The 71,377-nt window shown below is 34.3% G+C and overlaps 7 protein-coding genes across 8 annotated transcripts in view; 3 read left to right on the plus strand and 4 right to left on the minus strand.

Annotated features, from left to right (window-relative positions):
• The first annotated feature begins 8,044 nt into the window (after window positions 1–8,044).
• LOC129887814 (uncharacterized) lies at window positions 8,045–11,246 on the plus strand. Its single transcript, XM_055963044.1, has 4 exons — window positions 8,045–8,425; window positions 9,213–9,281; window positions 10,632–10,804; window positions 10,921–11,246. Exons 1-4 carry the CDS (start codon window positions 8,113–8,115, stop codon window positions 11,113–11,115), a joined length of 750 nt encoding a protein of 249 aa, XP_055819019.1. The 5' UTR covers window positions 8,045–8,112; the 3' UTR covers window positions 11,116–11,246.
• Window positions 11,247–12,012: 766 nt separating this feature from the next.
• LOC129887815 (uncharacterized) lies at window positions 12,013–22,029 on the minus strand. The gene is made up of 9 exons (XM_055963045.1): window positions 21,847–22,029; window positions 17,226–17,550; window positions 16,355–16,480; window positions 16,235–16,274; window positions 16,060–16,142; window positions 14,906–14,974; window positions 14,743–14,796; window positions 14,198–14,326; window positions 12,013–14,057 (listed from the first exon to the last, which is right to left on the minus strand). Exons 2-9 carry the CDS (start codon window positions 17,508–17,510, stop codon window positions 12,429–12,431), a joined length of 2,415 nt encoding a protein of 804 aa, XP_055819020.1. The 5' UTR covers window positions 17,511–17,550; window positions 21,847–22,029; the 3' UTR covers window positions 12,013–12,428.
• A 625-nt stretch (window positions 22,030–22,654) lies between these two features.
• Window positions 22,655–31,777, minus strand: LOC129887816 (uncharacterized). The gene is made up of 8 exons (XM_055963046.1): window positions 31,294–31,777; window positions 30,249–30,354; window positions 27,509–27,601; window positions 27,231–27,426; window positions 25,911–26,089; window positions 24,653–24,903; window positions 24,083–24,252; window positions 22,655–23,345 (listed from the first exon to the last, which is right to left on the minus strand). Exons 1-8 carry the CDS (start codon window positions 31,673–31,675, stop codon window positions 23,178–23,180), a joined length of 1,545 nt encoding a protein of 514 aa, XP_055819021.1. The 5' UTR covers window positions 31,676–31,777; the 3' UTR covers window positions 22,655–23,177.
• Window positions 31,778–40,957: 9,180 nt separating this feature from the next.
• LOC129887817 (non-specific lipid transfer protein GPI-anchored 14-like) lies at window positions 40,958–42,770 on the plus strand. The gene is made up of 3 exons (XM_055963047.1): window positions 40,958–41,435; window positions 41,641–41,736; window positions 42,363–42,770. The coding sequence occupies exons 1-3, from the start codon at window positions 41,090–41,092 to the stop codon at window positions 42,491–42,493; spliced, it is 573 nt and encodes a 190-aa protein (XP_055819022.1). The 5' UTR covers window positions 40,958–41,089; the 3' UTR covers window positions 42,494–42,770.
• A 2,656-nt stretch (window positions 42,771–45,426) lies between these two features.
• LOC129887818 (uncharacterized protein At5g01610) lies at window positions 45,427–48,385 on the plus strand. The gene is made up of 2 exons (XM_055963048.1): window positions 45,427–46,279; window positions 48,115–48,385. Exons 1-2 carry the CDS (start codon window positions 45,770–45,772, stop codon window positions 48,157–48,159), a joined length of 555 nt encoding a protein of 184 aa, XP_055819023.1. The 5' UTR covers window positions 45,427–45,769; the 3' UTR covers window positions 48,160–48,385.
• A 3,202-nt stretch (window positions 48,386–51,587) lies between these two features.
• On the minus strand, window positions 51,588–59,040 carry LOC129887819 (F-box/kelch-repeat protein At1g55270). Its single transcript, XM_055963049.1, has 2 exons — window positions 58,715–59,040; window positions 51,588–53,838 (listed from the first exon to the last, which is right to left on the minus strand). Exons 1-2 carry the CDS (start codon window positions 58,775–58,777, stop codon window positions 52,591–52,593), a joined length of 1,311 nt encoding a protein of 436 aa, XP_055819024.1. The 5' UTR covers window positions 58,778–59,040; the 3' UTR covers window positions 51,588–52,590.
• An 8,123-nt stretch (window positions 59,041–67,163) lies between these two features.
• The window catches only part of LOC129887820 (DEAD-box ATP-dependent RNA helicase 11-like), a 6,735-nt gene continuing 2,521 nt past the window's right edge, over window positions 67,164–71,377 (minus strand). For both annotated transcript variants that reach the window (XM_055963050.1, XM_055963051.1), the window contains exons 4-7: window positions 70,537–70,779; window positions 70,047–70,214; window positions 69,417–69,530; window positions 67,164–68,051 (exon numbers count right to left, since the gene is read on the minus strand). In XM_055963050.1, coding sequence (XP_055819025.1) covers window positions 67,554–68,051; window positions 69,417–69,530; window positions 70,047–70,214; window positions 70,537–70,779 — 1,023 coding nt within the window. In that variant the 3' untranslated portion in view covers window positions 67,164–67,553. The remainder of the gene's footprint in view (window positions 68,052–69,416; window positions 69,531–70,046; window positions 70,215–70,536; window positions 70,780–71,377) is intronic.

The following is a 71,377-nucleotide window of genomic DNA, read 5'->3' on the forward strand; positions in this document are numbered from 1 at the left end:
TTAAACTCCATAAAGCCCCATCGGGGCTGCTGGAGTTGTTCTCCAAGTCGTTATGGACGCTACTAAAGGAGAATTGATAAAAATTCGACCTGATACCCAACACCTAAATAATTCGTGGACAAACAGACAAAAAAATAACAAAATCGTCTAATTTCTATTACGGGGCCCTAAAATTCTCCTTAATGTCATAAAAGCCTCGCTGGGGCTACTTGAGTCGTTCTCCAGGTCGTTACGGACAATACTAAAGTAGAATCCAAGAAAATTTGACTCATATCCACGACACCTAAAAAATTCATGCTCTAACACACAAAATATAATGACAAAATCACCTAATTTCTGTTTCGCCGCCCCTAAAATGCTCTTAAACACCGTAGAAGCCCCGTCGAACTATTGGAATCGTTCTCCAGGTCATTACAGATGCTACTAAAAAAGATTCCAAGAAATTTGACTTGGACCCCCGACACCTAAAAAAATTTGTGGGCTAACACACACGAAAAATGACAAAATCGCCTAATTCTTGTTGCATCGCCCCTAAAATGCTCCTAAACGCCGTAGAAGCCCAGCCGGAGCTACTGGAGTTTTTTCCTAGGTCGTTACGGACACTACTAAAGAAGAATCCAAAAAATTCAACCAAGACCCTCGACACCTAAAAAATCCATGGGATAAAACACACAAAAAATTATAAAATAGCTTATTTCCTGTTGCGTCAGCCCTAAAATGCTCCTAAACATCGTAGAAGCGCCAACGGGACTACTGAAGTTGTTCCTCAGGTCATTACAGACGCTCCTAAAGAAGAATTCAAGAAAATTCGATCCAAACCCCGACACCTAAAAAATTCTGAGCTAACACACAAAAAATAATAAAATTGCCTAATTCCTATTGCGTCGCCCCAAAAATGCTCCTAAACTATGTAGAAGCTCCGCCGGGGCTACTGAAGTCTTTCTCCAGATCTTTGCGGACCTACTAAATAAATATCCAAGAAAATTCGATCCAAACCCATGGCATTTAAAAAATCCATAGGCCAATACCTACGAAAAATTACAAAATCACCTAATTCATATTGTGTCGCCCTTAAAATGCTCTTAAACGCCGTAGGCTACTACAGTCCTTCCTTAGTTCGTTACTGACGCTACTAAAGAAGAATTCAACAAAATTCGATTCGAACACCCGACATCTAAAAAATATGTGGGCTAACACACGCACAAAAATGATAAAATCACCTAATTCCTATTGCATCTCCCATAAAATGCTCATAAACATCAAAAAAGCCCCGTTGGGGCCACTAGAGTCGTTTTCCAGGTCGTTACAGACACTACTAAAGAAGAATTTAAGAAAAATTGATTAGACCCCTGACACCTAAAATATTCGTGGGCTAACACACACGAAAAATAATAAAATCGTCTAATTCTTGTTGTGTCGCTCCTAAAATGCTCCTAAACGCCATAGAAACCCCGTCGGGGCTGCTGGAGTCATTTTCCAGGTCATTAAGGACGTTACTATAGAAGAATCCAAGAAAAAAATTGACTCAGAATCCGGCACCTAAAAAATCTGTGGTAAAACACACACGAAAAAATGACAAAATCATCTAATCTCTTTGGCGTCGCCGCTAAAATGCTCCTAAACGCCGTAGAAGCCCCACCGGGTATATTGGAGTCATTCCCAGGTCGTTACGGGCGTTACTAAAGAACAATTCAAGAAAATTCAATCCGAACCCCCAACACCTAAAATATCTATGGGCTAACACACTCGAAAAAATAAAAAACTCGCCTAATTTCTATTCGATCGCCCCAAAAATGCCTCTAAATATCATAGAATCTCCGCCGGAGCTATTGAAGTCATTCTCCAGGTCTTTACGGACGCTACTAAGGAAGAATCTAAAAAAATTCGATCCGAACCCTTGGCTCCTAAAAAATCTGTAGGCGTTACGCACGAAAAAATGAGAAAATTGTCTAGTTCCACTTGTGCTGCCCCTAAATACTATTAATGTATCGTGGATCGTAATGAGACTATACGTACCACTTTCCTGGATACTTACGGAGTGTTCCATAAAGGTTTTGGAAAAAATTGAACCAGAAACCAGTTCATCAAAATATTAATAGCTAACACATACGAAAAATGAGAAAATCGTCAAATTTCGCTTGTGCGGCTACTAAATGTTATGAATGCACTGTGGATCATGCCGAGTACACGTACATCTCCCCTGGGTACTTACGTAAGGTCCCATAAAGGTTTCAGAAAAAAGTGATCGAAAGTCAATTCATCAAAATATTCATAGGCAAAAACAAACGAAAAATGAGAAAATATCTTAATTTCGCTTGTGCGGCCCCTAAATTCTATGAATGCGCCGTGTATTGTGCTGAGGCTACAGGTACTACTCTCCTAGATACTTATTAAGGTCCCATTAAGATTTCAGAAAAAATTGACTGAAATCCAATTCACTAAAATATTCATGGCTAACATACGAAAAATGACAAAAATTGTCTAATTTCACTTGTGCCCCTAAATGCTATTAATACGCCGTGGATTGTGTCAAATCTACACATACTGATTTCTTGGTTACTTACGGAGGGTCCCATAAAGGTTTAAGAAAAAAATTAATCGAAAGTCCATTCACCAAAATATTCATGGGCTAATTAATACATACGAAAAATGAGAAAATCACCTAATTTTATTTGTGCATCCTCTAAATGCTATGAATGCACAATGAATTATGTCGAGGCTACACGTACTAATCCCCTGGGTACGGAGGGTACCATAAGGATTTTGAGAAAATATAGATCGAAATCGAGTTTACCAAAATACTCATGGTCTAACACATAGAAGAAAATGAGAAAATCATTTAATTCAGCTTAGGCAGCCTCTAAATGCTATGAATATGTTGTGGATCACGTCAAGGCTACACATACTACTCTCTAAGGTACTTACGGAAGGTCCCATAAAGATTTTAGAAAAAAATTGATCGAAAGTCCTATCAACAAAATATTAATAGGCTTAAACACATGAAAAATGAGAAAATCGTCTACTTTCACTTGTGCGACCCCTTAATGCTTATGGAGGATGTTTTGACGATTACTCACGGAGGCTTTTCACTCAAATATAAAAAAAATATAAAAAAATAAAGAGATGTATGATAAGGCATAAATCGCGATTTATGAACAAAATTTATAGCTTTCAAAGATATACAGTCCAACATAAATATTATGATACGTATCTCAATATAATACTATATAAGATTATATATTCGAAAATTCACATTGATTTGATAGATTAAATATAAATTCTCTTGAAATAATGTTTTTGTCTTCATTCCAAGCACCCTCTTTATTGTAATATATGCATATCTACATCTATTTTACCTAAAAGCTTGTGCGACTCTTAAATGCATTGAATACACCATGGATCGTGTTGATGCTACAAGTATTGTTCCTCTGGTTATTTATGGAGGGCCCCATAAGGGTTTTAAAAAAAAATTGACCAAAATCCAGTTTATCAAATTATTCATGGGCTAACACACACGAAAAAAGAAAAAAATGCCTAATTCCGCTTGTGTGGCCCCTAAATGCTATGAATGTGGTGTGAATCATGTGAAGCTACACATATTGCTCCCCTAGATACTTACAGAGGGTACCATAAAGGTTTTAAAAAAAAAAATCCCAGAAGCCAGTTCACCAAAATATTCATAGGCTAACACACATGAAAAATGAGAAAATCGCCTAATTCCGCAAGTGCCACCCCTATATGCTATTAGTGAGTCGTGGATCGTCCCGATGGTAGATGTACTTCTCCCTTGGGTACTAACGGAGAGTCCTATAAAGGTTTCAGAAAAGAAGTTATCGAAAGTTATTTCACCAAAATATTCATGGGCTAACACACATTAAATGAGAAAACTGTCTAATTTCGCTTGTGCGACCCCTAAATGCTATGAATGAATAGTAGATCGTGCCGAATCTACATATAATGATCCTCCGAGTACGTATGGAGGATCACACAAAGATTTCATAATTTTTTTTTACTGAAAGTTAGTTCACCAAAATATTCATGGGCTAACTCACACGAAAAAACAAAGAGTAAATCACTTAATTCTGCTTGTACGTCCCCTAAATGGTATGAATGCACCGTGAATTATGACGATGCTACATGTACTAATCTCCCGGGTACTTATGGAGGGTCCTATAAATATGTCGGAAAAATATTGACCGAAAGCCAGTTTACCAAAATATTCATGGGCTAAAACATACAAAAAATAAGAAAATTGCCAACTTTCGATTGTGCAACCCCTAAATACTATGAATACGTTGTGGATCGTATCTAGACTACACGCACTGCGCCCTCGGATACATACAGGGGGTCCCATAAAGGTTCAAAAAAATTGATTGAAATCCATATCACTAAAATATTCATTTGCTAATATAGACAAAAAAATGAGAAAATAGCCTAATTCAGCCTGTGCTGCCCTAAAATGCTATGAATATGCCGAGGATCATGTTGAGGCTACACGTACTGTTCCTCCGGATATTTACGGAGGGTCCCATAAATTTTTCAAAAAAATTAATCGAAAGTCATATTACCAAAATAATCATGGCTAACACACGAAAAATGAGAAATTATTTAATTATGTATGCGCGGGCCCTAAATGTTAAGAATGCATCATGGATCGTGCCGAGGCTACCGTATTGTTCCACTAGGTACTTAGGAAGGGTTCCATAAAGATTTTGAAAAAATATTGACCAAAAATTATATCACCAAAATATTCATGTATAAATACACACGAAAAATGAGAAAATCGCTTAATTTAACTTATGCAACCCCTAAATACTATGAATATACTGTAGATCGTATCGAAGCAACGCATACTTCTCCCCCAATACTTACGGAGGGTCCCATAAGGGTTTCAAGACAAAATTGACTGAAAGTCATATCACTAAAATATTAATAGCTAACACACACGAAAAATGAGAAAATCCCCTAATTCAGTTTGTACTACCCCTAAATTCTATGAATATACCATGGATCATACCGAGGCTACATGTACTGCTCCTCAAGGTACTTACTGATGGTCCATAAAGGCTTCAAAACAACACTGACCAAAAGCCATATCACCAAAATATTCATGGACTAACACACACAAAAAATGAGAAAATTGCCTAATTCGCTTGTGCAACACCTACATGCTATGAATAACCTTGTAAGGTACGGATGCTACACTTACTTCTCCGTCAGTACTTATGGAGGGTCCCATAAAGGTTTAAAAAAAAGTTGACCGAAAGTCATATCACCAAAATATTCATGAGCTAACACACACATGAAAAAATGAGAAAATCACCTAATTCCATTTGTGCAGCCCCTAAATGCTATGAATATGTCGTGGATCGTGCTGAGGCTACACGTAGCTCCCCTGGTACTTACAGAGGGTCCCATAAAGTTTTTGGGAAAAAATCGATCGAAAGTCATATGACCAAAATATTAATGGGCTAACATACACGAAAAATGAGAAAACCACCTAATTTCGCTTGTGCAACCCCTAAATGCTATGAATACACCGTAGATTGTGCTGAGGCTATATGTATTGCTTCCCCGGGTATTTACTGATATTCTCATAAAGGTTTCAGAAAATAATTGATCGAAAATCATATCACCAAAATATTCATGTGCTAACACACACGAGAAATGAGAAAATTATTTAATTCCACTTGTACGACCCTAAATGCTATGAATACGCCATAAATCATGCCGAGGATACAAGTAGTTCTCCTTTGGGTACTTACGAAAGGTTCCATAAAAGCTTTGAAAAAAAATTGACCGAAAGTTATATCACCAAAATATTTATGGGCTAACATACACGAAAAATGAGATAATCGTTTACTTCAACTTGTACGGCCACTAAATTCTATGCATACACTTGGATCGTATCGAGGCTACATGTACTGCTCCCCCGAATACTTACGGAGGGTTCTATAAAGGTTTCAAAACAAAGTGACCGAAAGCTATATCATCAAAATATTTCTGAGCTAACAAACACGGAAAATGATAAAATTGCTTAATTGTGCTTGTGCGCCCCCTAAATGTTATGAATATGACTTGGATCATGTTGAGTCTACACATACTTCTCTCCCTAGTACTTATGGTGGGTCCTATAAAGTTTTCTAAAAAAAATTGACTGAAAGTCATATCACCAAAATATTCACGGGCTAACACACATGAAAAATGAGAAAATTACTTAATTCCACTTGTGTGGCCCGTAAATGTTATGAATATGTCGTGTATCGTGCCGAGACTGCACGTTCTTCTCCCTCGAATACTTACGAAAGGTCCCATAAAGGTTTTGGGGAAAAATTGATCGAAATCCATATCATCAAAATATTCATGGGCTAACACACACGCAAAATGATAAAATCGTCTAATTCCGCTTGTGCGGCCCCTATATTCATAGCTTCTATAGGATCCATGCCACTTTTTTTTTATCATTTACTGGTCACGAAATAATAGTTCAAGATATTTCTCAATTTTTTGTGTTTTAGCCTATGCATATTTTATAAATATGAAATTCCGATACTTTTTGACTCCTAATTTTGTATGACCATCTATAGTTATCTAGTGAATGATATTCATAGCTTCTATAGGCCGCGAAATAAGATTTCAAGATATTTCTCAGCTTTTCATGTGTATTATAGCCTATGAATATTTTATAAATATGACCCTTCAAATCTTTTTGAACTCATATTTTGTAGGATCGTCAATAATTACCTAGTGAATGATATTAATAGCTTCTACAGAATCTACCTACCTTTTTTAGCATTTAGGGTCACATAATAGGAATTCAAAAAAATTTCAATATTTCGTGTGTATTAGCCACTTAATATATTGTAAATATTATTGTCTGAAACTTTTTGACTCATAATTTTATAGGACCATCCGTAATTAGCTAGTGAATGATATTCATAGCTTCTATAGGATTCACACCACTTTTTTAGCGTTTAGGGGTCAGAAACAGTAATTGAAGATTTTTCTTAATTTTTCATGCATATTAGCTAATGAATATTTGGTAAATATGATCGTCCGAAACTTGTTGACTCTAAATTTCGTGGGATCATCCGTAATTACCTAGTGAATGATATTCACAGCTTCTATAAAATTCACGCACACTTTTTTTGGCGCTTAGGGGTCACAAAAAAAGGAGTTCAGATTTTTACTTAATTTTTCGTGTGTATTAGTCCATGAATTTTATGAAATATGTCTCACTTAGTCAATTTGATCCCAATTTTGTGGGCCTATTTGTGGTGACCTAATTAATGATACTCATTGTTTCTCAAGGACATACATCACTTTTTTGGAGTTTATGCGTCACAAAATAGGAATTCAAGACTATCTTAGATTTTTATGTGTATTAGTCTATTAAATTTTTTGAAATGTGACTAGCTGAGTATTTTGACTCTAAATTTTATGGATCCATTCGTGATGACCTAGTAAATAATACTCATTATTTCTTTAAACAAACATGCTTTTTTAGAGTTTCTCTATTACAAAATAAGAATTCAGAATTATCTATGCATTTCATATATATTTGTTCATAATTTTTTTGAAATATGTCTAACTGACTCTGTTTGAACCAAAATTTTATGGGTTTTTTGGTAGCTAATACTCATCGCTTTTTCATGTCTAATGTTGTTTATTTTGATATTTCGGAGTCATGAAATACAAATTCATCAATACATTTTAGTCATGTGTATTTGTACATAATGGTTTTTGAATTTGACTTTTCAATTTTCAATATATAATTTAAAAATTAATAAAAGATATATCTTACAACTATTGCCTTCTTATTCTTTTTATTCTGTTTTCTTTTACATAAAATCCTTTCCTTCTAGACCATTATTTCCTTTGTGAAATAAGTATAATAAATTCAATTCCTTGTTGATGGGTCCCATTGTATATACTTATTTTTGTATAAATGAAAAATTGACCTTAAGTTTATCCATAGACCATACCTTAAAAAAAAAATCTATTAGCTTCATTTTCTACTTCTGAAGTATCTTCTCTATAAAGAATCACAAAAAACTTCCAAAAATTATCACTCTCTCACTTCAATTTACTTTTCAAAATCCAATCAAAGCAATGATTCTACAAACTACAACCAATTCCTTCACATTTTCATCTCAACCTATTTCAAGAAACAGTTTTTTCTTTAAAAATATGACCTTTTTCACCTCTCCTTTGTTACCCAAATCTTTTTTACCCAGTCTTGATTACAGGTTCTATTTGGGTAACAAAAGGAGCTCATTGAGTGTTTCTAGTGCCAAAACTGGATCAACAACCATTCATGCTACTTTGCTTGAAGCTCCTGTCTTGTGGGTTGGTAGAGTTTGTGTATTTTATGCCCTCTTGAAAGCTGGTTTAGCTGGATCTCCTTCTAATCCTCTTGTCTCAGGTATTCTTGTTTTATTTTTTCAGATCAAGAATGGGATATGGGATTGTTTTCTTATGTGGGGAAGTATGGTATGTGAGTCTTTAGTTTTGATTTGTAATGTATAAATGAGAAATGGGGTTGTTTTAGTTTTTTGGGAACTGTGTTTTTTTGGTTCTTTTAGCTTGAGTTGTTATGTGTTAATGAGAATGGGGTTGTTTTCTTATGTGGAAAGTTTGAGTCTTTAGCTTGATTTGTTATGTGTTAATGAGAAGAGGTTGTTTTATTTATATGGGAACTGTGGTTTTTGAGTCTTTTAGCTTGAGTTGTAATGTGTAAATGAGAATGGGGTTGTTTTTTTCTGTTGGAAGTTTGAGTCTTTAGCTTGATTTGTTATGTGTTAATGAGAAGGGACTGTTTTATTTATATGGGAACTGTGGTTTTTGATTCTTTAGCTTGATTTGTTATGTGTGTTGGTTGTAGCTTTATCAAGAATGGGAAATGGGGTTGTTTTACTATGTGGGGAAGTATGGTATCTGAGTCTTTAGCTTGATTTGTAATGTCTTAGGTAGAATGATGTTGTTTTGTTTATTTAGGAACTGTGGTTTTTGAGTTTTTTAGCTTGATTTGTTGTGTGTGTTGGTTGTAGATTTCTCAAGAATGGGAAATGGGGTTATTTTCTTATGTGGGGAAGTATGGTATTCGGGTCTTTAGTTCAACTTGTAATGTGTTAATGAGAAATGGGGTTGTTTTGTTTATTTGGGAACTGTGGTTTTTTGAAGCTTTGATTTGTTATGTGTTTTGGTTATAGATTTGGAGACTGATGGGAATGCTGATTTGGGTTTTGCCAAATGGTTTGAAGAGTTGCAAAGCAAACCAGGTTTGTGGATTGTTCTTTGGTACATCTATATTTGTTTGTATTTAGTGCTTTAGGAATGATGGATTATATTGTATGAGATGATGTATTGATATGCTGATGAACAACTTTTGACCTGGATTACTTTTGGAAAATAATAATGGCTTTGTAGAAAATTCGAGTAGTTCTGTTTTTCTTGTTTTGATTTTTGCTGCAAGTTATAGGAGTGTTACTTACATGACAAATTGTTTAATCAATGTTCCAAAGTCATGGACTAGTTTCGGAAAGCAAAGGTATTAATAGGACATAAACCATATATCTATAATCTGTGGGGGTTTTAGGTCTCAAGCCTCAAGTTTAAATTCTTAAGAGCAGCGGTGGAGTTGGAATTTTCACTAACGGGATTCAAAATATAAAGAAGTAAAAACGTGAAGAAGCCAAGGAGATTCAACATCTAATATATATGCATAAGTAATAATTTTGACCTTGTATATATAATGTGGATTATAGGTTTGCGTCCCTCTAGCTCTGCCCATGCTTAAGAGTTTGGTTGCTGTTGAATGTATCCCCCTCCTTGGCTCCTCTCTCCGCTCACTCCTGTAGAGTAGGTTGGATCAGAGTTACACGGGTTGAGATTTCAGTGAGCCCCTCCTAAAATTTGAGAAGCTGAGGGAAAAAAGCCCGATCTCCTGGTCTCATAGGTTACCTTTCTATCATCCCTCCCCGTAAGTAACCTAATTCCCCTCCATATATTTTAGTATGAATTTTGTGAGGGTGATAAGGACATATGTGCCAATCTGGAGTTTGTAAGCATTGGTAAGATTTAAAAGGAAAATTGTTTCATTACACTAGTGTCTTAAACTCTCATGTGCTTTGGATTTTTTTTCATGTAACATGAACGGTGCTGCCTCGATTTTCACTTGTCCTGCCTTTGATATATGTTGATAACAATTGTTAGCAAGAATATAGTCGACTTAAGAACTCATTTGCCTAATACATCAAATTATGTCATTACTTAGTCATTATTGTTATTTGTTTCGGATAGAATAAATAAGCTCCTTGTGGAAACTACCGAAATACGTGTGAGTTCTCCTTGCAGAAACATTTATTCCTTTGTGCAGTCTTACATTGCCATAGGACACTACTTCCCATCTCCTTTTTCATTCTTCATTAAATCCCATGCTTTATTTGCGCTAAAAGCCCCAATGGAGCTTAGAGCTTTTTGTGCTTTTCACCTTTGATAAACTGTCTTATTTACATGTAAATGTGGTTGCTGCTTATCTTCAGGCCAGTAATTCTTTCTGAACATTTCTTCCAAATTCAGCCGCTTAGTAAATAGAGAATTTAATGGTATTCTTGTTCTCGTTTTAACAGAGAAGGAAGCTACTGACAGAAGGAAATTAGTGAGCAAATGGCATCCTACCACTAAGGGGACCCTACGTCGAAATTATAGGGTACCGTCCAAACCTGAAGGAAGGCGCCTTCTCAAATCCATTGCTTCCTTGCTATCAGATGATGACCACTTCAGAGATGCCACTTCTCACAAGGTAATGAGAACTTTACAATTTTTTCGTTTGGCATTTTCCATAACGAGTATTGCTGAATATGAACTACATGCATCTTTTTTCAATCTCTCCTAAAAAGTATTTACTGTTTTCTCCAGGGTTGTCAGATTAGAAGGGAGAGTGCTCATGGAGAAAGTGTCTGTTGCAACAACGTGCGAGCATTGTTTGATGAGCTCCCTACACCACACCTTATCGTTGAGATCACCCCTTTCCCAGCTGGTCCTTTAACAGAAACTGACTATGCAAAGGCTGAAAAATTAGAGAGGGTACTTAGATCAGGTCCTTCTGTCTGATTAAAGAGTGCCATGTTAAACTCCTTTTTGTATGTATTTCTTCTCTTTGTACATAAGCAAGAGAAACTTGTGCAATGTTCCTACACTTCCAGGATTCAAATTATATGAAGAAAACATTTTCTTATGCATTATTTTCCAGGCTTATCCTTTACCCCATTTCTCAACTGCATGAAAAAGAGGGTGTCAATTCCTTAACCCCCTCCCCCCCCCCCCCCCCCCTTCCATGGCTACAAAAGATCAAAGAACTTGTGTGAACATGCTTTTTCCACATGAGACTTTAGTCTAGGTTGAAGGGATTGTGGTAGTTGGAAGTGCAAAAGATAATCTTGGCTACCAGAGCCTCAGTTTGTGGTTTAGGCACATGTCATGTGTTTGAATTCCACCGCGAACAAAAAAGTTGGTATTTTAGTGGAGGAGTAAAAAGACTGGTCCATTGTTCGTGGAATTCGTGCACTCACAAGCAATCGGAAATTTCTTGATTATTAAAAAAAAAGTACAAAAGAGATTCTCACGAGAAATCCAGCATAGTGAAGATTGTTGACTACCACCTAAAGATGTGGTGCAGTGGATGTGTTGTTCCTCCCTCAATCAAAGGTCTCAAATTCGAGCCCTGAATATGAAAAGATTCTTGATAAGGAGCGGTTACCCCAAATGGGGTCCTACACGGTGCGAATCTAGATTAGTCGAGATTCAATGCATATCGAGGCCATACACGGTGCAAATCCGAATTAGTCGAGCTTCACTGCGAGGCCATACACGGTGCAAATCCGAATTAGTCGAGCTTCACTGCGGGTATCAGAAAGGAAAAACCAAAAACCAAAAGATTGTCGACTAGCTTCTTCTGCATTACTTGAAGCCTTTGTAAACTCATTATCAGTTTTTATCAAAGTGAAAAGATGCTTGAACAATTCACACGTTGTATTACTAATTCTAGTATAACTTATACGAGATATGAACATGTATTAGCAATATGAGAAAAAGATTATCTAAAGCCTAAAATGCCCATAAATTGAGGAATCTCTATATCAATCAATGTATTAGTACTTACTGTGCTAGTGCACCATTCCCTACCCACCCCAAATTCCTTCAACAAGTAGGCACCAAGCAAGGATATGCATATCCTAAATACATTGCTTTTCCTGTAAAATATATCAGAAAGCATTTTCTGCATTACAAGGACAATTGAAAGGGTTGGTTACCATCTATATGACCCCCAGTAAGAAAAATTGTATATTAAGCATTATCACCAATGCATTGACAGCATAAAATTATGTGGGTGGCGGAGGATTCAACACGAAGGTTTGTAGTTTGAATCATTTAACTCCAACAGAGGCCATCAAGTCTTCGTATTCAGGATCACTCTCTTGTTTTTCTGCCATTGCTGGATTACCACCAGGGTGAGGATGTCGAGGGACAGATGAGGGCGAGAAGGGGTCATATATTTGATGTGCTCCAGAGGAGCTAGAGGCGGGCCTACCATGACGAAAGAAGACGTTGTGAGCCTCAAAATTCTGTGGACGAAGCATGGCATTTGGATTATTTTGCTGAAGAGGCATGGAGTTTACTCTAGGAGGGAAAGAACCTACATGATTCGGAGCTGGCCTAAAGTTCATAGGTTGCATTTGAGGGCCAGTAGGTGAAGCTATACCCTGATTTGAAAATGTCGGACGCCTAAATTGAGGGAGAGGGCCAGCAGGTCCTCGAGCAAAGTCAAGTGATGGACCTGGCTGACAAATCTGATTGCTTAATTGGGGTCTTTGGAATCCTTGAATGACAGGTGGGGGATTTAGATTGTCTATTGCTGGTCGTACATGAGGGCGCATCATTTGGTTTGAAGGTGAAAGATCCTGAGATCCAAATTGACTAATTAGCCTGGAAGCCGCTGGAGAGGCTGAATTCTGTGGATGGTGAGGCTGGAATGTAAAATCGCTACTGGACTGCAGTGGCTTTGGAGTTACAAAGGAAGTAGGTCTCGTAGAATTAATGTTAAGAGAACTTCCAGGAACTGGATTATGTGAGAGATTGATTGGTTGTCCACCAGACACAGAGTGGGTCAAGAAATGTGCAGGGGAAGATCCTGAAGATAGACGCAATGGAGGCGGCATATGTGCTGATGGAGCTGGTCCAGATGACTGGGGTGCTAAATTATGGCCCCGGAAAACATCTATATGCGAAGCTGCAGAGACACCCAATGGGCGTGAAGCAAGATGATGACTTCCTTGAGGGGAAACTGTGGGGGGAGCCATGGCAATCATGTTGCTTGGACCTTGACCTGTCTGGTTGTTCCATGGTGACTGTGACCATCCAGGGGAGTTCCCAGCTGGCGTCAATGGTCGGTCTGGATATGCTGTAGGAGGGACAGACTGAGGCAATGAAGACATAACTGGTCTGACAACTTGCGGAAAACCTGTTGGACTCAGTTGACCCTGAGAAAATTGAGGCGGAGTCATATTGGATTGAGGTGGTGTAGATCCTAAAGCTGGTATAGGATGTCTAAGTCCACCAATTTGTCCAAAATGAGCTGAAGGCATGTATGGCTGCTGCATTAGTGGTGCCTGTGGGCCAGAGTGAACAAAAGGGTTTCGAGGAACTGAACCAAAACCATCTTGCATACCCTGTGGTGGACCAAAGGGTGCGGATGTATTTGACAGGTTGGTAGGTGATAGAGATACTTGGTGAGGGTTGCTGACCAAGGATGCTGAAGAAATCCCTGAGTTAGTGGGTCCTGGAAATGGAGGTACTGGATTCTGAGATGTCGGTCCAGGAAACCATTGCCCTTGGTATGGCTGGAAATGACCTTGAAGTTGAGCAGGTTGTATCCCAACACCTGGTTGAGCCATCCCATGATTTACCACAGGACGGGTTGTCGGGCCAGATGTTGCTTCAATGGAAATAGTTTCTCCATCACCTGGCGATTTTGTGGTTGTAACCGCTGAAGTCACCTGAGAACCAAATGGAACACTCAACTTTATGACACAAAGATAAAAACAAAAAAAGTTTTTACACGGAAAAAAAGAGACTGAATTGCCACACCGGTATTTACAATAACACAGAGTTTAACACCATACTATTATGTACTTACTGAAGCTGGGGTAACCAGAAGTTCAATTAGAGCAACTGCAGCATCAACCTTTTCATATGTCTCAGCTGATACTTGGACATGCATTTCCTCATAAGCACCTGAGTCATTTTCACCAGAAGTAACTTCTACCTGGGGACAGATTAAAACACACGTCAATTTTCAAGAAATCAAGGTGAGCAATAGGTTTATGTCGTTGCAGCTCGTACAGGAGACTTGACAATCCAGACATGATGATACAATACTAGGAGCAAGTAGGACATAGATTGCATAACTCCAGTTTATAGGTGTCTCCAGCCTAGTCTACAACAACATACCCAGTGTGATCCCATAAATGTGTCTGGGGAGGGTGGGTATACGCAGATCTTACCCCTACCTAAGGGAAAGGTAGAGAGATTGTTTCCAATCAGCTCGAGAAAAGCATTCAAAACAGGCTTGAAAAATACAAGAGTGCAAGCTATAACCAGAGTATTGTATCATCAGCAATTGTACAATTAGATGATGGATTAAATATAAATATAGATGACGGATTGAATTAAGGGCATTACCTTCTCTCCGGTATCTGCTTTAATACCATAAACCTTTACTTGAGCTCCAGTTTCCTGGTTTTCAGTAAATCAGAAACGCTCAATGTTGACCAAGGACTCTTTTTACTATGCAATCTACTAAAATAAGTAGAACTTCAAGGTCTTGGATGCTAGAAATAATTACCTTTTCCAGTTGCTTATGAGCAGGACCAAAAATCAAACCAACAAAATTGTACCCGGGATGTTCTTTGATCTGCAGTGACAACAAATCGAGATGCCTCATCAGGAGCTATCACTTCCCCTTTGGTGATAATACGGATAGTCTTACTCCGTGTCAGTAATAGATGGAATAATGTCATGTCTCTTGATTATTATTTAATATGCTTTCAGATTTTTGTGCTTGTATCATACAGATTGACCTTATAAAAGGACAACAAAGTCGGTAATAAAATAATGTCATGGCTCTTAATTACTATTCGTTCCACAGTTTTAAGTTTGTGTCATATAGCTTGACCTTAAAAAGCACAAAGAATTGTACCAATAATAATGCCAAATAAGAGGTGAGACAGTTTCCATATCCGGCATGATTTACATTGAAGAACTCCCAGGGGTCATTTTAAATATAAATCAAATAATGAAATCATTTATAGGTAGCATTTTAGGAATATATCACAAACGTTCTATGCAATCTGGATACAGGTTACAGACTACAGTTTGAAATACACAAGCACATGAGATGCTTAGCCAGGTGAATACCATGTACTAACTTGGGCTAAATTTCCCTCTTAAACAGTAAAACATGGCTTATAACTAAATCGAATCATCAAAACCCTTAAAACATAAACTAAGAAACACCTAACTCGTGACAGTCAGAATCAGTATATAATAAAAGACATGTCAATGAATAAGTGCACATCTGCCATTTCATATCTAAACGTGCTCCTTTTTGTTGTGGAAGCAAGGATTGGTGGGACCGTGGGAGGAGAAGGACAACTAATAACAATTTCCTCCATAAGTCTCCCATTAATCCATAGTTTGTCTAACTTGTTTTGCAAGGCCAGGCCATCATTCTCATTAATATTAACGCATATTCAAGTCTTTTGATGAAGGTTAACGCATATTCAAGTCTTATAAGAATGCAACTGTAGTTAATAGAGTAGTAATTTTAAGCCGAGGAGAAATGTAATCCAATCCAATACAGATGATCCTTAATCTTGTTCCAGTTGATAAGAATTCTAAAAATTTAAGATTCAACTCACAGAACCCAACAGGGGAACTATTGGACCAAGAAAAAAAAAAGAGAGAGCACAAAGTGCCAGAAAACTTGGTTAAACTTACAGGTACTGGAATTTTTGCCTCCTTTGGTACAGGCTTATAACCAGGAGGTGGCTTATAACTGGGATTAAGTTTTAGAATCTCCCCTGGATATGAATAAAAACAAAAATAAGTTGTATGGTGCGCTTGTATATGGAAAAGTAAAAGTCAGTGACTCAAGGGATCAATCACAACATACCAATGGCTTCCCGTCTTTCAAGTTCCAGTGATCTCACACTCTACATCCACAGAATTCGTCCACTTTAGAAGCTGACCCATGCAAAATTTGCAACTAAAAAATCTTACCGAGTTATTTTACCTCATCATTAAGTTGATGATCTGAAGACTCGTGATCTTTAGCAGGAGAGGATGATAATGAGTCTTTGCTGCCTTCTCCCTCCAAACTCCTAGAACTCAGTAGTTGTGTTATTTGATCCACACGACTCTGCCCAAAATTAAGGCAGCAATATCACTTAGTGGCACCTGGAGTAGGAAATTAATAAAAGCCATTCACACAGAGTTACACTGTCTTTTAGGACCCAATGGACAAAGGGAAATTATTGATTGCCACCAAGCCATACTCCATCAATATAATTGAGGCCATAAATGCCTGAAAAAACATTTTTTCTTGTGAATGTAATTACAGTTCATTTCTATGTTGCTCGAACTCCCTTAAAATGCTGCACTACTTTTGAAGGATCCGACACGCACCCGTCAGCATTTTTGAAGAGTACGAGCAATATACTTTATTTTCAGCTGTTTGATCAATGTAACATAATATGTATACATATTGCATATATACGCATGTAAATGTGCAGTTACGCATAACCTAACATGGTAAAACTGAACTTTAATGACTGCTTTGGAGTGCCCTTGTCCATGTTGTGGATTTCTTAGAGAAAGGCATGCCCTGTTATGATTCTCTGCATCTATATGAGAAACTCATGCATAGGTTTAACATTAGGAGCACAAAACAACTGTGTAATCTCAACACGTCCCTACGATGTTGAGTTTGGACCTAATGTCAGATTGTATTCTTCTGATGAAGAATATAAAGGTCATTTCTTTCTGAAAATACATATTCTTTTTATAAAGCATTACTTTCAATATATTTCTCAATTTCAACACAAATTAAAAAAGAAGAGAAAATGTAAATAGGTATGTATATATTTCAAAGCATTCTGAAGCACCTGATATGCCAAGGCTCTTGCTTTTCTGACAGTAGCATCCTGTGTGAGATCAGTGCCCCATTTGGTTTTTCTTTGCACCTGTTTAGTGCTATCTTCATTTACAGAATCACTAGCTCCTTTTTTTCCTACTCGAAATACCGGAACCAATGAACCTGCTAACTTGTTTTTTGGTATCACAAATCCAGTTTTATTGGCGAACATAGAGATCTTTGGGCCACTCAATGGTGTTGCAGATGAAGCAGCTGTCTGAATGCGACTAGATGCCTGCTCAAGTTTTGTGCTCATGTTTACTTTTAAGAACACCCAGCATTCGGAATATTAACACCTGCATCACAAAATCAATCCAATGTGAATCATAGCCAATTGAAAACGAACGAAAGATTCTCAAAAAAAAACACTAAAATCTAAGTTACCTATCTAATATTGAATCCAATTCTGACAGTAACTAATTAAACCATTAGACAGCTAAATCAACATTGATTAGTTCAAGAGCTCACAGACACAAAACATAGGCAGCTATTTGAAACTCCACCCAATACCACCAAATTAAGCAAGTAAAAGCTACAGTATAACTACTACTTGTGCTATTACTACATGTCCAAAGGAAAAGCATTTTTCCCTTGTAGCAGATAGATATTACAACATATAAGAGCTCTTTATCCTTTTACAACATAAGGAGCTCTTTACAATTCCGTAGCTCGTAAATCTTTAAGAAACAACAACAACAACAACCCAGTGAAATCCCACAACGTGGGGTCTGGAGAGGGTAAAGTGTACGCAGACCTTACTCCTACCAAGGTAGGACGGCTGTTTCCGAGAGACCCTCTGCTCAAAAGAAGCATAAAAAGAGGTCAGATAAGGCTAAGAAGTTCAAAGCGATATGGGAAAACAAATAGCGAATAACGCAAATAACGTAAATCTTTAAGAAAAACAACTTAAAATGAATATGAGGCAGGTCATGATCATCCAGTACACTTTTGGCCTTAACGAATTTTCCATAAGCTTTACCTAGACCACATAATTGCCACAATATAGGCAGAGTCAGGAGAATAAGAAACATGAAACAGACCACTAATTCATGGACCAAGTGAAATGCATCAAGGACGGAAATGGAGAAATATAGGTAGAAGAGGCACACATTATCGCAGACGTACATACATAAGATCTTGAATGCAGAGGCCAGGAGGGAGACAGGGATATTGTGTTGGGGGAGTTGGAGCAGTCCGAGAGTCGTAGGGATTTTGGGTATTGTAGGTGCACAAAGTATGTGGAGGTTAAGGAGGCAATTCGGAGTATGAGGAGGGGAAGAGCAACCGGGCCAGATAAGATCCCGATGGAATTTGGAAGAACGCAGGCGAAGTAGGTTTGGAATAGCTAACTGGGCTATTTAATGTCATTTTTAAGATGGCTGGAATACCAGAGGAGCAGAGATGGAGTACAATGATTCTGTTGTAAAAAAACAAGGGTGATATTCAAAATTGCAACAACTCACACTATGAAAATTTGGGAGAGGGTGTTCAAGATGAGGATAAGGAGGGGTGTGTTTATCTTTGAGAACTAATTTGGATTCATGTCGGGACAATCAACTACAAAAGTTATTCATCTTGTGAGGAGATTGTTGGAGCAGTATAAGGATAAGAAGAGAGATTTACACATGGTGCCCAATAACCTCAAAAAGGCATATGATAAGTTCCAAGGCAGAATCTATGGAGATGTTTGGAGGTTAGAGGTGTTCCTATAGCTTACATCAAGTCCATTAAGGACATGTACGATTGAGCCAAGACCCGAGTAAGAACAGTGGATGTGACTCCAAACACTTTCCAGTCATGATGGGGTTACACTAGGAATCAGCCCTTCGTCTGCTCCTAATTGTCTTAGTGATAGACGAATTGACGTAGCATATTCAAAAGGAGGTGTCGTGGTATATGTTATTCGCAGATGGCATAGTATTGATCGACGAGACACATGGTGGAGTTAATGATAGACTGAAAGTTTGGAGACAAACCCTAGAATCTAAAGGTTTCAGGTTAAGCAGGACTAAATCCGAGTACTTGGAGTGCAAGTTTAGTGACATGACACATTAAGCAGAGGTGGAAGTGAATATCGATATACAAGTTTTACCCAAGAGAAGAAGTTTCGAGTATCTTGGATCCATAAACCAAGGAAATGGGGAGATTGACAATAATGTGTCACATCGTATTGGAGCAGAGTGGTTGAAATGGAGGCGCACCCTGGGCTATTGTGCGATAAGAATGTGTCGCGAAGGCTTAAAGGAAAGTTCTATTGGGTGGTGGTTAGACCTACTTTGTTGTATAGGGAAGAGTGTTCGTCAATCAAAAACACACATGTTCAAGAGATGAAGGTAGCGAAGATGGGGATGTCAGATAGATGTGTGAACATAATAGGAGAGATAAGATTTGGAACAAGAGGAAAAGGTTGGAGTGGCCTCTGTGAAAGATAAGATGAGGAAGCGAGGCTAAAATGGTTTCAGGTATGTGAAGAGGAGGAACGCAGATGCACCATAGGAAGATTTGGAGATGGAGGATAAGAGTAGAAGGGTAATTTGTAGCAGAGCGTTGTAGTATTAGTTAGTATACGCGTAGCATCTTATTCTTCTAATTTTCACTATTACATGTTGTTTCATTTGTTCTGTTTATCTTGCTATTTTGCTACCAGATTTTTTCTTTCTATCATGCTTAGATTACATTCATTTTGAGTCAAGGGTCTATTGTAAATAGTCTCTCTATCCCATAAAGTGTTAGGCAAGGGTAAGGTCGGCATACATTCTACCCTCCCTAGACCCACTTGTGGGATTAACATTGGGTATGTTGTTGTTGTTGTATTGAGATCGCTATAACACCTCTGATAACTTGTATATATAATTTGACAAATCAAAGACCTAAGTTCAAGCTGAAATACAAATAATGTGAGCACCAATTCTCCACCAATCTTCACAATCTTGTTTCTTCAAATACGAAAATGCCTTTTGTACAGCTCAGTTCCTGATCAACTTGCATTGCTGTGGTTCACTAACAGCTGCATCTATGAACTCTGATTTTCTACTACAACTGCTATAAAAACCTTAACTACAGAAGATGCTCCTAAACAGACATAAAACTCAAAACAAACATTTAAAAATGCAAACACCCTAATGCCAGTGTTATAGCATGTATGGCCAAGTACTTTAGAAGATTAACAGTTTGTGTTTGGGAAATTAATTTGAAAAGCACTTTTGTCAATATTAGAGCAACAATTTGTGCTTGACCAAGGTTCCAAAAGTACTTCCGGGGAAAAAACATTTTTTTCAGCTTCTACTGCTAGTCACAAACACTTAATTTTTCCCTAAAAGCTTGGTCAAACATCTCAACTCTCTAAAATTAGCACTTCAAAAAAAAAGCACTTTTGGCTTCCCAGAAGCTTGGCTGCCAAACATGCTAAAAATCTAGTATGCATACATAGTTCCTTTTTTGTTGTTTGTTTTCTTTTTCCCCAAAGTTAACATAGGAAACAACTCTTCATGAACAGATGGGGATATTAAGATAGTCTGTGGCATCCATCAACTAATCCTCATCAAACAGATTGTAATATCAGAAACTGAACTTCCCACTTTCCTCAAACCTAAATGAAACAAAATCCACAACATTAAAACTTTGATTTTCCATACCAAACCCCCAAACCATTTCACACAGAAAGGAAACAGCATATTTTGGAATAGCACAAGATAACAACATAATCATCAACAACATACCCAGCGTAATCCCACAAATGGAGTCTGGGGAGGGTAGAGTATAAGCAAACCTTACTCCTACCTTGTGGAGGTAGAGAGGTTGTTTCCAAAAGACCCTCGACTCAAGTGCAGCAAATCAAAGTATTCATGCATGTCAATTTATAAGGAAAGCAGTATAGAGCATTCAGGGGGAAAAAATGAAATAATGCAAAACTGAAACACAGTAGACAACAAATGGTAATAGATATCAAAAGCAAGAAACTACATGTATAGGCTAATAGTACGCCAGACAAGGTGCTTCCAGACTCCCACCAAGCCTAATCCCACCAAAAAGCAAGTCAAAGCTCAACTACCTACTAATATTCTACCCTAATCCGCAACCTCCATACTCTCTTATCTTAGGTCATGTCCTCGATAAGTCAAAGCTAAATAGCACAAGAACAAAGGGGGAAAATTGAATCTTGACTTTACAAATATAAAAGAGGAAGAAAAATATTGACAACAACAAACCACCCATAACCAAAGATACCTTAAATATCAAAAACCCATGTCACATTCTTACTAAGAAGGAGATGCAAAAACTCAAGAGATTCACTTGAACTGAACTTTCCACTTTCCTCAAAAAATAAAGGAACAAAATCTACCACATCCAAACTTTCACTTTTACCTTCATTTTCCAAAATCAAACTACCAAACCATTTCACACAGAAAGGAAACAACAGATTTAACAATAGCACAAGAACCAAAACTGAATCTTTAAAATGTATAACAATAAACCACCCATAACCCCCCAAAGAAAACCTTAAATATCAAAACCCCATGTCTTTTTTTGCACCAAAACGCAGGAAAAAAAACACATTTTTACCCAAAAAATAAAAAAAGAGATGAATAAACCTCAAGAGAATCGCTAGAAATGTACTCTGCAGTTTTCGGATTGCGAAATGAGCTGATAGAGGAATCTTGTTTGAGAATTGAAGCCTGAATGATGGATGAGTAAAGAGTAAAGGACTTTGGGTTTTGTTGGTTTGCGGGGCGGAGGGGGCGGGGCGCTGGGGTTGAAGGAAGAGGGTTTATGATTCTATTGGTTCCATTATATTTTTATTTTTATAATATGGTGTCATTTTGAGGACCTCGGACCTCAATTAATTTCAAGATATTTATCGCCTCTCATTAATAATAGGTATCATGTTATTTATAAAAATATATAAAGATTGTGTTGGAGTGATAATTATAGTTTGATTAGAGAGTATTTTTTTTTTCCTCGTAAAAGTTAAAAGGATAACATCAAATTTACACTTATTTATATTTATTTAGTTATCATTCCATTAATTTTTTTATATTATTCGGATTTTTTTTAATAGTTTTTGTAAAAATGAATTTTCCTTTTAATTTTCTTCCAAAAGTTTTAACTAAATCAGAAAAAATCGTCGAACTGTGAATACTTATTCGATAGCATTTATGACACTAAAATGCACAATTGGTGAATGTGTAGTTTTAAAGTAAAAAAAATCATTATAACCATAAATTTATACGAACATATAGCCCATATAGCCCAAAGCATCCCGCGTTCAAGCCGGGGGAAGAAAAGTCACACTACAAAAAGATGTAATGCAAACAATCTATGCTAACAAAAGCATATGTTGTTAATTTCATGATTTTAACTCGTGACTTATAAGTTACACGGAAATCCTGATAGAGTAAATGAAAGAAAAATTCCATTTCATCCAATAACAAGGGAAATTCAGATCCCTTGAGGAATGGTATATAATTCAGTGTACAAGTATCCCACTTTCACAAAGGAGGGTCCATGAAGTGCCATATTCAAAGGAATGTGATACAGACCGTCTACCCTGACACAAGCATCACTGACTAATTTCACAGCTAAAACATATGACCTATAGGGCACGCGGAAACAACTTTATAGTTACAAACTGTTATGTATGCAAAGCAAAATTGGTTTTGCAACATTCATGTTAAGAGTCTATTGAATCATTCTAGTTCATGTAAAATCAGAACATTATGTCAAAGTAGAGATTTTTCAAGGTTTGAATGCGAAGAAAGCAAACTGCTCAACCAGTATCCACATCTCTACTCTACTTTCATCCTCAAAACTGGAAAAGCTGCTGCTGCTGCTGCGAGGTAGCCATCGGATATGATACTTCAAAAAAGGAGCAGATTATGGTGAATCAGACAAAAAGTAAGTTCACTTTAAGTTACCACGCGTCTCAGGTAAAGGGGTAGAAATTAGAGAAGAGCAAACTGCCGAGCAAGATGTAAGCTACACAATATGTCCAAATAATGTATCCCCATCTCTTGCTAAGACAAGGAGATGCCATGACATACGACCCAAACCAGTAGAGAGGAGGGCTGGCAGATAAGAATCGTGTTGAAACCTGTCAAAGTGATTGGAAGAGAGTCAGATACAGTTTTGCCCAGCGTGTTAATCTAGGTTAACTGACTTCCTAACTTGGGATGAAACTAAAAACTTTCAATCAGAGTTGATGCACAAAAGGAAAAAGTGGAGAAGGGAGATAATCATTTTGTGCCAGAGGACAATGTGAGCACGAAAGTATAAACTATGTCCGTTACGAGAACATGAAAGAAATTCATCAGCTGAAGAACTCAAGACTCCCCAGAAGAAGTTAAAGTCTGTGTTTAGTTTACAAGAACTTTTCCTTCTTTCATTCCCGCACAACATCTTCTAATTTCATATAATTAAAGATTTTGCGTAACGTAATTAGAGTGTGGCAAAGATTTTCTCACCATTTTCTCCACAAGAAAAAAAAGAAAAACAGAAAAAACTATTTATTACTCGCAAATCTAATCTTCGACTGAGCAAAGGACTTAAAATAGCTGGAAAGGGGAAAAGTAGGATATGGAGGCAAAATTCCTTGTTGCAATTACTCCTGAGGTAAAAAGGGGTTAAAAGGGAAGATTGGTTGTATATTTAAGTTAGCTCAACATACATTTAGTATTATAAGTGAAAATTCGTAAAAGGAAAAGGGTTGGGAAAATTGAAAATACTAAAGGGAAAGGATTCAGTCCAATTATCCCACCATTATACCAAAAGCTAGGTAAATACAATCCTAGTAATCACGTCACTTTAGAAAAGGAAAAGAGGTCATCCAACCTGTACGTGCATGACAAAAAAAGCCATTGCAGCCATGAACACAAGGTGTAGAATGAAGGGAACAATAATAATTGGTTTGACTCCTGGACTCTCTGATGCTTCATCTTCTGATGGCTGTACCACATAGTTCTCTTCCCTCACAGCTGGTTTTCGCCGTCTAAGAGAGCCACCTATCACAAGTGAAGTAAACAATGAGCATTGTCTTCACATTACAAAATTTTGAAATTGAGTCCCTATAAGAATGTGATGAAACATATAATTGGAAAGAGATAAAATCATATTAATTCACAGATAACAATGTACATCTCATTACAAAGTGCAGCAACATGAACAAGGAGATCATCAGAGCAAGGATTAGAAGTTTAAATCGGATGCAAACATTGAAAGGAAATGCAGGACAAGGAAAACTATAAGTGTGGGCAAGTGTATCCAAATTCAATGCATAACCGCACGACATATAAAATGTTCAATCATAAGCAGAGTACCATCTTTGTTATACCGACTAGCAAAATTAAGCAGTACATGATAAAACTATAAATCTTTGGGAATGATTTATGTATCAAGCTATACCTTGCCCAGCGTCAGATCTGTTTTCCGATGGAAAGCCAACATTCTTGGAGCCTGCACTTCTCCCCAAAGGAATGGATGAAGCAGCACTTTCTTTATTTGGAGAGGATTCCCGAAAACCAAGTGAAACAAAAACCTCAGGCCATAGCTTCACATAATGTATGATTGTGCAAAGTGCAAGAGATAATATTGGAGATGCAAGAACAAAGTTTGGAATTTGTTTTACTTGAAAATACTTCAAGAAACCCACTCCCCTGAGATAGAAGAAACAGCAAAGTCAGCCTCTGCTCTTGGCGGCAATCAACATTGATTTGAGATGAGGATACTGGCATTTTACTTTTTACTTTTTATACTTAATCTCTTTTCTTTTTTTTTTCCTTTCCTTTTTTTGGTGTCAAAGCTAAAATAATGCATGAGAATGATATCCATCAATGAATTCATTACTATCTTGGGTATCACAAATCAGTTAAAGCAGCAATGAGCATTTACATGAACTTATTTCCTGTCACTACGATCTGGCATCACCTTTCCTCACCAAAGAAATTGAACACAGCTACGCAGGGTAACTGGTAGTCACTTGGCCTGACCAATCACCCATGAGAAATTTCCCCTCCTAGATAAATATTCATCGAGGTCGTAGGGGACCACCAGAGCCCCACCCCAAGTGGCATCTCATATCAAATAGATTGCAAAAAGTTAAAATTCAACTATACCTTAAGAACTTCTGCACAAAAAATTAAGAAAAAAGGTTATTAAAGAATATGATGTAAATGGCTAAAAGTGGGAGATTGGAATGTGAGGGAAAGATCAAGGTAGTTTTTAAAATTAGAGCCTTCGTCATTTTAATCATTAATAGAGAATATAGGGGCAAGGATGGGTCTAAACCTTGAGTAGTTATTCTAGGGAATTATTTCTTTTTTTAAAAACGTGGTGTCCAGGCCAACTTTCGCACATTTTGACTAATTCTAGGACAGGGAAGAATCACCTAGTTTTTTGTTTCTGCTAGGATTTGAACCTGAGACCTCATGGTTCTCAACCACTACGTCACACCCTTGGATGCAATTTTATTATTCTAGGGTATTATGATTTTCTAGAAGTACAAGAAACTAAAAATTGTTCTGGTATTAATATTTCAAAAAAACAATCGTACACCCTAAGTTTCAGCACAATAAGATAAACTGTAATGTATTATCTACCAGATCAAATTTAATGTTGAAGCGGCAAGTGAGAGTTTAAAAAGATAGAAAAGGTACCAACATACCAATAACGACTTTGAATATAGTTGTAGAGTAAAGGAAGTCTTGCCTTGCACCAAGGCCTCATTTCATCCGAAGTGCCTCCCACACACATATTGTAGTACCCGTAGGTTTGAAAAGCAATAAATGGGAAAATGATAAATAAGCTACGCAAAGCCCCAGAAAGAAGAACTAGTAAGGTCACCTGGCAACATGTGGAAGATTTAGTCTGAGTAATCTCAAACAACCAAAACATCACTTTCTCTAAAGCTATATGATATATTTGTAGAATTCCGAGATGAACAATTGATGCTCAAACAAATGATAGTTCACAGTCATGAAAACTATGAAGTAAACATAACGCAAGCCACTGAGACCTAATGTACTCCCTTAGCCCCAATCTATGTCTTTGATCTATATTGGAACATCCCAAAAAGTTGAGAGATTCTTTTTAACAAATTAGTTTATACAACTCTCACAGAATTCAACAATTTATGCTCTTGTAACTATGAAATATAAAATGCTAAAACAGTCAAACTAACAACTTAAACACCCATGCTGAGTCAAATAGTGTAACATAATATAGCAAGGAGAGCATTCTCTAAGGAGCATGAGACTCCAAAACAACTTTGCTCAACCACCATTAAGTTTACAAAGATGGGATATAACAAGTGTATTGGTGATAAGACAGTTCAAACAAAAAGAAGAAAACTGATTTATGAAAAGCAGAGAGATAGGAGTAGTAAGGCTTTTGAGTTTTAAAAATATTTGAGGGAGATAAAAGAGAGAAAAAAGTGGGTGGAAATGGAGGAAAGTTGACCTTTTATACATCAACTTTTCATTGTGATGCAAAAGCATGTACAAATAAGGAATTAATTTCCTTTTTGTCCTTTGCCCAACAAAAAGAGAAAATTTGAAGTCTCTCTCCTCTGACTTTTTTTTTATACCTCACATTAAAAGCCTCTTGGTCTCAAAGTTGACCTTCTTGAGGTAGAGTAATAACCGTAACTGCTTTAAAGACATGGTTGAAAAGCCTGACAGGCTCATCTGGTTTTATTTCATGGATGATCCAACCCAGTCCCACTTGAGCCATCATCCATGAGTATATTTTATTACCACTCATGGTATGCCTGGTTAAATAGAACTCCCTGAAGCCCCTTGGGAAGTAGTGTGCCAACTACAGCTTTCGCAAACTCAGTAAACAGAGCAGCTCAATTTAGTATGAGCCTCTGCCACTTGTTCATATAGTGAGATTCAATTTAAGAACAATCATACTGTACTAAGCAATGATCCAGAAAAAAAAGTTGCATCAATCAAAGGAAGAACAGCAACAGAACAAAACTTACACCAGCATTTTTTCTAACAAAAGCTGCTTTATAGGACCTATGCATTGTCTGGAAACAAATATAGCCAGCACTAAGCACTCCGTTCGACCTTGCAAATCCAGAGAGAGCAAGCCAAAGTATTGCAATGTTATTTGAACCCTTCATGAGATAATAGATTCCTCCAATGGAACACAAAGCATACATACTCTCAGTATATCTGAGAACAGACAGCATAGAACATACTCATATGCAAGTCATCATAATATGAGGTGAATGCAAGGCAAGGCAGAAGAAAATACATTGATGAGTAGAATATGGAGGCGGGATTAAGGCAAAACAATATTGTAGCTCTCAATGCCACCTCTGAATTCTTCAAGATAATAGTTGAGAGTCTGTGAACCAATAGCAGAAAGAATGATAAGCAGATTAAGAAAAGGAAATAAATTCATAAAAGTGCAAGGACAATGTGAATCTAGTGTATTTTATATAAGAATCAATATAACATATCATTATGAATATGTAAGTATCAATAGTGTAGTTTGTGCAAACAAGGAGAATGACTCTCCAGAACAAGACTCTTGATACGGTAAGCTAATTCTCCTCAAACCAAAGAAGCTGACATGAAGGACCAGTATGGGTAGCACTGTGCTGGATTTCAGCAAAAAGGCTACTAAAGTTGAGCTAACAGACAGCCATTAAGATGATAAACCACAAAGTTAATTCGATCAAAAAGATCTGACAATTTATATACTAGAAACCACAAAAGAAGCATGAGGTTCCCCTATTTTTATGCAACTTCTAGACAATGTATCCAACGCGCTCCTTTTGATAATGATATAATGTCTAAATGTTAGTCCAGAAGGTAGTGACCATGAAATCTAATTTGCCCCAGAAGTGGGAATTGGGTTCTATAGACCCCAAAAAGGCACAACAAAGATTCAAAAAAAAAATCTTGAAAAGGTAAGTAAACATTAAGGATTTAAAACTTATAAGTTAAAAAAAGGGCAGCCCGGTGCACTAAAGCTCCCGCTATACGCGGAGTCCGGGGAAGGGCCTGACCACAAGGGTCTATTGTACGCAGCCTTACCTTACATTTCTGTCAGAGGTTGTTTCCAAGGCTTGAACCCGTGTTAAAACTTGTAAGTTACCAATATAATATTTTCCATGTAATGGTGTAGTGATAAACCTCAATATCACTCTCATTCTCTCAATCAATCAATCAACAATGACTCAATCCTAAAGTCGGCTAGATGAATCTTCTGTATCAATATCATTCTATTCAAGTCCAATATTCAGCTAATTCATCATAGTTAGATAATTTTATGCTGGCCGTCAAAGTTCAATTGAAGAATATAAGAGAAACCATCAAAGGCTATGAGATAGCTCAATAAATACGTATACATCATATCTTCCTTAACACACCTGGCCTTCAAATCATCTCAAAAGCTTGCAGTAAAATACTTGCACAACTTCCAAATCTCATATTTGAGTTTACTGAGATCAAAATAATGCCATGATGTTCTCCACGAACAAAATCTCATATAAACTACCCTATAAATTTCAAACTAACTTGCATGAACATTTAAGTTAGAGACATCAATCACTTCAGTCAAATCTTCTAAAAAATTGTTATATGATAGCGCTACACCAAATAATCCAAATAGAAAATCAAGAACAATGAAACAGATGATCAGGGTGAAGCCATGTACAGATAAAAATAGTTCTTGCCATATTGCAAAGGACGTCTGAAGTCCCAAAATTGACATCCAGATACATCATTCATGAGCTTATAGCTTTGAAGTTTGATAACTTTCTCTATGATTGCTGCTTCAATTGCAAGACATTTATGGGTTTGCCCACTGCAAACCATCTATCACTTCTCCTCAGATTGCCCAAAAAAATCCTTTCATGATGTGATGTTCACACATCAAAATTAAAAGGTCAATTATACAGAGATTTAACCAGGCACATGAAAATTCATAGCATTTGAACTATTGCAGACGTTAAATAATTCATATAACTGTAAACTAAATTGATAATTTATAGGGCAAGGTGGAAATATCCCCCGTGACGGACAAGATGACGGAAGAGAGGTTGAGATGGTTCGGGCATGTGAGAAGGTGCGCGGATGCGCCAATGAGAAGGTGCGAGAGGTTGGATATAGCAGGGGTTAGGAGAGCAAGAGGTAGGCCGAATAAGAAATGGGGGAGGTGATTAGATAGGACATGGCACAACTTCAGCTTACTGAGGGCAGGAGCCTAGATAAGAAGGTATGGAGGTCGAATGTTAGGATAGAAGGTTAGCAGGTACCCGAGCGTTGTCGTTCTTTATGTGGGAGAGGCAGGGGACTAGCCTTATCTCCATTCCTCCTTTTTAGTAGTAGTATTTAGTAGTCGTGTAGTTTCTTATTCTCCGATATGTACTAATGTTTGTTGTTATTGCTTCATTTGCCTTATATCTTGATAGTTATTGTTGTATTTTCTTGCATCCGTAGTTCGATAACTTCTCTTTTGAGCCAAGGGTCTATTGGAAACAGTCTACCTACCCCACAAAGGTAAGGGCAAGGTCTGCGTACATCCTACCCTCCCCAGACCCCACTTGTGGGACTAAACTGGGTATGTTGTTGTTGTTGTAAACTAAATTGATATTATACTTTTGAAGATATTCCAAAGCATAGGTTCAAATCAATGATAGCGAGATACAACTAACTGTGATATCAATAAGGGTCTTAAATAAAAGTTTTGGGAGATCTTTCATTTTCCTGCATCAATGGTCAACAATATCTCTTCAAAGTCATAAACTGATTCCACCGTCAAAATTATATGTACAGCACAATAGTTAAATGTTTTGTATCAATCCAAACTTATCAACTTTCACATACTAAAGTGAAAAATTTAAGAGTCCTTGCTATCCAGTTCTTGAGATGTTGTGGCATTGAATACTTAAATTAAACCTAGAAATTTCTCCAGTGGCCAGAAAAAGGAACATATTTTCATAAAGAAGTAATACTTACTACTGTAAAACAAAATTGGACATTACCTGTAAAGATAAAAAGCAGCCAAAACGAATGCAAAGTTATTAAGCACATAACCAGATAAGCCTAGAACAGCTCTCTGTCCAATAAAGGGTATCAATGGGGCAAACACTGCAAAAACAAACATTCCATAACTTTCTCCAATCTAGAAAGTGATAATTAAGATGCTAACTTTTCCACAAAAATGTAAAAATGAAAAATAACTGCACAATGAGCATCATTCTTAATGAGCAAGATACAATTTTTAAAGCATGACACGTAACAGATCAATGATTTCACATTTTATCTATATCAATACAGTAAAATGCCAATCATGTTGCTTCCATAGTCTCTATTAGAGCCTTTATGTGTAGAAGAATAGTGACACCATATGTTTATCAATATCTATACTATGAAATGACAATCCCGTAGCCTACACAATCTCTCTTAGCACTTGTTTGGGAGCGGGGCTGCTTTCAAGAAGTACTCTTTAAAGTGGTGCTTCTAAAATAGTACTCCTTCCATTTCAATTTGTATGTGTAGTTCTGACTTGGCACCGAGTTTAAGAAAGTAAAGAAGACTTTTGAATTTTGTGGTCTTAAACTAAAAATATGTAGAATATACTAAAACATCCTTTAATTTTGTGGTTTTAAATATGTCAGGTGGAAAGTTGAAATTAACGAATTGCCTAAATAGGAAATAAACATTCTTTTTCAATAAACATTTGATGCAATTAGCTTATAAAGCATTTAAAATTTTCGCATTCATAAAAATAACCATAAAGTACACATTTTTTTTATGCTTCAATGTGATAACAAAAGCAAATTGCCTTTTGGAACAATGCCTAAAATTTAGGTCCAACAGCAATTTCACAAGCTCCTAAATTTGAGCTAGTGCAGAAAGATGTACAGAACTTACCCCTACCTCGACGAGGTAGAGAGGTTATTTCCGAAAGAACCTCAGCTTGAGTAACGCACCTCAAGAACAACTAAAAGGAAAATACAGAAGCATGCTTATAATATGCTAGTATTATTAATCCATAAAATGATTGGAAAAAAAAAAGAGAATTACCGGTTCGTGAAAGCAAAGAGATGCAAATCGGAAGCAGAGGCAAAAAGGCATAGGTCTGTTCATATTCATATCCACACTGGGCGATTCGTACAAAGTACACACTATCCCAAACAATGCTATTCTCGATCGCCGATGCCAATCGCGGGAGGAGAACCGGCGGCGAGTAGGATTTAGAGTAAGAATTTGAACCAGAAAACAAACTGATAATGGAGGTGGTGTTGGAGAGGCAACTAGGGTTTATCGAAGCGGAGGTATCGTAAGGGCTGAGAAGTGATCGCCATAGAACTATTAAGGAGATTAGAACGAGCCTTGAAATGACGGCGTATTTGAGAACGAGACGAATGTGGTGATAATGGAGATCGGCGGAGGATTTTCCGGCCATTTTACCGGCGGCGATGAGAGGACGTTAACGGCGGCTTTTACACGTCGAAGAATTTAGGACGGAGATTGTTTAATTATACTAAACGGAAAATTGAAATGTTAGTTAAAGCAAATATCATTTTCCTCCTTTTTTAAAAAAAAAAAAATGTTTTAAATGATAAAATAAAAATAACAAAATTATATTTTCCTAATCATGGCAAAGATTGATTCAAAATATTTATTAATTGTTGTTTTGTTCGATTTAATAATATTAATAAAAGTTAAACTTGATGAGAAATTAATAACTTATTAACACATCTTTTTCAATATATTATACTCTTTGACCCTCACATCACGATGTCTTGATAAAAACTTGCTCACATTTAATATTTAAACAAGATTAATATAAATGCAAGATATGTGTCGTTAACACATGTTTATATCATTTAATCGGAACTTTGCTTCATTTTCTAGAATCTTAAAAAATCATAAGCTCAAAAATTTAATTTTGTTTTTATTTCTATTTCAATAGCTAAGAGTAAATTACTTGATTTAATATATTAATACTAATAAAAAAGCTAGAAACAAGAACCTCTTTGTTGATATGCATATTTATATTGAGGGTATTTTTAGCATTTTCGTGTCTAAGCTTTAAGGGGTTTACATATGTTTTTCTGTTGATAGTTTGATTCTACGTCAATAAAAAAATGTCAAATTAAGTGAAATTCAATATGGGCAAAGTGTTGATAACATTATTAAAGATAAATCAAATAACAAAAATGTCATTTTTTAAAATTAATTTAAAAAAAATGTGTCACATAAATTGAAACAAAAAACACATACAATTATTTTTTTAATATAATTTATTAGACTCGTACTAACACAGACTTTTGCATACATTAAATAGGTGTGAATTAATATTTGCCAAATGTCCATTGTAGAAGTGAGTACAACTAGTAAAACCCAAGCTTACTAGAATCTCAAGGTAAACTTACTGTGTTATAGAAAATAATATTATAATAATAATAATAATAATAACTAATAAAATTATTATCACGTGATTAAAAAGTCATGAATTCGAGATATGAAAATATTTTTTTCACATAAATATAGAGTAAAATTATATACGATAAACTCTTGTGATCTAGTTCTTTTTCAGACCATTGCGCACATCAGAAGATTAGTGTATCGAATTGTCTTTTTTTAATTTGTTTTTTCAGTAATGTTTTTCTTGATTTCTCACTCGATATTCAGTATCTGTTATGAGGTTTGATTAATTCAAATTTACATTGATAAATTTTATTTTTAAAGTAAAACATTCTCTATCAAAGATTATTTCATATTCATAATTCAAATTCAAAATCTTTAATTAAATTAAAGATCTGAAAAAAGTATTTGTTACTTCCAGACTACTTTTAATGGTACAATAGTAATGTTATGTATACTTTAAATGGAACTTAAAAGAACAGCTTTGAGTTTGTTGGATTGAACAGTGTGGGCTTTTATTAAATGTTTTTGACAGTTGGACATAGTTGTTCCTCCCATTCATATGATTGTCCTAGGCTCCTAGCTGTTTCTTTTAAGATATATGTACATTGATTAGAGGAGAAACTACCTAATAAAGATATACATTCATATTATATACATTTATTTATTTTTATTTTTAAATAATTATATATTTTATTATTAATTAAGAATTTTCTATTATAAATTAAGAAAGAAACATCTAGCTAGCTACTACATGTATTTTTGCTACTAAATACACTAAAATAGGAAGAGAGGCGATCGAGATGGGGAGGGAAGCGAGCGAGATAGTCATGTATTTCAGATACATACGAATCACACTAGATAAATGCATCTATATGTATCTAGTGTGATTCACATGTATTTGGGATACCAGATACATAGGAGAGTGGCGAGTGAAATGGGAGAAAGGCGAGCGACATAGTCATGTATCACATATACATACGAGTCACACTAGATACATGTGATTCGCGTGTATTTGAGATATGAGATACATAGAAGAGTGACGATCGAAATGGGAGGGACGCGAGCGAGATTTGTCTATGTATTTCAGATACATGTAAATCTACCTGGATATAGTATTTTAGAATAAATTACACCTAATTTTGACTCCATGTATTCCGAGATACATGTATCTGGACACATCAAAATCTGGTAAGATTCGTAATATTGCAAACTAGAGTGTATCCAAGTAATTAGCTACTAAACTTGTGGGAATTCTGTAAGTTTCCCTTGATTATACACTTATTATATACTCCATCCGTTCCTATTTACTTGTCAAATATTTTCTAATCTGATTTTCCTTCTTAGAGGCCATTTGGATTGACTTATAAGCTGTTTTCAGCTTTTTTTGAGTGTTTGACTGGCCAACTTAAAATCATTTTGTGCTTAAAATAAGCCTCAATGAATAGTTGGATTTATTTGGATGAACTTATTTTAAGCAGTTTATAAGTTGAAAATAGCTTATAAGTCAAAAAAAAATCGTCCTGCACCTACTTTTTTTTTAAACTTATAAGCAGTTTTCAACTTTTAAGCTGCTTAAAAATAAGTCAATCCAAACAGGCTATTACTTGTCATTTTTCACAAATCGAGAAAGGACAATTTTTTCTTCCTATTATACCATCAATTTATTAACATCGAGTTAATGTCTTTGAAAAATGTAGTGAGTAAATATGTTTAAAACTCTATCAATTAATAGGGATAAAATGGTAAACTTACTACACTAATCATTATTTTCTTAATAGGTGTGTCAAGTCAAAATTTGATAAGTAAAAAGAAACGGAGAGAGTATTGTACTTGAGTTGAGATTTTCGAATATAATTTTTCAATCTTCACAAAAGAGTAAAAATTTCGTACACTTTATTTTTTTCAAATCTTATATTACACTAAATATGTTATTATTATACACATAAACACTAACAACGATTATAAATTGTTACGACTAGATGGATAAAAATAATCTTTTGAACCAACTGACAAAAATGTAAGTATCGTTTGATTAAAATAAGAATATTTAAATATAATTCAACCCTAGATAAAAAGTTCCATTTTTATTTGTGAAAGATGTGTGGTTACAAAAAAAAACATTAACTATTATGATAATTTAATGCATTTTGAGCAGTTGGAAGTTAAAATTCCATTAATTATGATGCAGACTTTTGCCCTAGATATTAGGTATACGTACATTACCCTTATGTTAGGGTTCGTATATAATCTATGTACTAATTATGTGACATATTTTGAATTTTATGAGTCAAAATTTGTTAAGTTTGATTGTAAATTTAGACATACAATTTTTATTTACATATTTTAAAATTGTGTCAAAAAAATCACAATAATTAATTAGATGTAAGTGATGTGGATATTAATAATTATTGTGAAAATCACTATTGAGTTTTATTAATTATCACGAAAATCATGATCGAGTTTCTTAATCAAGAACAATCGACGTGATGTGGATATTAATAAGTATAGCTAGAATCTTAAACATCAAATATGATGTGAAGTGAAATCTTGTAAATACTTTTGAGTAAGTTTCCTCTTTAATGTGACTTACGCGTTGTGAATTTGATTATTTGTAAATCTAATGTGAGTATCGAAATAGGCATGTCAACGTTGATCTCATTTTTTAGGGTACACATTTTTATGTATCTCAAATATTAGTAAATTTTAATTTTGGTCCGTTAATATATGACTAATTATATCTTCGATTAACTAAATTATGTGCTTTTGATCCCTTTATGTAATGTATATTTACACTACTTTTAGAAGGTTATTACCCTCGTATATAGAAGTAAGAATACAAACTCAACGTAATACATGAATGATAAAAATAACATAATGGTCAATAATTCGTTAAATATATAAAGATTCATATGTGAAGGGATAGCTCTGACGAAATAACCAACATGGATTGGTGGATTGGTTGGTATCCCTCTACTCTTAGTCAAAGGTCTATCGTTCGAGCCATGAGGATAAAAAATCTTGCTCGGAGTGTTGCTCCCAAAAATGAGTCATGCAACACATAAATTTGAATTTAGTCGAACTCTAATATGAATATACGATCCTGAGTGAGAAATCAAGAAAAAAACTCCAAATATAATTTTGGAGATACAAATAATTGGAGAAAGTCTAATTGAAAGGTACATTATTCTGTTAGATAATTCCAAATTTTACTAGCTAGAGAAAATAATGGGACATAATAAGATTTCTAGGTTGAGCTAATTAAATTTAGCATTGAATGATGAATAAATAAGGTGACCCATGATCACAACCAATTTAATTAAATGAACATCATGGATAAAAATTAATTATTTTCTCACAACACGTGTTGGTTTTTAGTTGCAATAAATAGATCACTTTTACCATCAATACATTTAAAATATAATATTAATTAAGAACAAATAATTTCTTATCACCAAATATAAAATATTTGTTGCTAATTCTATTTCATAATATATTAGAGATGAATTGTAAAAGAATTATGTTAGTTATGAGCTATATAGCCATATATATTAATGACAAATTTTGTAATTAATTTCTATCCTTTTTAAAAGTAATATAACTAAATTATCCATATATTTTACAAGTTATATCTGGTGATTTGTCATATTTCTTTTACCTACTAATCTCATTTATCAGGAAAAAAAACATTCTCCTAATTCAAGATCATGAATAGATCCAAAATTAGTAAGGATCACATGTTCATTTAATTATAAAATAAAACATCAAATAAATAACTAATATTTTAAAAAAATCTTCTATCACATAAGAAGAATATCATGATCCAATCTAATCATCTATTCACAAATTGGGACTTTTGTCATGTCAAGCTGGAAAAAATATTTTTTTCTTACTCTCAGAAGAGATAAAAAGCAAATGTGGATTGGAAATTTGAATTTTATAAGTTTGAAATTCTAGCACAATATATAACTTTAAAAGTTCTGGATTTTAGAATGATAATATCAAAATATGATAATAATTGGGTTTAAAATCTAATATTTATACATATTTAGTAAAATCTCAATATAAATACACTTGTTGAACAGAAATTACTGAATTCGATTGAATTCATTTGTTCGGACATGTACCTCTGCCCTTAGCTAAAGGATCATCACTCATTAGAGGAGCGTCCTTCGTTGAAAAAATATATTATGTATATATAAGTCATATATTACTATATATATTTATATATATTAAATCTTGAAAGTACCCTTAAATATCTTTGATAAAAATTCTAAAATCACCACGAGTCATGAAGCATCTAGCTCTTCTCCCCGTTAGGTCCTGGGTTCGAGTCACACTGGAGGGGAAGTGTGGAAACACTATAAATCCTTCAAAATGGGGGGTTAAAAAAATAAATAAATAAAAAATCTAGCTCTTCTCCTGATTGAAGGGTGATCCGTGAAACACCCTTCATCGAAAAATTATTTTGTATATAGATCAAATGTTACTTATATTTGGGGGTGTTTGAATTGACTTTTTTTTAAGTGACTTATAAGTTAAAAATCAAAAATCATAAGTTAGGAACCTGCAACTTTTGACCTTTTTTTTTTTTTTTTTTTTACTTTTTCAGCTTTTAAAAAGTGCTTAAAAGCTTAATGTTACCCAAACAATTTCAAAACTAAAAAAGTGCTTAAAAGCCAAAAGTGACTAAATATAAGTCAATCCAAACACCCACTTAGAGCCCATTTGGATTGGCTTAAAAATTGATCAAATCTACTTTTAAGTCAGTTTTTGACTTCTGAAAGTATTTGACAAAAATAAAATAACTTAAAATAAGTTAAAAACCAAAAGTAAGTCTCCCCTACTTTTTATTTTTTGACTTAAAAGTCATCTAAGTTTGATTTTTTATTTGACTTAAAAGCTACCTTTTTTAATCCAATCCAAACGGGCTCTTAATCGGAGTTCTAATGTGGGCTCCAGACAACGGGTGCATATACATATACACACACACACTAAATCTTGGGCTGAATTCATCGGTGACCCCTTAAAGTAGGCGCCAATTTTCACTTAGACACTTCAACTAGACTTTGTTCATTTTAGACACTACATGACAGGCCCTTCTATGTCATTTTGACACTTTTTGCACAATCAGCCAAAATGTATAATATGTGTGTTACACTCGCGAATCACGTGTAAAGCAACGAATTAAATGACGATATTTGTAATTTGTATCCAAAATAATTATTAAATAATGAATTTTAACTAAAAATTAAAAAATGGTCAATGAATCCATGACACTTAGAATTTTTGCCCAAGTAATTTTCAAAAAAGAGATTTGACCAAACTAGAAAAAAACAACAAATTGTAGAAGCACCCCCCACCCTCCCCTGCTGATTGTCTTCTCTAAAATAACCCATTTTGTAGAAAAATCCCAAAGTAAAATCAAACAATTCCGACGGCTGCTCTTTTTTTTTTGGTTTATTCTTTTATTTTTTAAATTCTTTACTTAAAAATTATTTGTGAGTTAAATATATTTTTCAATCATCATTTTCTTTATTTCTTCAGATCTTGAAAATATCATTACCATCATGTTCACCAGAAAAAATGGAGATCCACCACCACCGCCACTCTTTTTCTCTCTCCCTCCCTCTATTCTACTAAATCACATTTTATCTAAAATTAAAATTATCAAATCTTTTCAATACTTAAATCTTGAAATAGGTCTATTCCTAAATTTCTAAAACGTTTTTCATCGTCTTCCATAAATTTGTTGTAACTATCTTCATTCACCATGGTTGAAATTTAAGCTTTTGAAAAAATGGTTACTGAAAAATGGGGAAGAAGAACAAAAAAAAATAACTAAAAATTGGCTAAATAAGCCTTTTACGCGTGATCAGCGAGTGTATGACACTCAGCCATGTAAGCAAAAAGTGTCAAAATGACACAGTGGGGCCTGATATGAGGTGTCTAAAATGAACAAAGATTAGTTGAGGTGTCTAAGTAAAAATTGATGTCAACTTTAAGGGGTCACCAATGAATTCAACCCTAAATCTTGAAAGCACCCTTAAATATCCTTAACAAAATTTCCAATTACACCATTAATCTAACATGTATCCGAGTGTCTAGCTTCCTTCTCCACCTTTGACTTGGTCAGACGAACTCTCTTTATCGAAAAATTATATTGTATATACAGATAACACATTATTCTTATACTTACACATTAAATCATGAGATACTCTTTAATATCTTTTAATAAAATTTCTGATTTCTCTACTTCGAACCCGTAACTTATACTGTGGATCTACTCAAGCAAAAGGATCACAAAAAAGATTCATCTAAATAATAATGGTAATACTAAATGACAAATATTTTTTTGTTTGGTCTAAATGTCTAATTATTATTATAACATAAAATTGAGTTAATTAACTAACTATTATCACGGATTAACCAAACATACTATCACGGGTTAAATGTCGATCCATCACGGGATATATAACATTTGATATTATATTATTTTTGTTTTATATCTTTGGATTTTAGTCCCAAAAAATAATAATAGAAAAATCAAAAAAAAAATATCACAAATGAATTGTTTTTTCCAAATAAAACAATAAGTTTACGTCGGTAAATTCAAATTAGTCGGCGCTGATGTACATACTTTTGTGGCTTTTATATCCCTTCACTTTTAATCAGAAGCTTCGAGTTTTAATTTGGGAGAGAAAAAATTCTCGATGGAAAGCACTTCTCGTGTTATGAATCTGAATTAGTCGAAATCTTAAAATGAATACTCAGTGTTACCAAGAATTATGATAGAGTAAATATTCCTTCACGCTAACCAAATATCTCGAATTTGAGTCTAAAAATAAAGAAAATTTCGATAGAGAGTATATTTACTTTTAATGAGCATTACGTGACACATATTAAAATTAATCAAAGCTCCAAAAAAATAATTGGATACCGGTGAAAAACAAATATTCTGAAAATGGAAAATTTTGGAAGGTGAAAGAATCAATACATTTCTAATTATGTGTAAAAATATTATTTTTTTTCAAGAACGGGACCATTTGATTTAAATGCAGTAGGTGACATTGTTAATAAATAATGAAAATGTCAGAATAACTACTAGATAACAACACACCAAAGCAAATTATGTATTTTTAGATTTATTTTTACATTCATTAATAAACAATAGTACTTTTTTATTACACTAAAAAAAAGAGGTTTCCAAATTTAGTGGTTTGTAATCACTCTTCCAATCATTAAGGAATTAAGTAGAAAAAAATATTTACAAATTGCAATTGGTCAAAAAAACTGGACAAATTCTCCAAAAGGAGGAAAATATTTATTAAAGAGCCACTAGAATAAATGAATTCTATTGGTTTCTAATTGTTTAGATTTTAAAATAGGATTTCACTTATATAAATTAATAATAAAAAATGATTACAGTATTTTAACCTATATATAATTAGGATAGGTAATATGCCAAATTTTTCTAAGTTACTAATTTCACTTTATATAAAATTGTCTGTAATTTTCCTCCTTGAATAACTTGATAATGCTAAAAAAATCCACTTCAAATAACTACGTATCAACTATGCAACATGTTTGAGTGTCCGAGAGCGAACCTTTTTGGATTGTATTATAAATCGAGAGTAAGAGTCGTAACAAAATTTGTTTGACGAAAAACTATAAATAGTAAACTCTTTCAAAGCAAATAAATGTGATGTGATCAGAAATACTATTTAAAGATTTTTTTGGGGGTAAAATATTATTTAAATAATTATATGATGAAATATTTATGCGATCATACCAATATTAATATACCTGATTTTATTAGAACAATGAAGTTAAATGTGTTTGGACGAGAGCAGTAGTATTAGGATGAGTGATCCTATGGAACGTCCTCGTATTGCATGCATCTCTATCTAGATGAAGTAAGGATAAGGTTTGTGTATATTCTATCCTTTCCGGATCTATCACTTATGAAATTTTACTAAGTGTTTGTTTGACTTAACTTATTTTAAGCAACTTATAAGCTGAAAACTGCTTTAGATAAGTTAAGTCAAACAGTCCCAATTATTATTATTATTTTTGGACTTATTTTAAGCACAAAATAACTTTAAATTGACCAGTCAAAAACTCATTAAAAAAGTTGAAAACAGCTTACAAACCAATCCAAACGGGCTCTAAGTATGTTGTTGTTAAAATATTATAAAATAATGGGAATATAATAACATTAGCACATGTAAATTCTATAACAAGACAAACTTTTTACACTTCAAAAACCATACACAACCTATTTATTTCTATCTCCTACCACACCTATTTTCCTCCATTCTTTTAGAACACATCACAATAAATACAATTATTGTCATAAAACAAAGCATAAAAAGCAATCTTTCCCATCACTTATACATCTTTCTTTCATACTCCCAAATTATTCCTTCAAAAAAAAGAACTTGTTCCAATGAGTTCAAAAAAACTTATGACTTTTGAACTTTCCTTCTTTTTCTTGATCATATTATTAGGGTTTTCGAGGGCGAATCTCGATGAAGACAAAGCAAAATGTGCTAACCAGCTCGTCGGTTTGGCCACGTGTCTTCCTTATGTTAGCGGAGAAGCCAGAGCTCCCACACCGGATTGTTGTACCGGTTTAAAAGAAGTTTTAGACAAAAGCAAGATATGTCTATGTATCCTAGTGAAAGACAGAAATGATCCTAGCCTTGGCCTTAAGATCAATGCTACACTTGCACTAAGCCTTCCTACTCTATGTCATGCTCCCCCTAATATGTCTAATGTAACTATGTGCCTCGGTAAGTACATAACACATGTTTTTTTTATAAGCGTTTAACTTCTATATACAGATATTGTAATAAAAAATTACAATATGAGTCAAATAGAAGATAATTATGAGAAATTATGCATAAAATAGAATTAGTGACCTGAAAAATAAGACACGAAATATATCAATTTTACTTATATTTATTTTAACATTTGGAGTTGTGATTTATTTTGCAGATTTGTTGCATTTGTCACCAAATTCACCAGATGCTAAGGTTTTCCAAGATTTTGCGCAGAGTGCAAAAGGAAGTATTACTGCTACATCTGCCCCAGGTAAAAAAATAAATAAATAAATAAATAAATCCCAAAATTTTATGAATCAATTTAAATTAATTCTGTTTTTTTTTAAAATCATTTATCTTCCATTTGTTTCAATTTATACGACCCTCTTTCTTTTTTAATTTGTTTTGAAAAATATAAAACATTTCTATATATAAGACTTCTAAAATTTTAACTTTTCATTTTACCTACGATGACATGCTCATATAGTCAAGGGCGGAGCTAGGAGGTCGTAAAGGGTTAATCATGTACACTTTTTTTTTCAAAAGATTATATTATATATATACCAGATCAAAATTATTCTGATCTCATGGCCATAAAAATGTCATTTCATGTCATTACCAAAAAAGGGTCCTTTTTGAGCAGCTACAGCCTATTATTGTCTTTTGTTGGGGGGTAAAATATCTATTTATCATCGGTAATTTTGATTTAGGACGTCTATCGATTTTGTCCCTCGAAAAAGGGCTTGTTTTAAATTAGTAGTGTGTCTAATTAAGATCACAAGTGTTTTTGATTTTAAATTTTGTGCTCAATCAAATATTGTCGTATAAAATAAAATAGAGTGAGTAATTTTTTCTTTTTTTCCATTTTTGACCTTTTACTTATTTATTTTTATACAGTTAGTGGGAACTCAAATGGAAAACCAGCAAATGCTTCAGCAAATGATGGAGGAGATAGAAGGAGATGGATGGGATTTATGGAAATGACTATGGGCTTTTTAGTCATTTTGGTGCTTTCATATCTCACCTAACTTTATAAAACACATAATTATTGTTTTTTTAATTTCATATTTGTCCTCCTTTTTTTTTTTTACCATTTTGTGTTTCCTTTTGTGGTGTTGGCTTTTATTAGTGTGTGTTTTATTTTCTTTTTGTAACTCCGGATTTGTCATCTTCAATTCTTTGGAATATCTTTTTTCTTTGAGCTATCAAAAACAGAAAAAATATATTTACTATGTGTGAAAAACTTGAGTTATTATTTTTGGAATAGTGGAATTTCAAATAAAGAATATCTAAATTTGAGTGTGAGGTGGGTGGCCACATTAGTGCAGACGAAAATTATGGGCTCCTTATATGGATGGACTTAACTCACACCCTAAAAAGGTAACTCAAAGGAAAGAGGATTTTGCCTACACCATATAAGGAACCCAAAGTTCTCGTCTGTCACTGATGTGGTATTCCATTATATTCATTGCCTACCTTCTCTCACGTCCAAATCCAAATATTCGTTATCCAAGGTTCCACCATACTATTTGGAGTGTGCACATTCATGAACCGGGGTATTTCCACCCTCCTCATCCGGGGGCATATCGGATCGGGCCTGGCTCTGATAATAATGACGAATTAGGATCTAACTCATACCCAAAAAGCTAAATCAAAGGAAGAAGTATTGTCCAAGTCATATAAGAAGCCCATGATGGTTCTCATCCGTCATTAATGTGATATTCCATTATGTTCATCATCCAATATTAGACTTGAGTCTAATAATGATATCTGCTAGATAATTTTTTTGAGGGTTATATTTACGTAATTTTTATAAATAGGGATGAAATCTAAATGATAGCCCAAAAAGGGAGTATTTGTGGAAAATTGGCCCAAAAAGTTGCCCAATTCTACAAAGTCTAAAACTTAAACTAGCCCAAACACTTGGCCCGAAAATGTACCTAAGAGGGGCTTGCTCATATAGTAAAGTACTCTTCACCTTCAATCATGAGATTGTAGGTTTAAATAAGGCGGAATGACTTCGGAGGCCTTGTACTTGACTTTATTCGTCATCTAGACCCTTCTACTCATGACCTTGCCAAATGAACACTTAAAGTTCTTAAAACACATTATTTTAAACCTCTTTGACCATTGACCAAACTTATGTGACATTTTTTTGCTGAATCAGATAAAAAACGTGGTTACACACGTTAAAAAGCAAGTGAAGACAATTATTTTAATTTTAAAAAATATTGAAGTTAAAAGGAAAAATATAACAATTAAAAAAAAGAAAAAAATTCTCCATCCCCAATCTACTGTACTCTTCTTCTTCTTTCTCATAATTTCCGCCCAACCCCCACCACCAACACTTACTTCTTCTACTTCTTCTCATACTCTTACACACAATTCTTCCTTTCTCTCTCTTCCCATATTCTTTCTATCATTTGAGTGTTCTAGTATGATTGAGAAAAATGATATTTTATTTAGATTTGGGTAAAAGAAAAAGGGCAAAAAAGGGAGATTCTTGATTGTGAAATAGAGCCGAATTTTAGATGAATTTTTGAAATGCATATGTTTGATGCTTTCAAAATTGAACACAATTTTATATAGAGCATTTTTGATGAATTTTTCTATAGTGACCATCTTCTTCTTTTCTTTCTCTCGCTCTCATTTTTGTCACTTTATCACCACCATTAAATAACAAAATTTATAATAAAATAATATAACAAATCTTTACTTGATTCTAATTCTCTTCAATACAAAAAAATTACAAGGAAAGAAAAAATAAAGAAGATAAGATAAGATTTAAATAGAAAAATAGATGAAAAATCGGGAAGGGAAGAAAAATTGGAAGGAAATCAAGAAAAAAAGGGTTTGGAGATGAGTTTGAGATTTTTTTTAAAAATATATATTATTTGTAATAAAAAAATGTGGCAATTTATATCTGATGTGGATAATGATTTGTTATCCACATCAGCGCGATTGAAAGACATATATGATCAGAGGGGTTTAAAATAATATATTTTAATAACTTTAAGTGTTCACTTGGCAAAGTTGTGAGTAAAAGAATCTAGGTGACAAACAGAGCCAAGTACAAAGATCTCCGAGGTCATTTCGCCTTTAAATAATTAAGAAAGCAGAAAAGGTAAAAGTTCTTAGGGATTGGTAAAAATATAAATCTTCTTGAATGCACTTGGATTGTTAACAATAGACTTGGGTGTTTACGTTGCATGGTTCGGTGTCTTGTGGCTAATGGGGCCTCGACAAATTTGTGCAATATAAAATAGGGAAAGCGCTATCTACTAGAATTTTTTATATACCAAAGTCCGAACTTGCAAACTCTAATTAAAGCTAAATAAATCTTATTCATTCCATTATAACTCTGACAATTAAGATAGGATGAATAGATTTTTTTTATTTTTAACTCAAAGTCTTTCGTTCGAATTTTGCGAGCGAAAAAATTTTATAGTGGAGAGTTTCTCCCTTTGACAAGTCTTAAAATGTTATGCGACGAAAACTCAAATTAATTGTGACACCAAAAGAGGTATCTAGTGGAATGAATGTCATACTTTCTTAATTAAAAATAATTTATGTAATTTTAAATTTCTCATTATCCATAATGATCTTATATATAGTCATAAAATATTTATGACTCGTTTTAAAACATAAATTCTATTTTTCTTAAGAAAAAACTTCATACTTAATTAAGCAGCGTATGCAAATTGAAATTAAGGAGTCGTTTGATATGTACGCGGTATGAGATAAGCAAAGATATCCTATGTGATCATTTTATCTCATCTTCTATATGAGATAATAATTTCGCTAATTTAGTACAAATATTTAGATAACATAAATCCAACATTAGCTAATTCTATAAAATAAAACTAATATCAAATTATTATCATGAGATTATTATCTTTATTCCACTCTAGTTTTGGATAAAAGATATAAACATGATCCACAATTTTACAATAATTTAAACACCATCCTTCGAAGAAATTGCACTTATTTGGCTTCTTTCTCCCGTGTCATCACAAAAGTCCAAACCAAACTCATCTCCTATTGTACCTTCTCATATTGCTTCTCCCTCCAAATTAATGTATACCTCTTTAAGAATAAAGTACAACCATCTAAAGCACACCTACCCGTTCCAAAGCTCAATTTCTTCAACAAAACCATGGGTTTCAATTCAAGATTTCTTCTGTATCTTCTTCTTAAGTCTTATACCAATAAAGCTGTACGCCCACCTCCCCAAGTAAAGGTACATCTCTTTAAGCAGAAGGTACAACCATCTAAAGCACACCTTCCTTGTTCAACAACTATCCATGGCTTTCAATTCAAGATTCCACTTGGGTATTTTTCTTTTCTTCATATTAACCCCTTTTACTATCTCTTTCATCCTAAGCCCATCACCAAAACCAAAACACAAACCCAGAGTGTATGATATCCTCCAAGAATATGGGCTGCCACATGGCATCTTTCCAGACACTGTGAAATCCTATAATCTTGATAAAGATGGAAACTTTGAAGTATTTCTGAAAGCCCCTTGTTATGTAGAGTTTGAATATTTGGTTTATTATGCTGAAAAGATTAGTGGGAAGCTAGGTTATGGGTCAATTACTGAGTTAAAAGGCATTAAAGTGAAAAGATTCTTGTTTTGGTTCAATGTTAAAGAAATCAGAGTTGATTTGCCAGTTTCTGATAGTGTTTACTTTCAGATTGGTCTTGTTAACAAGAAGCTTGATATTAAACAGTTTGAGACTATTCATTCTTGTAAGAAGAATGGATTTTTGTTGATGAGCTCTTGTGGAGGATCTTTGAGACAAGCTCTACAGGTAATTAATTTGCTTTCAAAGTTTTTGTCTTTCTCTATTGTGTGCAAGAGTATAGACTACCGTCGATCCCAACTTATTTGGGACGGAGGGGTAGTTGTTGTTCTATTAAGAGTATATGTAGTTGGGTGCGGAGCTAGAGGGATGAAATATTATACTGTATATACAAGCTATGTTGCTCGGATTCCCCAAAAATGGGATATACCAAGATGCACTACTTTTGGAGTATCTCACCCACACTTATCAACATAGTATACTTTTTCTTTCAAAGTTTTTGTCTTTTTGTTCTGTTTAAGAGTATAGCGGATCCCAATTTGTTTGGAGTGAGTCATAGTTGTTGTTGTTATTCTATTAAGAGTATATGTGGTCAGGGGTGGAGCTAGAGCGGTGGAAAATTACATTTTATATACAAGCTTTGTTGCTCTGACTTTTCAGTATGTTGTCGCACCTGTGTCGGATCCTCCAAAATGCATGACTTCTGGAGGATCCTATAGTTCACTTTTTTGCACTAAAAGGTAGATACTTTATGCACTTTCCAGACTTCATTATTCGTCCGAGTAGTGCTTCTACTTGGTGTTTGGGTCTTACCCTCCAAATATGTTGCTGCACTCGTGTCGGATCCTCCAAAAAGGCATACCCTTTGAAGGACTTTCGACACAAACACGACAGTATGCTTGAAGAGTCTGAGTAACTTCCATTTCAGGACTTTTTAGCCTTTCTAAAGAGGTCTGATCATTTACTGGGGAAATTTAGTCATGTTAAAATTGTTGTTTGTGCTAACAGGATTTTGGGAGTTCTGTTTACTCACTTTAAACTGAGTAACCCGTTTCCTTTTATATAATCCATACGATTGTCTCCTTTAGTGTAAAAAGAAGTGCTTTGAGTCATTGCTATTTGACTCGGACATGTTCTAAAAAAAGTCGAGGTATTTCGAATTGTATGTTGAGATTGACAAAGTCAGGGAAAACCTTTGAAATTATTTCAGTATTGAACCTTGGACATATATCAGTTCCGAATCTTTTATTGGAATTTCATTTGCTGACAGATTAGTTTTCTCTCTTGATTGAGAAGAGTGTTGAATACTGCATATTTGGGAACAGGTTGTGTAAAATGATAAAATCATCAGCCAACTTGTTCACAACCTCCATCAAGAACCGCTTCATCGATGCGATTCTCTCTCTTTTCCCACCATATTTCTTCAACTCCTTCTTATTTGAAGAACCCTTAAACTTCTTTTAGTGTTCTTCGCGCTTCTCTTGAGGTTGATGAGTTAGTTAAAATGATGATGGATTCTTAGCTAGTGAAATTTGTTGTTTATATAGTTGCAAAATTATGAGTTTAAGATGTTGTTTCTTAGCTTTAATGCATGAGTTTTTTTAAGGGAAAAAAAACCAAGGAAGAAGAAGGAAAAAAAAGATTAGTTGTTTGTTCATGAGTGGAAGGCATATTCTTATGAATAGTTGAAGGCCAAAAAGGAAAAGGCAAAGCACTAGGGGTCATTTGATAGCTGGTTTGAAAATGAGTCGTGCAAGTATTAAATTTTGCATAAGCAACACCACATTAGCTATGATAGCTAGTAAGGAGGTAAGTCCATCATGCATAAAATCAATATGGTGTTTGGTTTACAATTTAGAAACATGCATGACTAATACATGAATCTATGTACTGTATTATTTTATACAGAATAGAAGGTAGAATAAGTAATACATGAATAACTAATCTCTATATAAAATAATATATAGATTCCCTCATAATTCATCTATGTATTACTAATTCCTGCATAACTCTAACCAGCTACTAAATGACAAGTTGTAACAACAAATTATCTATATTTGCAGCTTCCAGCTCCTGTCAATGATATGCAAATGATTATTACTGAATAAATGGGAACAAATATGCAACTCAAGGTGAAAGTAGTAATTGAAAGATGTACTATTAGTTTACTTCATTTGTTTTGAATTGAAGGAAAATCAAGACTGGTTTTATGTACTGGACATGTATATGATCAAAGATTAAAGATTCTACATGTGTATCGTTTATAACACAATCTTTGTAGGATCGTTTTCTTCTATTCAAATCATGAAGGACTATACTAAATCATTTCCTAGATGTTTGATTACATTAATTGATGTATATTCCCCTCTTCCACTTCCACTTCCTAGCTGAGATAGATGCAACCTATTTTAGTATTTTCAATAAGATTTGATGTAAACACTGGACGTAAGTAAGTTCTTTTAGTGTTGATATTGTCTGAAGATCTAATCTTAATATTTATTTAATTCATAATTCATAAAAGAGAGTAAAATAATATAATATACATCAGGGACAAGTTAGGTAATATTTTTTATTTTTTTTGTTTCCTCAGAAACTTCTTTTGTAGTCTATAAATAAATTTCCCCCACCATCTTTTCAAAGTCATAAAGTTGAAAAAATACTTATTAAAACCCTAATCTTTTTGAACCATCCATTAATCTATTTATAAATTTATGTCAGTTTTTTGCACTAGAAATAAACAATTCTGTAACTTCCTTTGAGATGCTAAACCATATAAAAACACAAAAAACAAAAGAAGCTCACAATAAAATAAGGGGTCATAACACTTTTGGTCCCTCGTTTATTGGTAAATTCCAATTTAGGTCCTCTTAAAATTTGGTAAAGCACATTTTTGACCTTCAATTACGTGAACCGTGTGTATTTAATCCCTTTGAGTAGCAAACATGATACATTTGGATTATATTTAAAATAATATTACTATCAAATATGAAATAACAATACAATTGTAACATGAAACATGAGTAACTAAATGGTAAAACGGTTAATATTTATGGTAAATTTGTAAATATTCATGAAAAAATGGAGAAAAAAAAATGTATACTTCAATAAATTGAAAGTTAAACATGCTTAAACCAGATATCACAAGGACTAAAATTGAAATTTAACAATAACTAAAATAAGTGTTTTGCCTTTTCCTTTTTGGCTTCAAAGTATTCATAAGAATGCCTTCCACTCATGAACAAATTAACTAATTTTTCTAACTTTCCTTCTTCTTTCCTTTGCTTTTTTCCCATGAAAAACTCATGCTTTAAAGCTAAAAAAACAACAATTTAAACTCACAATCTTGCAACTATTTAACATGAATATTCACTAGCTAAGAAATCCATCACCATTTAACTTAACTCTTCAACTTCCATAGAAGCACGAAAAACACGAAAATAAACTTCAAATGGATCATCATCACCAAGAAAATTCATCAAAAAACATGAAAGAATTGCAGAAAGATGGTGGAAATAGAGAGAGAATCACGTCGACAAGGCATAGGTTCTTGGTGGAGGATGTGAACAAGTTGGCTGATGATTTTATCAAGAATTTCAGAAAACAACTTAAGTTTGAAAGAGAAGAATCATTCAAGCAATTTCAAGAAATGCTTAGAAGGGATACTTAAGATATATATGATTCTTTGTTAAGTTCTTTCTTGTTTCCATAAATGTTGTGTTTTTGCTTTTCTTGAGCTGAGGGTTTATCGAAAACAATTTCTCTACCCGTTAGAATAAAAATAAGGTCTGCGTACGTTCTACCCTCCCCACATCCCACTTGTGGAACTATTTGTTGTTGTTTTAGTTCTTTCTTGTGTTTCTTGGAATTGTAATGTTCTCAAGTGAAAATATATAGTATATTTGTTCTGTCATTCTTATGATTTTGAAAATGAAGTTGCCAAATGTTATAGATAGAGGTGAATTTTTAATGAATAGATTCTTAAAATGTGTTATGCAGTCTGTGATTGTTTTAGAGTTAGACGCTCGTCACCAATTTGAACCTTTTAAGTGGAGAAGAATTGAGGGACGTGACTCTTATCGACCAAATTTAGAATCGTGCACTAGCTTGCCCTCGAAGGATTTCTTGGTTATCAAAATAATATAATTAATAATAATAATCAAAGACTAAAAAACTCTAATTGGTCCAAGAAGTTCACAAGCAGGATAAACACAATTGTTCAAAGAATCACTTGTCTTTTGACAAAGCTCCTCACTTAGTAGCTATGTACTTTGCAAATGTCAAAACATTTAAGGGGTGTTTGGTAAAGTGTATAAGAATAATATTGAATATGGTATATTAATAACGGAAAAGGGCCAAAATTACCTCTGAACTTTGAAAAATAGTTTATTTATGCCCTTCGTTATACTTTAGGGCCAATTATACCCTTACCGTTATACCTTGGGCCAAATATGCCCTTGAGTATAACGGAGTGCCACGTGTCGGTTTCTCAGTGGCCAACTTATTTCCCCTTTTAAATCTGTTTTTTTTTTGTTTTTTTTTAAATCTGTTTTTAAAATCTATTCTTTTATCTGTTTTTAAAATCTATTTTTTTTATCTGTTTTTTTTTAAAATCTGTTCCGTTTTTAATCTGTTTTTAAATCTTTTTTTAAAATCTATTTTTTTTAAATCTATTTTTTTATCTGTTTTTTAAAAAACTGTTTTTTATATTTTTTTAAAATCTTTTTTTAAATTATTATTTTTTTATCTGTTTTTTAAATCTATTTTTTTTATCTGTTTTTAAATCTGCTTTTTAAATCTGTTCCCTTTTTTTTTTATCTTTTTTTAAAATCTGTTTTTTTATCTGTTTTTTAAAATCTATTTTTTTATATGTTTTTTAAATCTATTTTTTTATCTGTTTTTAAATCTATTTTTTTTAAATCTGTTTTTTAAAATCTGTGTAAATAAGAAGGAAAATAAGTTGGTCACTGAGAAACCGACACGTGGCACTCCGTTATATTCAAGGGCATATTTGGCTCAAAGTATAACGGTAAGGGTATAATTGGCCCTAAAGTATAACGAAGGGCATAAATAAACTATTTTTCAAAGTTCAGGGGTAATTTTGACCCTTTTCCATATTATTAATAATGCTGATCTTAATTATGCAAAAAACATTATTTCGTTTAGTGTATTAAAAATAACATTATTTCTAAAAAATAATTACAATATTTGTTTACAAGAATATCCTCCACAAACATAGTGGAAAACATGCGAAAAAGATTTTGAGGGGCAATTGTGTCTTTAACCATGCTAATGCATGCATTATTTTTTCTAATGCATCCTACCAAACGACCCTGCAGCATCTGTGTTGCTCAGTCCCTCCAAAATGTTATCGCATTCTTGTCAAATCCTCCAAAAATACACTATTTTTGAAGGATCCAACAAGCACCGATCAACATTTTTCAAGAGTTCGAGCAACATAGTTTAGCAGCATCAACAACAACCACAGCTACACCTCAAATCCCAAACAAGTTAGGGTCGACCTTATCAATCCTCAATATTCAACAACCATATTTCTCCATTTAAACTCAGCTCATGTCGTCATCGTAACACCAAAACATTTAGTATCACATCTTCAATAAAAAAAACTTTGGAATTACATTTAACCAAATGTCATCTAAATTCTAACATTACAACAAACAGGAAATTCCACGAATTCTAATGCGAAAAACGCAACATGTAACTCTTTCAAGATTTTACATTAACCTTTGCAAGCAAGAATACAAACTCAAGCATGTTATGCAAAATCTTGAAAATGTCACATCACTGAACCTACCAATACCTGTTTCTACAGAACCTTTTGTCGAAAAGCACAAGCTTTAGGACATTGACACAGCCACTATGTTCTAGCCGATCATAAGCGACTTATTCAACAGCAGGGGCAGCAAGATCATAATGCTGGTTAGCAATGCCAAAACTATTCCAATTATATTGTGTACAAATCTGGAAGAGAAGGCAGAGAAGAAGCTAAGAAGCATAGATTCCGGCTATATATCCTTCAGGTTCAATGACCAACCTATGTTCAAAATATGGTATTCTAAGAAGGGAAACTATCAGTGCAAAACTACAGGCAAAAAGGAGACACAAAATATAGAGCTATCTGATCTTTTCATGCAAAGAAACAGCCTCATTTTTTACTTCCAAACTCTGCATTTGAACATACGTTTGCGATGAATTAATGGCAAAAGTATGAAAATACCAGAGTAATCCACGCACGAGCTGTTGGAGGTGAAAGGCCGCCTCTTCAACGCCATTATGGACAATCAAAAAACTTCCACACGACAGATACACATATTACCAGGTTGAGCATTATCTGCAGAGGCTGCAGAAGGTCATCCGGAAGTGAAAATGAATGATGCAACAATTTGGTTCACAAACCGAAATGAGACCATGTTGAGGATGTCAAAACTGCTTTAATGGAAAAGATTTTGTTCTTGAGATTGAAGAGGATGAACCTATCTTAGTTCTCGTCAAGAAGGACGACTAGACATTACTGACAATGCTCAGGCTTGTAGAACCTGACAATGCACAATATGGCTCTTCAACCCTCGTCCTGCGATGCTTGACCATAAATTAGTAAATAGAGTTCTGAAGTGACCTTTACCAGCAATGTTCTCCCAAAGATGCGGGTTAGTTTCCACTTGTTTATCAGGGCTTGATATATCAACGATACTAATGCTCATGTTGTTACGAATTATACAGAGTTTACCATTAAGAGGAACCAGAGCTGCAGCCTCTAAAGCACGAGAACTTCCAAGATGGAGCTTGCTGTCAATGAATTTATTCCACGAATCTGTGGCTTCATCATATACTCTAAGTTTACACCCATCACGACAGTCCAAAGCATAAAGGCGGCCGTTCATGGAGATGCTTGGGTTGCGCCAACCAGCAACCATCCCATCATTGACAGGGCTCCATCCATTGATTTCAGGGTTATAAGCTTCACTTAGAACTTCTCTGTGGGATCCCAGCCCTTTCAAAAACCATTTCCCGTCATAAATAACCCCAATAAAGGGCACCATAGCTGTGCTCATATCAGCAATAAAGGTCCAGCGGTTCCTATTGGGGTCATAAACTTCAGCTGAACGGAGAGTCCTTTGGATTCCTTCACATTCTCCACCAGCAACATAAAGACAGTTGTTGATCACACAAGAACCAAAGAAATGACGTTTACGAAGCATGTCTGGTGCCCTGTGCCATTTATTTGTACGAGCATTATAAAAGATTACCCGTCGCATAGACCCCTTGATTGGATCTTTTCCTCCAAACAAGTAGAGATGGCAACCACTAAGAACAGCACAACCAAATCCAAGGGCTTCACTGTAATCCCCCGGAAGAGGTGGAAGTGGCTGCCATAGTTGGTAGGTCGGATCAAATGCATGCCATGAAATCCTTCCATCACGATCTCTCTTTATCACGTATACCCACTCCTCCGCCATTCCAAGACTCTTCCTGAGAGAGTAAAAGAAGTTTCCAGCAAGAAGCCGATACCACCTTTTGCAGACCAAACGGAGCTGCTTGTGTTCAACACGAGGAACACGTATTAGACAAGCAATTGCAAGATCATCTGGTAGACCAGGCAAAAGAGGTGGCTGCACTCTTGACCTCTCCCTACGGGAGTTTTTACTCTTGTGCGCGTGAGGATTAATGTCCGGCTGAATGCAAATTTTTGATCCTGGGACAAATTTTCTTGCCCCTGCAACTGTCTTAAACCCAGAATCAACCTTGCAATAGCATGACACGGAATCAACCTGCAAATGTTTACCAATTAGATGCAGGTGTATTCTAGCAGCTGACAAGTATAGCAAAGGAGAATGCCTTTAAACTAACAAATAAAATGGCATGAAAACTGAAATAAAAACACACACAATGTCTCTTTTCAAACTTTAGTTTGGGAAGTTCAACACTGCAATATGCCCCAAATCCAGTATTTCATGAGAAAACCAAGTACATTGAGATTGACTAACATTATGCATCAAATACAGTAGTTCATGAGATTGTCACTTTGTCAGAGAAAAGATACTCTCAGGAGATATTGTTACAAAATTTGTGAAGTCAAGTGATCAACTTGTAGATATCTTCACCAAGTCCCTCACCGGTCCTCATATTAATTATATTTGTAAGAAGCTAGATACATATGTTTGGTATGCACCAGCTTGAGGGGGAGTGTTAGAATAGAAATATGTGTACACAATCCTACTTAGGATAGGAATAGGTATACACAATCCTACTTAGAATAGGAATAGAAATAAGAATAGTTTATAATATCCTACTTGGAAAAGGATTGTTTATAGTGTCTATAAATAGGATTTTTGTGTAATATTGTTCATATGCCGAGGGTCTTTCGGAAACAGCCGTCCTACATTGGTAGGAGTCAGGTCTGCGTACACTCTACCCTCCCCAGACCCCACGATGTGGGATTGCACTGGGTTGTTGTTGTTGTAATGTCTTTCACTATTTAAGCTAAAACTGAGAGAGTGAGAGCGGGGGTGGAGGGAGGGAGTTGAGGATATGCATGTCTGTCAGGTTAAGGAAGGATAATGCCTGGACAAGATATAAGCACCTCACATATTAGCCCCACCAGAAAATATATCACCCACTTCAATGATCATTTTACTGTAGTTCTTGAAGTGTCAGTGATTAGTCCTCACAAATCTGCCATCAGAGTTTGTAGTGATGAATCTTGTAAGTGATCCTAAGGAAAGGAATTTGTCCATTTATCAGGGTCTCCAGGGAGCGTGGAAATACATAAGGAAGCTCCAATAGAAAACTATTGAAACGGGAAAATACTTTGAAAGATACAGAAGACGGGCACTTGCTCCATTGTGCTTTACAGCAATGTAACCTAAGTTTAACTTTCTAAGTGTATGAGACTGTCCTCATAATTCAGAATCTTATTTTTCAGCATTGTATAAACCTATTCATTGGTAAAACCCTTTTAAAAAATTTGAAAGGTCATTTAATACAGACCTATATTCAACATCGATGGGGTGATCAAGGACATGTACGAGGGAGCCAAAACCAGGGTAAGGACAGTAGGAGGGGGACTCAGAACACTTTCCAGTGGTGATGGGGTTGCATCAAGGATCAGCTCTAAGTCCGTTTTTATTTGCCTTGGTGATGGACGGATTGACGCGACAAATTCAAGGTGAGGTGCCATGGTGTATGCTTTTCGCGGATGACATAATCCTGATCGATGAGACTCGTAGCGGAGTTAACGCTAAGCTGGAGGATTGGAGACATACCTTGGAGTCTAAAGGGTTTAAGCTGAGTAGAACCAAGACAGAGTACTTAGAGTGCAAGTTCAGTGAGACACCTCAGGAGGTTGGCGTGGAAGTTAGGCTTGGTGCCCAGGCCATCCAAAAGAGAAGTAGCTGCAAGTATCTTGGGTCTATCATGCAAGGCAGCGGGGAGATTGACGATGATGTCACACATCGTATTGGGGTAGGGTGGATGAAATGGAGGCTCGCTTTCGAAGTGATATGTGAAAAGAAGGTGCCACCAAAACTTAAGGGCAAGTTCTACAAAGTGGTGGTTAGACCGGCTATGTTGTATGGGGCGGAGTGTTGGCCAGTTAAGACTTCTCACGTTCAAAAGATGAAAGTTGCCGAGATGAGAATGTTGAGATGAATGTGTGGGCACACCAGGAGCGATAGGATTAGAAATGAGGCTATTCGGGACAAGGTGGGAGTGGCCTCGGTGGAAGACAAGATGCGAGAAATGCGACTGAAATGATTTGGGCATGTGAAGAGGAGAGACACAGATGCCCCAGTGCGGAGGTGTAAGAGGCTGGCCATGGATGATAACAGAAGAGGTAGGGGTAGGCCGAAGAAGTATTGGGAAGAGGTGATTAGACAGGACATGACACAGTTATAGCTTACCGAGGACATGACCTTAGATAGGAGGGTGTGGAGGACCCACATTAGGGTAGAAGACTAGTACATAGTCTCGTTATTCTTCCCTATTCGTAGGCGCATTAGCGCATTACAACTTCGTGTGCTCTGATTTCTGTTATTTCTGTTATTATTTATTAATTTCTATATTTTGATTACTCTATTTTATCTGTGACGCTTTCGTTATTTATTTTTTGTTTTTCTCGTATCGCTTTTAATTTCTTAACCTTATCGGACATCTTTTTATGCTTTTATGCTTGTATTGAGCCGAGGGTCTCCAGGAAACAGCTGTCCTATCTTGGTAGGAGTAAGGTCTGCGTAAACTCTACCCTCCCCATACCCCAGGTTGTGGGATTTCACTGGGTTGTTGTTGTTGTTGTTGTAGTATATTCAACATCGATCTTAGTCCAAGTAATAGTGCTCCATCTATTCATACTTCACAAGCAATAACAAAAGGAAGTATAAGATAGTACAATCTCAAAGCACCTCTTGATCGGGTTTTTTGATCAAGTAAGGTTTTCATTGATAATAACATGGCCAACTTGGCCGTATAAAAGAGATATACCAAAAAGGAGAGACCTACAGAGATGAATACAAATGAAAATTCGGTGCAGAATTAGCAAGGCGATCTGTTATAAGAATCTGGGTTCTTGCAAAAGAAAAACAATATAACAGCCAGTAAGAGAAGGGCTCCTTTTTTTTTCCTTTTTTGAAAGGCCAGTGAGAGAGGAACTCTTTTTAGCATTGATCACAGTAAAGTGGAACAGCACAGCACTGACAAGTTCACCATATACAAGAAATGCAGTTACTCAATGTTTCACAAAAATGAAGAGAATCCCTTTATAACGGAAATGGAAAGACGACGGCAAATCAGCTCCATGTTAGTCTTATAGACAATCATAAATGTCCTTTTCCCCCTACATTGCTCGGACACTCCAAAAATGTTGTTGCACCCATGTTAGATCATCCAAAAATGCATGGCTTTTGGAAGGTCCGACACACACCTAACAACATTTTTGAAGTGTCTAAACAACATAGTTATTCCTAACAAATGAATGGAATCAAGAATCAAGATAACCACATGCAGCTCCAAAGTTCAAGCCTCCCTTGGCAATCACAGTCTTCTCTGATTAAAGGAAGAAAGAGCTCACACCATGGTAGAAGCTTCTTCTCACACAACATATAGATTCAGTCGAATAAGATGCAATGTAATCGTAACTTTATTCACTTATCACAAATAATTGACCTCATTGGATCTTTAACTGTGAGCCAGTGGTGGGATACTCTACTCCTGAAAGGCAACTATAGTCTAAAAACAGTTCAAAGACTCAAGTCAACTCAACATTCAATCATCTTTTTCTAGTTGCTAATTTGAAATAACACAGTTGTTAAAGAGTGAACTAATATAATTGATAAGGAAATAATATCAAAGAGATCAGCAGAAACGTGACCACAACATATAGTTGTACATAAATATTTTTTTGTAATAACCGTGGTGTTCGGACTAGCATGTGCGCATAGTTGTTCAAAACTTTATAATGTTGCACTGGACAAAAAGATGAATCTTCAAAGTCGTGAAGAGGTAATGTTAGGATCACGCGCTTACCATCATGCCAAAAGTTATATCTAATAGCAAGGGTGCAACTTTATTTCTTAGCTAAACCCACCAAGCAAGCGTCATGTTCGATCATGACTCCGACTCATACCGCCCTAGCCCCCTCGTGGGCCTTGCTATAGGTAGGAAGTTGGCATTACCCAACATCTACCTCGTGCAGCATGTTGGTCTTTGGAATCGAACCCATGACCTTGGCTTTGATAGCACTAGATAGGATCAAACACTTACCATCATGCCAAAAGTTATAGCTGATAGCAAGGGCTCAATGTTATTTCTTAACTAAGCCCACCAAGTAAGCGTCATGTTCGATCATGACTCAGCCTGTGACACGTTAACCCCATAAGTATGTTGATACCAAAGAGGGGGGAAATTCAAAGAACCCCTTAAAAGTTGCACATTCAGCAAGAATTCACCTGAACAACTCCCAAATTTCATGCCAATTGAAGCCCCAAAAGGCCAAATTTAGACAGTCCCAAAATCTATACAAGCTAAGTACCAAAAATCCTTGAAAGATTGAAACTTCAGCAAAAATTATCATCAGGGTACTCAAAAAACAAGCTAAATACCAAAAATCTTATCAAAGTAGCTCCTTTAACAAAAAAAATTCATCAGGGTACCTCAAGAAACTAGCTTAATACAAACAATTGTTGCTAAGGTAGCTCCTTTACCAGGAATGTTCATCAGGGTACCTCAAGAAACAAGCTAAATACCAAAGATCTTATCAAAGTAGCTCCTTTAACAAAAAATTTCATCAAGGTACCACAAGAAACAAGACAAATACCAAAAATTATTGCCAAAGTAGCTCATTTACCAGGAATTTTCATCAGGGTACCTTAAGTTTCAAGCTAAATACCAAAATTTCTTGTAAAGATAGCTCCTTTACCATGAATTTTCATCAGGTACCTCAAGAAACAAGCTAAATACCAAAAATTCTTGTAAAGATACCTCCTTTACCATGAATTTTCATCAAGGTACCACAATAAACAAGCTAAATACCCAAAAACTCTTGCCAAGCTAGCTCATTTACCAGGAAATTTCATCAGGGTAATTCAAGAAAAGACATTAATCAAACAAATTAACAAAAAAAAAAAAAGAAGTCAAAAGATTATGAAGACTCACCAGTGGAGCTTGAACTCTAAAACCCCTATGTGCATTTGGAGACCTCTCAATTGTTTGGTCCATTTCTGAAATGAAAATTTCATACACAAAGATTCTGGTCAAAACCCAAAAGTTTCACCCCTCAGAAGAATCAGATCAAGAAAACTAAAACCCCAAAGAAGAACTTTGGAATACCCTTTTTGAACTTTATACCCCCCTTTCAAAATGCCAAAAAAAAAAAACCAAAAAAAAAAAAGCAAAAATATTAGTGCTTGGAAGTTAGAACTACAGCAACTTCAAAACAGTGATAGGCATTTCTCTTTCTTTCTCTCTTTTTTTTCCTCTCTAAATAGACCAAAACTATAATTGAAGATTATTACAGCTGGAGTACTAATATATTATTATTGCAATAATTATTTTTTTCTGTATTCTGAAAAAATTAAAAAAAAAACTGTTTTTAGTCAGAGGACAAGAAACTTTACCAGATTTGTTTAATGCCTGCATTAATTAATTGGGTCAAACTTAAAACTGTTGTCTATGTCCCTTGTGGGGGTGTGGTTAAAAAATATATATATTGAAAATGTCAGCACCAAACTAGTAATATAAGATTTTGTTTGTATGGAACAAATGAAATTTTTAAAAAAAGTACTATTGTAGCTTTTTATACATTTGATCCCTCTCAATTGAAATACATAACTGTACTCACACATAAACACAACAATAATAAAATTAGTGTAATCTCACAATTAGAGTATACACAAACATTATTCCTACCTTAAAAAGATAGAGAGATTTTATTTTTAATAAATCTTCGATACAAAGAATGATAAAAAAAGAGGCAGTAACAAGAAGCAAAAACAACAACAAGATGATAAGATAATTGAGGCTAAAGAAATAAGTAGAAATACGAAAAACAAGAATAATACTAATACACAGAGAAAGGAAAGGAAATACGTCTGACTATTTGCTAAATCATCTACCTTAATTCTCCACATTCACACGCTTTTATCACTTATTAAGGGTCATGTCCTCCGCATTAAAATTGTTTCATATCCTGAGTAATCACCTTACCTAATACTTTTTTAGGTTTACCTCTATCCTTTTTCAAACTCACTATGTCAAACATCTGTCTTTCGAAAACAGTCTCTCTACCTCTTCGAGGTAGTTGTAAGGTCTGCGTACACTCTACCATCCCCAGACCCACTTAGTGGGATTTCACTGGGTATGTTGTCGTTATTGTACGTCAAACCTCTCGCACCTCCTAACCAACGCATCTGCACATCTCCTTTTCACATGTTCGAACCACCTCAATATCACTTCTCGCATCTTATCCACCACATTGGCCGCCTCACATTATTTCGAATATCCTTATTCTAAATCTTATCTCTCTTGATATGCTCACACATTCACCTCAGCATCCTCATCTTTTGGACATAAACTTTTTTAATTATACAACATTCCGCTTCATATAACATAATCGATCTAACCACCACCCCGCAGAACTCACCTTTAAATCAATCAAATATATATATACACACACATTTCTCTGCTATTTTTTTTAGGACGGCTGTACTATGAAAAAATTCCCATATTTTTTTGAAAGAAATTTTGGCTATTGTATTTTGATTTGGTTAAAGTTTTCTGCATGATCATTTTGTGCTTATGCTTGTTACTAATGTTTTTTAAATGAATGTTTATTTCAATTTTAATTCTTTTTGGGTTTTGAATTATGTGACATACTTTTCATTTTAGTCTAATTTTTAAAAAAATATTATATTTTTATTTAAAAATACTTTAATTTTAAACTTCTCATCTTGTGTTTATAATCACACAATTTGGCACAAGCAGAGTTCTAATTATATAGTTTTAATGAACATATTAAAGATCAATAAACATCCCATTATAGTTTTATAATATATTCCTTTATTCATAAATAAAAGATTTGTTAACAACAGTTTATTAAAAATTCAAAAAAATCCCTTACAATAGTTGAGTGGTTGTAGTCGAATATATTAATCAATTCCCTAAAGATTAATCGGGGGAAAAAAAATAAATTAGACGAGGTACACATATATTTGTTTAGACTAAAAGAAAAAAAATTGTATTTTTACTCGGATACAATATGAAGTGAAATCTCTTTTATTTTGATCTTAGACGATAAAATTACTTAACACGTCTATTGAATTATAGAAAATTTCTCCTTCATTAATCAAGATACATACAAATTAACTCTTTGAATTTACTAGAAAATGATGACTATCAATATTTTTTAAATTTTAATAATAGATATCTCATTACACAATAATTAAGAAATCATAGAATAGAGAGACTTTTTCTTTTCATGTTTATTATTCTATTTAATTATGATATGACTCAAAATTTTAATATTCAAAACACCCTATTTGTTTTTGCACTGTCCCAATCAAAGAAAACCAAAAATAAATAATCATGAAATAGATATTACAAGAAGTTGTAGAAAAAGTCAAAAGATTATTTATTTTGTGGTATTGTGAATTGTACCCCAATTTTAAACCAAGTAGCTAGCAACCTCGTCTATTTGTAATTTTATTTACATCACTATATTAAAAAACTGGAATTAATTATGAAATTTGTAGCTAAATAATCCATCACTATTAGAATTTTTTGACAATTAGTCCTTAAATAAGATTAACAATAATTTTTTTATTGTTTAACAATAGAAATTGTCCTAATTCTTGTCTTCTTTTTTATATATATAATTTATGTCAACACATACGAATACATGCACTACTCCTTTGTTACAATGATTATAGATTTTCGCTAAAATTTAATATTATCGTATAGTGTGTTTATATTGATTATCAAAAGATTAAAATGATTTTGCATTTTTTAAAATATTCACTATTCGAAGAAAGAAAGCAGCTTTGATAGGACTAAAAAATCTGTAAAATATCGGAAAAATGGAGATTTGAATCTATGATCGGCCTGTACTTGACCTGTTGGGTTAGGTAGTCGGATTAGCATCCCGTATTGCCTAAATTAAACAATTTTCCTCACTACATTGACAAATAATTTTTAAAGTTAGATTTTTGCTGTTGTTATTATTTTTAATTTTAATGATATCAAACTGTTAGTTGTTGCTAACCATGCAAAGCTTTCAAGTAAATGCAAATATACAATAATTTGGAAAAGACTTTCCTTCACTTATAATTAATGCCTCTACCTAAATCACCAACAAAAAATATCTTCACAACCAAAAAAAGAAAGAAAAAAAACCTTTATCGGGTGAATATTAAGCATTATAAATAAGGATTTATTGTTATTTTCTATAACTTTTTTTGAAGGTATCTTTTATGGTGAATTAAATATAGAGAATTTTGAAGTAATATTTGCTTCAATGTTTGATGTTTAGGTATCTTATTTGAGTATTTAATCTCATTTAATTTTAGGATTTTAATTATTGTGTGCATATGTAATTATTTGTGTAATTGATTTATCTTTTTGTTCTTGTGCTTATAAGTTGTAAGAAGTTGATTTGTTTTTTTTCACCAAGGTGCAGAGGGGTAATCAACTTGTGATGTCAATAACCAACTTTAATGTGTTATATAATTAATAATAAATATATACTCGGTGTAATTTTACAAATATCAAAGTTTCAGAAAAATAGAATGTATGTAGAGCTTATTCCCAAGCCCTATCTTTATAAGGTGGAGAAATTATTTTTGATAGACTCAAAATTATAAAAAAATAATAAATTACAAAAAAAATACAACAACAGATACTACAGTGTTATATAATTATATGCATATAATATATTTAAGCATATCATAACAATAAAGATGTGAGAGCACAACAATCAATACCAATTCCTCATAAACATTAATTGATTGGTCAAATAAAGATGTATAGTTAGTTCAATTTCCATATATAACAAATTATTGTGGGTCCTTTTTTTGATATTAATCAATTATGCCGGCCATTTATAGTTTTCTATAATTATTATATAGGTGAATATTAATAATGAAGTTTGATTTTACTATGTTTATATTTATCAATATGCAATTATGATTATTTATTTCTTATTGAGATCCTTTCCCTACCCTTTATCATCTGCTAGTTATATTAAATTAAATATATTTATCATAATTATATAAAAGTTGGTAATCACCTCATATCACTATTACTAATAATAATCACTTTTTTCATATAAATTAAGTTACTTTTGTGTAATTATGATACGAAAGAGAATTCTAAAATAAACGACGTTAGTCATGACGAATATGATGAATTTTAGTCACTAGGTCGTTTTTGATAGACGCATTAAATTTCAGGCTAAAAGAAGCGTGTAAACCAAATTCAGAAAAATTAGTGTATATTAATACACATACAATTAAATTCATAAAATCAGGTCTCATGACCCTAAAATGTCGAAAATAAATAAAATTATATGCATTGAAATTGCCTTATCAAGTATAATTTTTTACTCCCAATACCCATTGGATATTATTCCATATTTTTAAATAAAATTGTCATGCATAATTTAAAATATTTGGTAGAATCTTACGTAACTGTTTTATTAGAAAAACTTAAATTTACAATAAACAAATTAGAATGTGAAAAATAGTGGAGTAGCTAAGATTCTAAAGAGGAAAAAATTAAAGGAGAATTTTTATCATAATATCCTTGGCATGACATGTCAAAATATTGCTCAAATATTTTATTTTTTATTTTTTGTTTCACATTCAGTATCGGTATTCATTTTGGAATCTCGATTAATAAGGACTCATAACACGTAAATCCCGTTAAATAAAAAGGCGCTTCTTATCAGAATTATTCATTTTTAAAACTCGAACTTGAAACCTTTAAATAAGAATGGAGGAATTTCATCCGACCCGCTAAACACTACTAAGTCTAAACACGACCTTAGGCAAAATACAATTGTCCACACCAAACAATTACTTGCCATTTTGTCTGATTTCTAAAGGTCAAATAATTCCATCTACAAACCTACAAATACCTAAAAAATCACCTCTCAGATTATTACTATTATAAATAGTAGTAATAATAAATAATAATAATAATTATTATTATTATGTGACATAATTTCATTTTCTAAGAGTCATTTTCACAAGTTTTGGTTCAAAAATATAAATTTTAGAGTATATATGATGACACAAGTTCAAAAGGGTTATATGCTAACAATAGTTGAACTCCAAATTAGAAAATTTTAAAGTATTATTGAACCAATAAATATCAAAGTTGAATATAATTTGGCTTTTAGAAAGGTACTTATTAGATAATGCAAGAGAAAATAAATAAATAATAATAATTAATTATTGTTATTATTATTATTTTACTATCATTATCATCTCTTTCCCTTGCAATAAAATAAATTCATGTCCTTATACTTAGGTTAATATTGAATAGTTAATTGACGAAATGGTATGATGGACCCTTGTACTTATACGAGTTTGTATTTTGGATCCTTCTACTTAGTCATTTGTCAACTAAATTCTTAAATTCATTGAAACACAATATTTTAAACTCCTTTTTCATTTGATATGTATACATGCAGTACACTCGTTTTCCACATGAAATTTGATGTCATTTTTTAATGACACATCATAATTTATTATTTTTCAATAACACATCAGAAATTAAATATTAAAAAATAAATAATATTTATTTTTAAAAAAAATGCAATTTTCTCTCTCTCATTGTACCTCGTTTTCCCATTCCCCACTTCATCTTCTTCGCTCCCCCCCCCCCCCCCCACTCACCCAAAAACAAAAAATCACTTTCTACTTCCACCATTTTTCATCTTTTTCACACTCAAAAACTTTTTCAATCACAAAAAAATGTTAGCCATTATAATATGATAGATTATAAATATTATTTAAATGAGGATTCTATTTATTTTGATTTGGTAAAAAGAGATATCAAAAAACTTCAAATTGAGGAAAAACATGTTGATAGGTAAATACAACAATAGATCTTGAAAAATTAAGTTTATAAAAATGTTAAACGGATATATTTTTCTAGCAAAAAATTTCTTTAAGTATTTTTTGATGGTCATGGTGATGGTGTGTCCGTCAAAAAAGAAGATGGATGAATGGACTGAAGAAGAAGAGAGAAAGGATGGGAGTGGGGCGGGGGTGGGGCTGAAGAAGAAGAGAGAAGGGGTGGGGTTGCGGTAGCGGTGGGGCTGGGCTGAAGGGATTTAATTTTTTTTCTTTTTTAAATTTTATTTTTATTGTTTTCTCTTGTATTTTTGAGATTTTTAAAATAAAAATATTGCATTCACTTGTTTAAAAATGTGTGTAGTCACACATTTGTCCAACTCATCACTTTTAATGTCACATAAGTTCAGTCAATAGTCAAAGGGTTCAGTTGACAAAGAGTTAAATAGAAGAATCTATAATACAAATATATACAAGTACAAAAATCTATCACACCATTTTGCCTAGTTAATTTGATGTATTAACTTTTCTACTTTCTTCTAGGAATAGTTTATCACTTTGAGCCCGTTTGGATGGGCTTAAAAAAAGTAACTTTTATGTATAAAGTGCTTTTAGAACTTTAAAGTGCTGAAATTTATTTTTATAAATAAGCAGTTGAGTGTTTGGATAAAAGTGCTTAAATGGGGAAAATTATGTGAATTTTAGGGTTAAAAGAATAAAAAGGGTAGTTTGGGAATTTAGTTAAAATATAAGGGATATAAAAGTAATTTCTATGGTCAAAGAAAATGACTTTAAGCACTTAGAAAAAAAAAAGTTAGGAATCCTAACTTTTCATTTTTGACTGACTTTAAGAACTTTCTGCTTAAAGTTAGCATTAGACAAACACGTCCAAAAGCTGAAAAGGGGCTTTAAGTTGGTTTTAACCCACTTAAAGCCAATCCAAACGGGCTCTTTATCTTATTGGGAGATGCAAATTGAGCATAAATCAATTTCAAAAAATAAAAATAAGAATTGAAACTAATGTAAAGAATTTTACAAAAGACAAAATATAAAACAAAAGAACCTTAGAAAAAGATGGGAAGTTTGTCAACTATTCCAATAGAGCTAGTGGAATTTATCTATAACCTTGTTTTAATAAAATGTTGTCATAAAGTACAACGTATTAAAGAGCGATGACATAAATTATCAAAATAGATGTGAGTCTTATGTGGACGATTTGCTAGTCTTTGCAAAAGAAAAATCTAATCACATTAAAAATTAACGCAAGATTTTTGAAAGATTAAGAAAATCTCTATTAAAGATGAAGTCAAAAAAATATGTGTTCAGATCAGGCAGAGATCTTAAATCAGTAAGACAATAACATAACTATTATTGACTTGACCCTATTACATTACTTAGATAAGCAATTACATAATCTTTCGTTTTGAAGAAAATTTTCCATATAAAAAAAAAGTGGCTTTAATAAACAATTTGCAACAACAATATTTTCGACAAGATATAATCAAAATTTCAATATGGACTAAAAGGCGTAAAATAGTTATTTTAAAATTATTTCAAGTAACTCCTCCTTTTTCTCTTTTTTTTTTTAAATTAAATTACTTTTTCGAAATTAATCAAGTAAGGAGAACCAATTCAAGATTCTCGAAAAGAACAAACAAGAAGAGAAAAGAAAAAAGAAAAGGACAAAAAAGAGGAAAATAAAAGAAAGAAAGAAAAAAAATAGATAGAAATAGCAAAAACTTGAAATACAACTTCTTTTGCGCGCGCAAATAATAAAAATTTCATATTAATAACTTAATCAATTATTCAAAAATATATTTTATTACCTTAATCGATAATAGTCAGAAAATCTCATAGAAAAACTAGTTTCCATCCTACATCACTTATTAATAAATATATTGTTTTTTTTTTTAAATAATGTTAAATTTCCTTGGCAACTAAACCATTACTAACTAAAAATTATTCAATGAGCATATCATCAAGAAAAGGACCAACAACTTCTTCCAAAAAGAAGTTAGTAATGTCAAGTCATCCACAAAAAAACTCTTACAAACTCACCCCACCCCCAACCCCTTACCCCACACAACCAAATCATTGAAGAAAAATGAATTATTAAACAGCTAACCAACCCTCGAGCAGTAAGTACTTCTTCATCTTCAATTAGAAGTTTCAAATTCAAGTCTAAGTATGAACTCATCTTTGTTAGGAAATGTTCTATCCCAAAATGTTAAAATCTTAGACGCGAATCACCCTGATTTAATCATGCCTTACTCCAGGTACCAAACACCAACAAATCATAACTAATCATTAAAGAGAACTGAAACATTAAAACATCTGATCAACGAGGGTAGAGTGGAAACTACTCCTTCATTCTCGACCCCAAGTCTCGTGTTCAAGCCTGAGTATAGAGTAGTCTTTCTTCAACGTAGAACTTCCAATAGCAAAATCAGACCCCAATGAAGGTACCGAACACGAACAAACCATAACCAATCGTTAAAGAGGAAAAGCTTTTTCAAGAACTTTCTCTGATGTGCATACAACAGAAAATCTGATTAATAGACTTCAGAATATTACAACAGTACTGACTAAAAGTTGAAACATAACTTCAAACATTTGGTTCAAAGGGCTCTGCAGAAGAAATCTACAACCAACAAAATTGGGTTAAGAGAAGTATAAACCACATCTCTAATGAGGCAAGAAATTCCTAATCTGTTAGTAATTATTCGCCGCCACCTGCCAAGATTTACACATCCCTAGAGCCCTCACGGACGACAACCACCACCGAAAGTGAAAACTCGAGTACAACGGAAGAGAACTAACAAAAGTGAGCAATAACAAAAGTGAGCTCTAAAGTGAGAAGTTTTGCTAGTGTAGAACTTGAAACTGCAACTGAATTTGCTAGCAGGGAAAAATGAGGCTGGTTAGTCCCATGCACTAGTCACGCCTGGTGTTCCATACGATGCATTATACCCCCCAGATGCATAGCCACTGTTCATATTGGCATCGCCACCATAATAGTCTGTAGCACTAGCACTAGCACCTCGATTGTAAGAGGAATCTCTTCGAAAGTCACGAGCACCAAAACGAGCTCCACCACGACGATTTTTGCCTCCATAAGTGGATCGAGCAGCAAAGCGAGAGAGCCAAGCAGGTACTTCTTGGTTTGCTTCTTGCATCAAGTCGGATAGTGATCTTGCCAGTGAAGAGTTGTTCTCGTTGAAGAAGGCAGTAGCTAAACCTGTTTTTCCTGCTCGTCCAGTTCTTCCAATACGGTGTACATAGTCATCAATGTCATTTGGCAGATCAAAGTTGACAACATGTGCGACGTGAGGGATATCGAGACCACGTGCTGCCACATCTGTTGCAACCAAGATTGGTGTTTTACCACTTTTGAAGGATCTCAGGGCATGTTCTCTCTCCTGCCAAAGATGCACAACAATGGATCACGGGTAGAAAAAGAAAAAAATCTCCAGCATAAACAACATGAAGGAATAAGGTAAAAAGGTGCCCAGGGTCAGTGAACCCTGAGAACTAAAACACCATGATGACATACAACAAAGAACGCTGATTTAACTAGTCAAATTTGGCATTCTGAAACTCATTTACCTAATCAGGAATCTGCTATAGCAGAAAAACTATGGACAATTCGATGCTCAATGTCACAATGCTAGTACAAAATACCTTCCATAGCAACATCTTACTCTACTTTACAAAAAAACCAAGGGTGTTACATTAAAGAAGCATGTGATTGAGGACTGCAAGCATACAACACATATTCCATTTTATGAGGCGGAAGGTCCCAGCCCAAAAGACAATGAAACTTCCATAGAAATTTGCTTACAGCAATTTCAACAACAAGAAACTCTGTTACAGACAACTAAAAAAAAAACTAAGGCTCCCAGAGGTACCATTTCATTAAAAAAACAAATCAAAGCATCTTTCCAACAAAGAGCTGAAATGTAGCACATTTAAGATTGAACAGAGGAGATTTACAAAATCAAACACAGCAGGTTACAACATGTATATATCACGATGCAGTGCCACCATATGAAATGTCATTTTAAAGAAAAAGCAGAAGGATTTTACCGACGGAGGAACGGAATAGGAAGTCAATTTTCTTTCACTTTCATTTTAAGATAAACAAAGAGAGAAAAAGGAGATTGATTATGTGTTCTCTCAATTTTAAAACTGAGAATCAATACTTCCAATTTTATTTTACTTCTACGAGGGAAGAAACTTCTTCCATTTGTGGACAAATAAGATTACTGAAAAACCAAGGAAAGAGAGAAAGAAGGGAACTTCATCCCCCCTCCCGGTTTCTAGACTATGGGCCTTTAAATATTTGGTATGAAAATTGAAGTGGAGCATACACACTATCCAGCTAATCATCACAGACAATGTAAAAAATATTGTTTTGAATCTAGAGAAGCAACCTAACATAGTGAAGATCTTGAAAATAGCGATTCCAAAGTAAGAGGCTATATTGAAGCATGTCCTGCTTGTTGACCACCAAAAATTTAAATGCATCCTCCATTTCAAATGCTAATTCATGGTTCAACTTGGTAAGACTTCTACTTGAACAATGGGAAGATAATAGTTATTGAAGATAGCCAACATATGAATCGCGAAATACAATTCAAAATACATAAAATGAACATAATACGAGAAGAAAGAGAGGAAGTAAAAAGGCTAAACATCACTGGAAAGATAAAATAGTTATTGTTATAAGCTTGTGTATCATAAGATCAAGTCAACCAGAACGCATTAGAAGTAAGCGACCGTACCAGCTGAGTTCTATCACCATGAATAGCAGTAGCAGGGAAATCATTCATACAAAGCCAATGCTCCAGTGCATCAGCTCCCTTCTTAGTCTCCACGAACACAAGGGTAAGAGCTTGCTGAAAAACAGAGAGAAGCAATAGGTATAAATAACTTGAGATGTTTGAAACTGGATGATTATAAAGAAAAACATAAAGTGAAAATTATGGGTATGACAACCCATAATTTATGGGTTTTCAACCACAATTCTTTTTGTTTTCTGGGTTCTGAATAGTTTACTTCTACATATTAAATAATTTTTTTAACACGAATAGAGGGCTTGAGCTAAAGTTACTGGGTTCTGGCGAATTCGTAACCACCACTGTGGCTCTGCCCCTACCAAAAGAAACAATATTATTGGGAGGACATCATAGGATACACCAGACACACAGCAGTCAAGCAGATTGAAAATTTAGACAGCTATCACCCTTGGCTACCTCTTCCTTTAATACCTAAATTGTTCTACCTCCAGAGGCCAATCTTTAGTGTTTGTACTTGTCTTTTCACCATCACAAACACGCTTAATTTAGTGATGTGCTACACTACCTCCTAAACATGAATAATTGAGTACAATTGAAACAATAGACAGGAGCTACCTTGCCATGAACACCGTTTTCCTTCTGTGCATGAAGAAGATCCATCAAGTGACTTCTCTTGTCAGTCTCTTGAACATATTCAACTCTTTGGACAATCAAATCTGTGCTAGAGCCGACCCTTCCGACGGCCAAAAAGATATAATTGGATAGAAAATCTGAGGCCAGTCTCTGCATTCAGATTAAAATTTTAAGTGTATTAATTTTGCAACAATCACTACCAAACCGCTGTTCCTATGCTTTAATCAAGTAATATACATCCAAAACTTAGAGAAAAATATGAGCTCCATTTAATTGTAGAAGAGTGAGCCGCTTGAGAATTTGTAATGATTTTGGAAGGTCACCAGAATGTTGCTCATCCATGAGAAGGAACCCAAGCCAGTTTGTAGTCAGAAGCAACAAATTCCACAGGATAATGGAGGATTAAAATAAATTAATATCAAGGGAAAAAACTGATGGATCAACGAAGAGTCTGTCAATGTAGAAAAATAACCTGAATCTCTTTTGGAAAAGTGGCACTGAAAAGCATGGTCTGTCGTACACCTGGCGGAGGCATGTCCATCTGTTGCACTATTTTCCTTATTTGAGGTTCAAAACCCATGTCAAGCATCCGGTCAGCCTCATCTAGAGCCAAATACCTTATCATCTGCAACGAGACTCTTGCTCTCTCAAGTAAATCTACCAACCGTCCAGGGGTTGCTACAAGAATATGGACACCTCTCTCTAATTCTCGAAGCTGTTAACAGTGTCACAACATAAAATTGACAGTGAGAAACAAATCACAGCTTTCATGATGAAAGATTTTTTTTGTCAATAAGGGCAAAATGTAAGACATGATAGCAATGTAGTCAACGATGTACCAAAGGAAGATAAAACGTGTACACATTAAACAATGCAGTGAAGCAATCTCTCTCAGGCCTCACCCTCAGATTCTCATATTATTACGAGCCCAAAGAGTGCCTGCAAAGGGGTTGAAAAGAAAAGCTACTATACTTTTTTTGAGACCAGCAACATTAAAGAAAAGCAACTCTCTCTCTATATATATATATATATATACACACACACCAGTAACAGTAACGAAACGAGGATCTAGAATCAGAATCCATTTTCACAAATTACTCAAAAAGAATAAAAATGAGGAATAATTCTCTCTATTTCTCCCTCTCTCTCTCACCACACGCATTCCTTAAATGCACCCATAAGCTTTGCAAAAACCAGACAATGAATATTCACCATCACCATTGTATTAACAATATCAATTCGACTGATATGAAACTCTTCATGTGCGCCAAATTTCAGTGAAAAATAAGCTTTTTTGAGACTCGTAAAGTCTC

The sequence above is a fragment of the Solanum dulcamara genome, chromosome 4, assembly GCF_947179165.1.
Source record: "Solanum dulcamara chromosome 4, daSolDulc1.2, whole genome shotgun sequence".
In the NCBI taxonomy this organism is placed as follows: domain Eukaryota; kingdom Viridiplantae; phylum Streptophyta; class Magnoliopsida; order Solanales; family Solanaceae; genus Solanum; species Solanum dulcamara.

Excerpts from the sequence above, each read along its gene's own strand:
- LOC129887814 (XM_055963044.1), top strand. The coding sequence starts at position 8,113 with ATGATTCTACAAACTACAACCAATTCCTTCACATTTTCATCTCAACCT. Across the intron at positions 8,426-9,212 it reads TTCTAATCCTCTTGTCTCAG|ATTTGGAGACTGATGGGAAT; the intron begins GTATTCTTGTTT and ends TTTTGGTTATAG. Across the intron at positions 9,282-10,631 it reads AGAGTTGCAAAGCAAACCAG|AGAAGGAAGCTACTGACAGA; the intron begins GTTTGTGGATTG and ends TCGTTTTAACAG.
- LOC129887815 (XM_055963045.1), bottom strand. The coding sequence starts at position 17,510 with ATGAGCACAAAACTTGAGCAGGCATCTAGTCGCATTCAGACAGCTGCT. Across the intron at positions 14,797-14,905 it reads CTCATAAGCAACTGGAAAAG|GAAACTGGAGCTCAAGTAAA; the intron begins GTAATTATTTCT and ends ACTGAAAACCAG. Across the intron at positions 14,327-14,742 it reads AAGCAGATACCGGAGAGAAG|GTAGAAGTTACTTCTGGTGA; the intron begins GTAATGCCCTTA and ends ATCTGTCCCCAG.
- LOC129887816 (XM_055963046.1), bottom strand. The coding sequence starts at position 31,675 with ATGGCCGGAAAATCCTCCGCCGATCTCCATTATCACCACATTCGTCTC. Across the intron at positions 26,090-27,230 it reads TTGTTAGAAAAAATGCTGGT|GTGACCTTACTAGTTCTTCT; the intron begins GTAAGTTTTGTT and ends ACATGTTGCCAG. Across the intron at positions 24,253-24,652 it reads CAGATCTGACGCTGGGCAAG|GTGGCTCTCTTAGACGGCGA; the intron begins GTATAGCTTGAT and ends CACTTGTGATAG.
- LOC129887817 (XM_055963047.1), top strand. The coding sequence starts at position 41,090 with ATGAGTTCAAAAAAACTTATGACTTTTGAACTTTCCTTCTTTTTCTTG. Across the intron at positions 41,436-41,640 it reads TAATGTAACTATGTGCCTCG|ATTTGTTGCATTTGTCACCA; the intron begins GTAAGTACATAA and ends TTTATTTTGCAG. Across the intron at positions 41,737-42,362 it reads TACTGCTACATCTGCCCCAG|TTAGTGGGAACTCAAATGGA; the intron begins GTAAAAAAATAA and ends ATTTTTATACAG.
- LOC129887818 (XM_055963048.1), top strand. The coding sequence starts at position 45,770 with ATGGCTTTCAATTCAAGATTCCACTTGGGTATTTTTCTTTTCTTCATA. Across the intron at positions 46,280-48,114 it reads CTTTGAGACAAGCTCTACAG|CTTCCAGCTCCTGTCAATGA; the intron begins GTAATTAATTTG and ends CTATATTTGCAG.
- LOC129887819 (XM_055963049.1), bottom strand. The coding sequence starts at position 58,777 with ATGGACCAAACAATTGAGAGGTCTCCAAATGCACATAGGGGTTTTAGA. Across the intron at positions 53,839-58,714 it reads TTAGAGTTCAAGCTCCACTG|GTTGATTCCGTGTCATGCTA; the intron begins GTGAGTCTTCAT and ends AAACATTTGCAG.